General features: G+C 39.8%; 1 protein-coding gene and 1 pseudogene across 1 annotated transcript; one reads left to right on the forward strand and one right to left on the reverse strand.

Annotated features, from left to right (window-relative positions):
* Positions 1-11,751: 11,751 nt before the first annotated feature.
* LOC101593774 lies at positions 11,752-12,127 on the forward strand (annotated as a pseudogene).
* Positions 12,128-14,542: 2,415 nt separating this feature from the next.
* Kiaa1210 (KIAA1210 ortholog) lies at positions 14,543-47,987 on the reverse strand. The gene is made up of 9 exons (XM_045139931.1): positions 47,874-47,987; positions 47,263-47,397; positions 42,508-42,663; positions 30,820-30,999; positions 28,690-28,798; positions 21,767-26,083; positions 20,503-20,666; positions 18,130-18,235; positions 14,543-15,071 (listed from the first exon to the last, which is right to left on the reverse strand). Exons 1-9 carry the CDS (start codon positions 47,985-47,987, stop codon positions 14,908-14,910), a joined length of 5,445 nt encoding a protein of 1,814 aa, XP_044995866.1. The 3' UTR covers positions 14,543-14,907.
* Positions 47,988-72,089: the final 24,102 nt, after the last annotated feature.

Raw genomic sequence — 72,089 nt, forward strand, 5'->3', positions numbered from 1 at the left:
TAAACTGTAGCAGTGGCTCTCCTGTAATAGTCTTTGTGATAGCATTATCAGCATTGACAGTGTACTTGGTAGAAATATAAATTCTCAGACCATTTCCAACACATCTGAATCAACAACTTTGGGAGTGAGGACAGCCTTCTGCCTTTAGACCACTCCTCTAGGGGATTCTTGTATATGCGCCGGTTTGAACCTGACTGTTTTTGAGAAACAGCGTATGAAGCTGAGACTGACCTGAGATAGTACCAATTTAATTGAATATTATACTGAGAAGGTGATATTGAAACTATGAACATTTTCATTTATTTACTTGTGTAAGATTTATCTTCATATGAATCTACTTCTCTCACACCATTCTGAATCATTCACATCTGAATGGTTGCAACCTTAAAGGGTTTTGCATTCTTCTCCAAAAGCTCTAGGCACTGAGGATTCCATTTCATGGATACCCTCTTTTTATCAACTAAAGTCAAAGTAACTTACCACTTCCATAACCACTTTTTATTGTCACCACTACTGATGTTTGATAATGTACCATCGCATGGTATTTCACATAGTAAGACCACAGCATAAAGTATTTGGCCAGTACCTGAACTGAAAGGGCAAACTAGGAGAGCTTACCATGGAGTATAGTTTGAGGAGCTCCAAACAGGTTCTGACTTGTTAGTGTTCATGTTGTATGAGAAGTTGAATAGCACGGTTCTCATATGTACAGAAGAAGGACATATGTTTTGAGCTTCATGCTTTTGAAGCCCTATGTTGGCCCTCTTCTAGCCATACCATTCTGTAGATGGTCAGAGGCACATGGGAACACAGCTTGGCCATCTAATGGACCATGCTCTAGGTAGTTGTAACCCTTGCATAATTCCAGTCCTCCTTTCAGAGTACTCATGTTCCTCTTTGTTGGGCCTTGCTTTGGAATATTGACTATCCTACCCAGATTAGTGCTTCTATATCTATGCAGTTCACTAAAGGCCTGGAATAAGCATGAGGTCTGGTCCTGGACATAGTCACTGAAGTAGGAGGGAGGTGGGGAGGTGGGAATAATAACCTTATTGGAGCAGGACTGGAAGGATTCCCAGTGTTCTACAATCTATCATGGCATCTGTGGTACATTGAATGGATTTCCCCCACTAGATTGAGTTGTTTTTAATCACTTCTTAGATCTCCAGTTACCTGGCTATAGGAGCTGTCACAGTGGGTACATCATAGGTTCCAGCTCTAAGGTGTGGGGATAGATTTGCACTTCCAGCATAAGCCTGATTTGCTCTGAGTTTGATTGTGACAACCCCTGTAAACAGGTGGGTGTGGCCTTGCCCACTGGTAACCCAGTCCTGTGGGGAGCAGAGACTGGGATATCCCCGAAGCTTGCTGGTCAGCCATTCTCACCAAAAAATTGGTTGTTCCAAGTTCATTGAGAAGCTCCACCACAAGGAAGCACATATGGGAGCCACAAAGGGCTGACATTTTCCTATGGCCTCTACATGTGTGTGCTTGGGGCATGTGTATTTTCCCACAGATATGCAGTACACATGTCATAACACTACAAGCTACACCTCAAATATTTGGCACACACACACAGGGAATATCATGTCAATTTAAATGGACATTATCAAAACCACAATTTAGGTGGAGATGGTGGCACATGCCTTTGATATAAATGCTTTGGAGGCAGAGGTAGGAGGATTGGCGTGAGTTCACATTCATGCTGAGGCTACAGATTGAGTTCTGGGTCATTTTGGGCCAGAGTGAAACCTTACCTCAAAACAACAACAGCAACAACAAAGCTACATAAGAGAGAGAGAGAGAGACAGAGCAAAAGAGAGAGATGAACAGGTTGCCAGGGCCTGTTGGCACACAAACTAACTCCAGCTGCATGCACCACTTTGTACATATGGCTTTATTTAGATACTGGGTAATGCAATTCAGGTCAGCCGAATGTAAAAGTAAGTGCCTTTAACGTGTGTCATCTCTAAAATCTAAGAAAAATGGATTTTTATAGTGAAATTACAAAATCCAGTATGTGTACTGTTGTATCACATTGCTCCTTGACCAACTAAACTGATCAGCCAATGGTTTTGTGAGTTGTTCTACTCTGAATGTACAGGCTCATTTGGATGTCAGGGCTGAGTTTCTGCTCACATTTTCTCACATTCTGTAGGTTGTCTATTGAGTCTGTTCATGGTTTGCTTATCTGTACAATAACTACTTTTTTAATTTCTAGAGAAACCAAAGGTTGAGGGTTTGTCTAATTCCCTGAGGTACTGAGGTCTTATACAGAAAATCTTTTCGTATACCTTCATCTTTAATCTTGGAGTGTTCTCTCTATTTTTTTTTAACTTTCTTATAGTCATTTCAACACTTCAGGTATTATTTTGAGGTCTTTGATCCCTTTGGTGTTCATTTTTGTACAGAGTGAGAGAAGAGGTTCTAGGTTCATTCTTATACTTCATCTAATGTCTCTAGCACTATTTGTTGAAAATTCTTTTTTCTGGTGTGAGATTTTGTCCTCCCTGTCAAAGATCCCATAGCTTTAGTTACTAGAACTTACACTTGAAACTTCGATTTCATTCATCTGTGTGTCTCTTTTTTGCCAGTTTCATGCTCATTTTATTACAATGGCTTTGCAATATATCTTGAAATTAGGTATGATGATACTATAAGATGTATTCCTTTTACTGAGGACATTGTTGGCTGCTTGAGGGTTTGTTTAGTCCCATATGAATTTTGAGACTTTTTTCTATTTCTGTGAAGAATTGTGCTGGCATAGGATTGGAATTTCATTGATTCTATATATTGCTTTTGGTAGTATGGCCATTTTCACAATATTAATTCTTCTGATCCATGAGCCTGGGAGGCCTTGCCATCTTCTCATATCCTCCTCAATTTATTTCCTCAGCCTGTGCTTGGCCATGTGGAGTCTTATACACCTCTAGAGATACAGCATGATTGGTGGCTATACCACCTCTTAACAAATAGACGGGAGTTGATGCATATATGTTTATGATTGTTATATCCGTTCGTTGAAGTAGTCCCTTAAGATGTATAAAATGAGCTGGGCATGGCGGCACACACCTTCAATCCTAGCTTTAGGGAGGCAGAGGTTGGAGGATCACTGTGAATTTGAGGCCACTCTGAGACTACATAGTGTATTCCATCTCAGTGTGGGCTATACTGAGACACTAGTTTTTATTATTGTTTTTTCCTCCTACAGTCTATGGAAGATATTTGTTCTTGTCTTCACTGCAAAGCATTCTATCCAGTATTCTCTGCAGAGTTAGCTTTATGTTCATCAACTTATATCATGGAAATATTTCATTTCAAAAACATTTTATTTACTTATATACACATATTTATTTACTTAGTTATGAGAGACGGGAAGAAGGAGATAGGGAGGAAGAGAATAGGCATTCCAGGGCCTCCAGCCATTGAAACAAACTCCAGATATATGCACCACCTTTTGCATCTGGCTTTATATGAGTCCTGGGAAATCTAACTGGGGTCCTTAGGCTTTGCAGGCAAGTAACTTAACCACTAAACCCTCTCTCCATCTCTATTTTTTAATTATGAAAAAAATATCATTTAAAAATTTTATAAAGTGTCTAGTCTGATATCTTCTCTCCCTTCATCCCACTTTCTCTGGAGGCTCTCTTCGGTGAAGTTATTGTTCACTGTGGGGTAATTAAAGCCTCAGCTAGTCTGTGTGTGACAGGCTATCCCTCAAGATATTTCTACCCACCCTACAGATCTTACAATTGTTCCACGTCCTCTTCCACAATAGTCTCTGAGCCCTGGCAGGTCTGTTAGCAGTCTAGTTAAGTGCTGCGTTCTCTGTAGCTCTGAATTTCTGCTTTGATGTGTTTTGATTAACCACATGTCTGTTGCCACTTCTCTGGATCTGCCTGTCAGACTTGCAGTGGGAGCAACACTCCTGTGGCTACTTCCTCTGCAATTTCTGCTCGGCCCTGGCAGACGTGGTAAAGGTGGCATGTCTCCTGGTAGGCAGTCAGCTATCTTTTCTTGGCATACTGATGCACCTTGGATCTCCCTTGTCTTCTCTGCTATCTGTAAAATAAAAGAGATTATCCAAGCAAGGGTGAAAGCAGCTTTTTTTATACGAGTTATTTTATTTATTTATGAGAGAGAGAGAGAAAGAGGAAGATAGGGATAATGGGCCCATTATCTCTCTATATATATCTGCCTCAGGGTCACAGGCCCAAAAGCCCAAAGGCATGTATCCATAAAGGGTTGCTTTTATAACTGAAACCTAAAAAGCAAAGGTAGATGATTCACACCTATGATAGAACTGAGGCCTTGCTCATTCATTGGCTGCTGAGTATATCAATCTTGACGCTTGAGCCAATCAGCTTAGAGCACAACTTGCTGTCAGTGGGATCCCTTCAGCAACAGCCGCTTAATCATTGCGGTAATCTTCCTCACAGTCTTGGGGATCCATCACAATCTTGGCAGTTTAAGTTATTTATTGGTTACATGGGCCAACTTAGATTCAGATTGGAATAGAGCATTTCAGAACATCCCTTAACCCATCAAGAGAGCAGCAAGGGGCAGTTGTCCACGGCAATGGGAGAGATTGCTACCTTGAATTGGGAGCCTGGGATGTGAGTTCATCAATCCTGTGTGGTGGAAGTCTCAGGACTCAACAAGACCCTGAGGATGAAGAGGATATGGACACCTTGGCTATGCCCAAAAATATTGGGCTCTATGGCCATACCATCCTGAATGTACCCGATCATATCAGAGAGAGACTGGGATGTCTAGCGTCCACAGGAGACAGGTGGTGAGCATGTTGTGAGTCAGGACATGATCATGGATGTATCTCAGTTCCCCATGGTTGTCTACCCTTTTTCTTTTCTGGGCCTGTTCCAGTGTTTTCTGCACCTATTCTAATGTAGCCATCACTGTCTTATTCATCCCATGTTCATCGAGTTCCCCAGAGACCAAGACACATGGGGGATTTTTAGAAGGGTATGTGTGTGACCCTCTTCCTTCTTATGTGACTGATATTTGGCATTCACTTGATGCTTAGTCTGGGTTTTGTCCTGGCCCTGGTCCTGGGAATTACTTTGTATGTCCAGCTGGTGCCTTTCTGGCTGGGTATTCCTTCCGTTGTCGCAGAGGACAAAGCCACAATTGATAAAGTGCCTACAGCCAAGGATCCTATGGAGTCAACAGCACAGTTGAAAGAGGAGATGTCAGAAGAGGTGGAAGAGGAGCCTTCTATCCTGATTACAGACATAAGTGGTGAGGAATCAAAGGAGCCAACAGGGTTCTGGTGAGCCTCTAGATGATGGGAGGCAGCAGTGGGAGAGAAGGAATGGGCTCAAAAGTAGGAGACAGAGACACAGCAGAGCTGTAGCTTCTGCTTACGCAGTCATGGTGCAGAGCACAACTCTGATTCCGTCTCAACCCTGGTCTCTATCCAGAAGTGGTTGGGTGAAGCTCTCCTTGAAATGTAAGGCTAAATGGGCCAATGTCAAATCCAGTTCTTTAAGGGCCTTCTTAGTTTTCAGAGGACATATGTTGCCCTGACTCAATCAGTGCTTAATGGGTGTGGAATTGTTATTATTCCATTATTCTGAGGTCTTTTTTACCTATACAGTATGAAAGCTAACATATGGTAGGTATATCAGATCTTTGACCTGCATCATACCTAGACCAACCTGTGTTTAGGAAGCTTTTACCACAGGCTTCTGACCAGTCACTAGCTGACCCCTCATGAATTAGCCCATTATTTATGTAGTGTCCTATAATTACAAGAAGACAATGCTTTTTAATATTTTTTATTTATTTATTTATTTGAGAGCAACAGACACAGAAAGACAGAGGGAGAGAGAGAGAATGGGCGCGCCAGGGCTTCCAGCCACTGCAAACGAACTCCAGACGCGTGCGCCCCCTTGTGCATCTGGCTAACGTGGGACCTGGGGAACCGAGCCTAGAACCAGGGTCCATAGGCTTCATAGGCGAGCGCTTAACCGCTAAGCCATCTCTCCAGCCCGACAATGCTTTTTAGACACTACTGCCAGGAAGCAAAAAGTGAGAAACTGTAGGTAGAAATTCAGGTGGGTATATAAATACATTTTTACGTAGTTGGAAATAGTTGCAATAAGGTTCACATTTCTTGCAGAAATCAGCCAACCAAGAGCAGCTTGTGTGGAGAAACAAGGTTTATTTTGGATTAAAGACTCAAGAGAAAACTTCATCATGGCAGGGGGAATATAGGCATAAGCAGAGGGTGGACATCACCCCTGGCCTACATAAGGTAGACAGTAGCAACAGTAGAGTGTGCCAAACACAAGCAAGGGGAAACTGGCTATAATACCCATAAGTCAGCCCCCAACAATACACTCCCTCCAGGACACATTAATTCCCAAATCTCTATTAGCTGGGAACCTAGCATTCAAAACATGTAAGTTTATGGAGCACACCTGAGTCAAACCACCAAGGAGATTTTTTATTTTCACTGAAAAGCAAAGCTAAGAAAAGAAAGAATGAAGAAAAGCTAGACCCAGTATATTAATCACCTAATTAGCAACAGGGTTTTACATTGTTTGCTCCTTGAGTATATTTAAATGATCAGAAATGTTTATTTCAATCCTCCTTCTTTGTTCTAGAGATTTCTGGGATTACAGATGATCACCTTAATTATTTTTGTTCATATTTTATTTATTTATTTGAGAGCGACAGACACAGTGAGAAAGACAGATAGAGGGAGAGAGAGAGAATGGGCGCGCCAGGGCTTCCAGCCACTGCAAACGAACTCCAGACACATGCGCCCCCTTGGGCATCTGGCTAACGTGGGACCTGGAGAACCAAGCCTCGAACCGGGGTCCTTAGGCTTCACAGGCAAGCGCTTAACCGCTAAGCCATCTCTCCAGCCCCATAGTCTTTTTTTCCCCTTCCACGTTTTCCCGGCTGTATTTTTGATAATTTTTTCTGTATGGTATAAAGGAAATATTAGAGTTTGGGAAGCTAGCATACAGACTTTTAATGCTTGAGAGAATTATTCTATCTCAAAAGGTCCTCTAAAGTAAAAACCACAACATACATATAAACACAGATACACACACACAAGCACACACACACACACACACACACACACACACACACACACACACACTTCTGCTGTGAGACAGGAATGAGGCAATGTTGGACATGATTGAAGCCATAGGTTGCATAAGCCCCTTAATATCCAAGGGTACAAGTTGCAAGAGGAAAACATGTCCAGTACATGCTGTGATTTAGCACACAACTGCCTGAGACAGACTGGGCCTCCTACAATATTACATTGTGAAAGTCAGTCCTGCTTGTTAGTATTTAATTTCTCATTTTCTCTCATTTGATTCCACACTTAGGAAGTATCAAAAGAGGAAGGAAAAAGAAGAAATAATCTACTGTTTGTTGTTTTCAGGAGTGTGGATTTTCAAACGGCCTCAAGGATTATAACACTACTATTATGCATCACCCAAAAAGTGGTATTCCATGAGAGCCCTATTCACTTACATACTATAAATACGTCTGACAATGCTTGTTCATGTTAAAAATAAATTTTAATTTTTTTCTTCATATTTTCTTTCCTTTCTCTTTTATTCATGGCAATCATAGAGTTTTACACACAGAACAGAAATGAAACCCTACAGGCTTGGACGTTGAGTATTATTTTGGAATCTGCACAGGCTATTAAAGCTTGAGAGAAATATCTATATCTCAAATTGCCCTTTCATTTAAACATACACACATTTATACATTTAAATTCTGCATGTTAGACAAAAAAGAGAGATTTGTCTTTCTGGCTGTGTTTTATTTTGCTTTGCATAGTGGTTTCTATTTCTATTTTCTTGAAAATGGCATGAGTTTATTTTTCATTACAGATGAAAACAACGTTCATTATGTATAGTGGGCAACATTGTGTTCATAAATTTATCTTTTGAACATGTAGGCGTATTCATTTCACAGCTACTGTGAATAGTGCAGTAATAAACATGGAGGTGCATGTATCTCTCGTATGCTGACTTAGTCTTTCAAGTCCATGCCTAGGAAATGGTATAGTTGATTCATGTGCTTGTTCTGTTTTAGACTTTAAGAACCCTCTACATTGATCTCCATAGTAGAGGGATTTCACTTTTGAGTAATGATTATGGTCACTTTCCCCAAATATTTATAGGCTATGTTTAGTATTTTTCTCTTTAAAGCTGCCTATTTATTTCATTAGTACATTTATTGGTTGTAAATTATGCCTGTGTATGTGTGACATGTGTATGTGTGTTGAGGTCTGAGCACATGTGTATCTGTGGGGAGGGTGCTCACATGTACATAGAGGACAGAAGCTAATGTCAAGCTCCTTCCTCAACCATTTCCTACCTTGTTTTTTGAGACAGGGTCTCACACTGTATATAGAGCTCACTAATTCACCCCCAGGGATGCTCCTTCTTTGCTTCCTGAGAGCTGGAATTATTGACACTCAGGGCCATGCCTGGCTTTAATAGGAGTGCTGGGAATCCAAACTCAGGGCTTCATGCTTGTTTGGGAAAAATTTTACCAGTGAGCCATCTCCTCAGCCCCTGACTGAATAATTTTGAGGGTATTTAATTTTTGCCGTTCTTTATAAATTCCAGGTATTACTCTCCTGTTGATAAATAGTTTGACAAAATTTTCTCCATTTTACACCCTGGCTTTTTTAAAAATAAATCTCTTTTTGTTTATTTTTATTTACTTATTTGATAGCAACAGACAGAGAGAGAAAGAATGGGCAAGCCAGGACCTCCAGCCACTGCAAATGAACTCCAGACGCATGGCCCCCCTTGTGCATCTGGCTAACATGGGTCCTGGAGAATTGAGCCTTGAACCAGGGTCCTTAGGCTTCACAGGCAAGCACATAACTGCTAAGCCATCTCTCCAGCCCACAACCTGGCTTTTTAACTCTGTTAATTATTTCCCTGACAATATAAAAGTATTTTTTTAATTTGCTGCAATCACATTTTCTTAATTTTTTTACTTGTCCTATGCTATTGGAGTCCATTTTAGAGAACCCTTCCTTGGGCCTATAACTTGAAGTGTTTTTTTTTTTCTTTAATCTGTATTGTTCTCCAGCAGTTTTAAAGTTCCATGTGTTACACTGAGGTCTTTGATATATGTTGAATTTATTTTTTGCATATTGATTTTGTGCAGATTATTTTTGTGACAGATTTAGATCTAATTCTTCTACATGAGTATATTCAGGTCTTCCAACACTAATCATTGAAGCCTTTGGCATTTTTTCCAATGCATGTCTTTATGCTAATGTTGAAAATCAGTTTATTTTATCTGTGAATTTACTTCTGGGCCTTATACTCAATACTATTTGTCTATGCATCTGCTTTTGTTCCAGAAACATGTAGTTTTTGTTACCTTTGATGTGTAAAATAAGTTCATGTATTAAACTTCCTGCTTAGAATTTCATTAACTTTAGGTTTGTTTTTCATACTTCTATAAAGTAAGGTCATTGGAAATTTAGTGGGTATTACATTGCATTTCTAGGTTGCTTTCAGTAATTATACAATATTAATTCTACCATTACATGATCATGGAAGTTCTTTTCATCTTTTAGCTTCTTTAATTTATTTTCTGAGTGTCATAAGGTTTACATTGTAAAGATATTTTATCTCTTTGATTAAATATATTCAAAAGTACTTTTTGAAGTAATTAGGAGTGGGAAATTGTTTCCTGATTTTTTTTCAGAAAGTTTGTTATTGGTAAAATGAAAGCTACTTGTTTTTATACATGGATTTGGTAGTTTACTCCTTTGCATAAATGTTTTCTGGTGGATATTTAAGTATAGTATATTATCTGCAGATATTTGTATCCCTTTCCATTTTTTCTGATTGTTACAGCTCTACCTAAGAACTCATGTATTATATTAAATACAAATAATGAGTGTGTATTGTTTCTAATTTCAGAGAAATGCTTTCAATATTTTTGTATTTAGTATAATGATGACTATTGGATCTGTAGTGGTTACTTTCTTATTGCTTGGACAAAACACACAAGCAAGAATAGCTTATGGAAGGAAAAGGTTTAGTTTGGCTTACAGTTTCAAGGAAAAGTTTCTTCATGGCAGGAGCAGGAAGCTGGCTCATGTCATCATATATAAGCAGCAGGAAGGAAGCAGGAAGAGTGAGCTAGCTAGTGGAACTCAATTACAAAATACCAACACCCACTTCCAGTGACACAGTTCCTCTAGCAGTCCTCTATCTCCCAAAGTATACACCAACTAGGGATTAACTATGAGCCTTAATTACAAACACATGAGGCCATAAAGGACATTTCATAGTCAAGCTGCCACAAGTTCATTATATGATCTTTAGGCATAGTACTCATTTTCCTAGTTTCTATAGGTCTTTCATCATCATGGGATGTTGAAGTTTGTCAAAGGCCTTTTCTGTGGCTATTGAGATGATTAAAGGACTTGCATCTTTAAATGAATTTATGTGTATTGCATTCATTGGTGTGCATACGTTGAACCAACCTTGCATCCCTTGGATAAAATGAACTTAGTACACAATCATAATGAGTTGTTAAATTTCTTTGGAAAGTATTTTTTGAGGATTTTTGCACCTATGGTCATTCATAAGGCCAATTGGTCTATAAATTTCTCTTTATGGTTTGTTCTTAATCCTGTTTTCATAACAGGGTAAAACGTGCTTCACTGAATGTGTTTGATAGGTTTAGTTTCCTTTTGTATTTGGTGGAAAAGCTTGAGGTGAATTGATACTAGTTCTTCCTCAAAGGATTGGTAGAATTCGGCAGTGAATCCATCAAGTAGTGGGCTTTTCCTTGTAGGAAGACAATTACTGCTTTAATTTCATTAATTGATTTTCTGCCAAGGCCCTAAGTATTTAGTGTTCCACTTGGTAGTCTCTTAATGTTTCTCTTGGTGCCTGTTAAAGTGAAGTAGACTTAGCACTTTCATGAACCCTTTTTTATTGTCACTAGTATTGAGACTTGAAAGTGTACCATCACATAGTATTGCTTATGGCCAGGACCACATGGTAAGACAAAGCTCAAGGCCCCTTGTCACCATTACCTAAACTGAAAGGGTAGGCCAATAGAAAGCTAGCCATGGAGCATACTTTGAGGAACTCCAAACTGCTTCTGACTTGTTAGTATTCATGTTGTATGAGTTATTGAAATAGCATCACTCTCAGATCTAAACAAGAAGGACATATGTCTTGAGCTACATGAATTTAAGCCCCACCTTGGCCCTCTTACACCTATGCAGCTACCTTGCAGGTCACGAGCTTGTGAGAATTATTCCCTATGGGCAATACTCCCTATGAGAATAAGCCTGTGAGACCAAGAGTTCACACTCCTCTACAACATACTCTAGGTAGGTAGGACATCAGAATAGTTCCAAACTTTCTTCTCGGGCATGTGTGCTCCTCCTGAGACAAGCAAGACTTCCTTGGGAAGTCTGACTGCCTTACCAGGATATGTGATTCTAGACCTAAAGGGTAAGTTGCATGCCTTGAAAGCACACAGGGTATATTCTAGGAGCTAGCCCCAGGCTGAGGATGGAGCATGGGAGGGAGAAAGAACGTCCTCATCATTGGACCATGACTTTCAGAAACGTGTTTCAAAATCTTACCTGAGGGGGTGTCACTGTGCAGTGCAGGCACAGGTGGAGTAGAGGGTCACCTGACCCCAGGGTCTGCCAGGTAGGTTCAGGCAATTCGCTGGGGCCTGGGAGTCACCACAGCCATGACAAGCCAGTTGCAGAGCACCCAGCAGCTGCTGCAAGTCAAGAGAAGTGGGCAGCCTAGAAGATGTTTGAGGCTTCATTGGCAAGGCTGAAGCAGGCCAATGAAGAAGGCCAGGTTGGGATTGAACAGTACCAACTTCAGAGGGAGAAAGAATTCAAGGCCAAGGAAGCTGTGGCACTGAGGTGGAGAAGGAGACTCAGAAGAAGATGTCCATTCTCCAGACCTACTTCCAGCAGAACAGGGATGAAATCCTGCATACGCTCTTGGGCTTCATGTGTGACATCCACCCAGCAATTGATGAAAACTACCATGTGAATGGTGGGAGAAGAGGGAAGCACCTTTTCCACCAGCTAGCACTGAAGATGCCCTCATGAAGTAGGCAGCCTCCCAAAGCTGGAGTTCTTATGAAAGGCATTAAAGTATTTTTTGTTGCTGTAAAACATCCCTCTACTTTGTAGAGTGCTAAATCTAGCTCTTTGTACAGGCTGAGTACTTGCCCAAAGAATTCATCTTTTCAGCTTGTGTGTCTTAGAAATTTAATGAGTATATGTTGTCTATTTTCCTATGTGTTTTTGCTTAGGCAACATGACTTTTTCTTTCTTAGTCTAGTAGGGAAAAAAAATCAATTCTTTTAAGAAAGGGATTAAATTTTCCCTCCCACTTTCTTAAATGTCACATGCTTTATAAATGAAAAAGTAAAAAAAATAAATTAATTAAAAATAAATAAATAAATATATAAAATAAAGTATTAAGTAGTCAATTGTAAGTTGTATGAAGCAGCAGCCAGCCTTAAATTAATCTATTCTGTCTAAAAGTTAATACAGTAAATAGTAATATACTTGTTTGGACTGCTGTTAATCTATTTTACTCAAAATTGTTAGATAATAGGACTCAAGAACAAGAACTTGTTACATGTTACTTGATGTACTGTTAATCATTTAAAAGTCAAGACTTTCTCATGGAAAAAAAATATTACCTTACCTGTCAGACCATTATGAGAATACTTAGGTCATTGAATATTTTAAACCATTACAGAAAACATGTGTCATTGCTCATTTTAAGCATGAATTTCCCCAACTGAATTCTTGCTCTGGACTTGGTAAATATCTCACTATCCATGCTAACCTCTTTACCTCTTTTTGTTCCTCACTATGAGTCATGAGGTTTTTTTTGTGGTTTTTTTTTTTTTTTTGCTTTAATACAGTGGCTCCATGATTCTAAAAATGGATTGCTTCAGATTCCCATGTTGGTGTAACACTTAGTCCCAGTGTCTTTACCTGGATGGATTGCAGCCATCATGTATCACATCCCTGCTCCTCACACAACTGTACCTCCTTCTGCTTGTCTCTATTTATGCTACCAAAAAGTTCATATGTAAAACATCTTTAAGCCAGGTGTGGTGGTGCATACCTTTAATCCCAGCACTCAGGAGGCAGAGGTAGGAGGATTGCAGTGCTTTCAAGGCCACCCTGAGGCTGAATTTCAGGTCATTGTGGTCCAGAGTGAAACTCTACCTCAAAAACAAAAAAGAAAATGGCTTCAAATGCACTTTTTCCTCACACCAAGGACTACTTGGAGACCCTCAGTTTAGTCAGTCACACCTGTGTGGAGGTGCCTGTTGTTTAAGGAATCCTCTTAAATACATTTTCCCCAGTGACACCCTTGAGTCCGAGTTGTCCACACTCGTTTTCACTTTCTCCACAATCTTCCCCACAAAATAAGACAAATCACACAACAAGCTTTATTTAATTTATTTGATTTGACTACATCAAAAACTAAGGAAGCTAAAAGAAACTTAAAATTTGTCAGAATACTTAACACCATCTAAAGAACCTTAACCATATTAAAAATGGAACTTTGTGCATAGGGGATGAAAAATCATTCATAAAGATGTCATAATATGAATGACAATTGATGGGCATGGTGCACATGCCTTTAATTCCAGCATTTGTGAAGCAGAGGTAGGAGGATCACTGTGAGTTCAAGTCTATCCTGAGACTACATAGTGAATTCCAGGTCAGCCTGGGCCCTACCTCGAAAAATGGAAAAAAAAAAAAAGAAAAAGAAAAAGAATGACAATTGAAATTAACCTTATCATTAAAATTGAGCTTTGTTAATTGTGGATAAGAAATATTAATAAAGAAGTCATAGTGAGAAAAATATAATCAAAGTCAGTCATAAATTGGAGACCGGAAGTGTTAGAGCTACTCTTCTAGGATTACCTATATTAAGGCCATCTATTTAAAGAAATATTCAATATGAGAATAAGAATGAATGAAATCCAGTCAATCAAAATCTTATCAAATGTTTCAAGAAGACAAAGCTATCATGACAAAATTTTTTTAAAAAGCATAGATGTCTTGTAGACAACATAGAAAACCCAGCAAGTTATTCCTGTTTCTTATTATGCTAGCATCAGCAAATCTGAATATCAAGTAGCCAAATTAGCTCTAGAATCTCATTGCCTCTTTGGACATTTGTAGTTTCACATGGTCTAGCATCTCACTGAGAATGTAAAGGCACAAATAGATGTGCAAGATTGGTCATGATCCAAGAAAGAACTCAGGGTAAGCTCTCTGTGCTACTATCACTGAACTTGAAAACACTGGGTGTCCCCAGGAATATGTGAAAGGTCTTTCAAGGGGAAGTGGGTTATGAGACCATGAAATGTTGCTTCCACCACCTGGTCTAGAGGAACTTACAAAGCTTGGGGCAAAATCAAATAATTCAGCATTTATAATTCAATTGTAAGTAAGCTTCTAAAACCTAAAAGCCAATCCCTGAACTAAAGCATCTGAATATTTCTGCTAGAATTACCTTATTTTATTAAAGGAAATAATATTCATTTTAGTTTTTGTGGCAAAATATTTTGCTCTTTCTAAGGTGTACTCTCCAAAGTTCAAGATTTCGCAATTCTACAACAAAGCAAACAGTTTCCATAGGTTTTATGACAGAAATGCTGGTTTTCTGGATGCTAGTCCAGGCTCTATTGAAAGTTAGACATTAGTGGTATTTATTTCACTCAAATAATTAAAACTGTTAATTCCTACTTCTAAGATTACTTTATGAAGAATGATAAAGATGTCATATAGAATTACTATAAGTGTTGGCAGTTATCACATATAGTGCTGATGCACCACACAGGAACTCTTCATTACATGATATCTGCAATGTGGCTCCAGGCCTTGGCTTTCTTCTTGGCCATCGAGAACCAGACTGGCTCTTCAACCTTTTGGAGCTTTGGTGGAAGACTCTTAGATCGTTTGGTTTCTCTTTCCCTTGTGGCTGAGCGAACCATCCTCTGTTCTTCGAATGCAACTGGAACCACATCAAAAAAATAAGCAGTCAGTAAGAAGCCTCAGAAATATGTGGACATGTTTATAGGGTTCAAATATGTCATCATTTCAGGTTTTCTCTGATCAACCTGCTTTTTAGACTTTCCACACCTTGCTCACTTGAATGTCAGACTTCTAAGTCAGTGCATAGACAATGTCATAAGTGGTATGTCCCAGGGGCACAATCAATATGGTTATGGCCCAGGGTCCTAGACCTAGAAAGATTTGAAAGGTAAGTCTTGCAGTTATAACAGTCAATCTTTGGAGAGTTATTCCTTGATTGAATTATACCTTTGAACCCAGAATAAAAGGGAAACATACTATATCTGCTAAGTTCTTTACATTTCAAATATGGTTTTGCCAGCTCATGGCACTGTGTGAAATAAAAGACTGATGGCTTAATAGGTCCATTCAATAAAAGTCTGTGATAAACAGTATTTACTAACTACATTGGCCACATTATTCTCTGTTCTCTAATACCACTCCCTCATTCTGTCATAGAATGATAGATTCAGCAGCTTAGACTCAACCTAAGCTTCTCAATTTTAGCTGCACATAGGAATCACTCAGGGTTCTTTTGAAAATACCACAGTATCTGGGTCTGTGGCATATGTCAATAACCCTGCACTTGGAGTGCTGAGGCAGGATGATCATGAGTTTGATACTTGCTTGGGCTATATATAGCTCAAAAACAATGACTACAAAAGTGCACACAAAGCAACAGAGCCTGTGACATTATTGGTACCAGTTAAATTAGAATTGCTAGGAATGAAGCCAGTGCTATCTGTAATTTGTGCATAAGCACGTGTGTGTGGATTTGTATGCACATATGTTCATGTACATATGGAGACCAGAGGACAACCTCAGCTCTTATTCCTCATGAATAAACATCCACCTATTTTGAAACAGGATCTCTCAGTGGCCTAGAACTCACCAAGTAGGGTAGACCAGCTGGCCTTTGAACCCCAGTGAGCTACCTGTCTACCTCCCCAGAGCTGGTATTGTTGGCACATGCATCTGGAGTTTGTTTGAAGCAGCAGAAGGCCCTGTCATGTCCATTCTCTCTCCCTCCCTCTCTCTCTCTCTTTCAAATAAATAAAATAAATTTTAAAAATAAAGTACAAATGCCATCAAGTGGGTTCTTATATATTTAGGGGTAGTGCAGGGACTTTTCTTTGTTTGTCAAAAATCCATTGTTGGGGCTGGAGAGATGGCTTAGCAGTTAAGGCCTTTGCCTGCAAAGCCAAAGGATCTCAGTTCAATTCTCCAGGACCCACAAAAGCCAGATACACAAGGGGACGCATGCATATGGTGTTCGTTTGCAGTGGCTGGATACCCTGGTGTGTCCATTCTCTCTCTCTCTCCCCCTTTCTCCCTCTTTCTCTCTCTCAAATAAATAAAAAAATAGATATTTTTAAAACAAACTCCATTGTTGATCTTTCCAAACAGACTAAGCCTTTTTAAAGAATTACAATGAAGAAATCTTGTGCTTTATCAAAGTTTCTATGATGTCTCAGTTGAATGTCTTTATATGCTTTCTAAAAATATTGTGACTTACCTAAGCAAATCATCACTGTTATCATGTCTACACTGATCTTTGTTACAGTATAAGGAGACGTCAGCACTCTGCTATTACTAATCAGTCTTCACTCTTTCACAGGTCCACTCCATCCACCTTCCTCTTTCTGCTGATGTGCCATCTCATGGGCTGCATTCTATTTTAATAAATTAGCTTAAGCATTAAAAAAATGTAGCTAAAAATTACTCAATACCACTGGGCCTTTATAGTGGATTATTTTTGACAGTTTCATTGAGGATATAGCAGACTACTTTGCTATAAACTGGAAAGTAACTTATTACTTTGCTATTAAATCCCTGTCTACAAGAATATTTTAGTGAACAGCCACAGTTTGATGCCTTCGCAGCTTCTTAAGTAAGGTAAAAGACTGGAAGACCCTCTGGAAATTGCACATTGGATTCATATTAGTTATAACAACTGGTTTTTCCTAAAGCAAGCTAATATCTATGCTTTCTTATGGAAGAGTCATGATAGACACATGAAGCTGATTTTGGTGATAAGAGAAATGTATGAACTGAGCTTGAAATCACACAAATTTCACAGCATTCCTCCAGGCCTCTTTTTTTTAAAATTAGTTATGTACACAGTGTGTATACAGCCATGTTGGTGCCATCGTTAGCCTCCTCCCTGCTTCAGTGATGAAATCTTGGGAGCCTCTGTATCTCTGGTTTGATAGGAATTGAGTGTTCTCTGTGTCTCTACTTCACATTTTTTTTAAGAAATAACATTTAGTTTATTACTCATACATAGTTTAAAACTGAGGGGATAGTAAAGTAACATGAATTAATATTTTATGCTTTCAATATGATTTGACATACTACATATTCCACATCATAAACAGTGTAAATAGTAAGTTAATAAATTGCAACCAGAACCCAGATTTTTTAATACACATGTATTTTAGAAAGAAATTTCACAGGTCACCTTTGTAACATAGTCAATATAGTTATCTCAATTAGAAATTCTAAACTCCTACTGTAAGCCACTCTGGGATCATGGAAGTAATGTGGGCTCTTCTGCTGATCAAAGCTATTTCATGGCAGGTTGTCCCTATTCTGTGATATTAATGATCTTGGGTTGCAAAGAAGCATTATCATAATATGGCCCAAACTTAGAAGCAATATCACAGAATTTGCCTCAGTATACTTACTTGGCAGCAAGAGCTGAATGGTAAGCACATGATTACCAACTGCCTCATTTGGCTGAAGAGGGTAAAGCTAGTGTCCCATATAGACATTCTTTTGACATGGTTTGTAATAACAATGAAACCTGTAAGAGTCTCTACTTCACATTTTTTTAGTGAGTTAGAATGTGTTATTGAGATAGGGAGGGGATATGGTGGAGAATGGAATTTCAAAGGGGGGAGGGTATTACCATTGGATATATTTTATAATCATGGAAAATGTATTTAAAAATTGAGAAAAAATAAAATAAGATTTAAAAAAATAATGTGTGTTTTTACCTGATTTGCTAGACTTAGATAGATTCATCTTTGCCTTCTTATCTTGTTTAAGGTGAGTAGAGGAGAGATACCTTCTCAGTGGGGTTTCAGCTGCAGTGACAGCTCCCTTTAATATGAAAAGGAAAACAGAAACTTTGTGAATCCTAACACAAGAAGGTAAGTTGCTTTGAACATCACATTGTACAAATCCTGTTTTGGGGACAAGGAGTTCAACACTAATCAAAAGAAAAGAGATAAATGATATAGATACAGCTTCGGAGGTACATGTAGCTAGAGATATAAATATAGATGTATTTAAGAAAAGGTAGCACTGAGTCCCTTGGTTTGAATTTATGTTAACAAAGCCCAATCTGGCTCAAGTTTACCATGTTTCAGATTTGAGGGAAAAAAAGATTGTCTAGCTATACAAACCATAGATATATTAACATATAAATTATCTAAGTTTAGAAAAAACTTTTGTCAGTATTTACCAGTAAACTAACACAATGTGATGACTTCAAACAACTAGATGTGCCCTTTATAGTTAAATTTTTCAAATTATTTCTTCACAATTTGTCTAAGTGACTTTATGAACTTTTTTTATGATCCTCCTTCTCACTCCTAAAAACCAATAATAAAAGAGAATATCTTAAATCAGAAAGTTACCTCATTCTTCACATGATTCCCTCAATAAGTTTAGTAGGCACTTAGGAGTATAAGATCTTTAACATATGTTTTTTTTGTTTTATTTTGTTTCCAGTGAGGGTCTTGCTCTAACCCAAGCTGACCTGGAATTCACTATGTAGTCACAGGCTGGCCTTGAACTCATGATGATCCTCCTATCTCTGCCTCCCTGAGCACTGGGATTAAAGGCTTATGCCACCATGACCAGCTCAATATATGTCTTGATATGCCACATTAATATACATTCTTGAATGAGTTTTCTACAGTTTTTATAAGAAGGGAGCAAGGCATTGTCCCATCTTCCTTGATTTATATGCCTAGTCCATCCCATAACATATTTATTACCAACAGATAGATGCCATATTATATCAATTTGAAGAAAAGCAAACATCAACACATAAGGTAAACTGTTAGATACAGATATGAAAAGTTACCCAGAAATGAAATCTTGAATGAAAAAGTACTGGAGTACTTTCTCCCTGGCTTCATTTTCCACAGTTTTAGTTAACTATGGTCAACCACTGACCAAATATATTACATGGAAATTTTCACAAATAAACAAATAATCAATTTTAAATTGCATACTGTTTTCAGTAGCATAAAATTCCCATGTCATCCTATTCCTAGTGAGATGTGAATCATCCCTTTGTCCAGCATCTCCCCACTATGAATGCTAATGCTACCTGCCGGTTAGTCACTTATGTTGTCTCAAGTAGCTCACGATCTGACTGTGATGGTATCACAGTGACTATATTCTAGTAATTCTTATTTCACCTAATGGCCTAAATTTCAAGGGTAAAGCTTTAAATTACTTTAATTAACTGAATAGGCAAGGATTCTTGATTAATAAAGCAATTTAAAAATTACACGCTGAACTTACTGAAAATACATGGTGAAAACTGATGTCCTATTTCTAAATTGGGAAGAATTGCAGTTTTGCTGTGGCACTTCACATATTAAAAATTGCAGACACGGGCTGGAGAGATGGCTTAGCGGTTAAGCGCTTGCCTGTGAAGCCTAAGGACCCCGGTTCGAGGCTCGACTCCCCAGGACCCACATTAGCCAGATGCACAAGAGGGCGCACGCATCTGGAATTCGTTTGCAGTGGCTGGAGGCCCTGGCATGCCCATTCTCTCTCCCTCTCTCTATCTGCCTCTTTCTCTCTCTGTCACTCTCAAATAAATAAATAAGAATAACTTTTTTTTTTAAATTGTGGACACTGTAGATAGGGCTTAATTTAGATGAAAAAGGCATTAAATTGTGGGTTTTGGCACTAGCTACAGTTTTCACTTATCCACAGGGAATCTTATATCCTCTGTGGTTAAGAGTTTGATTTCTATTTATAAAATTCCCATGCATATAATTATGTTATGAATAACATGCTTAAGAAAAGTCACTCAGTTTTTACTCTAATGGTAATATTTGTGGTTTTTTTTCCTGTTGTTTATTTACTTCTTATTTCACAACAAATTCCACGGACTCCTGCTGTAGAAAACTTTGAATAGGGTTTTATTTCTATGCTTTCCCCATTCTCATTACTTTTTACAAATCCTATAAAAGCATAAATCTGGGTTGTGTGAATACAAAGTAAGAAGCCTTAAAGTGTCACCCTTCCTTGATTAATTTTCCCAAAGAAAGGAGGCAGCTGTACAGCTGGCATAGTTCCCAATGGAAACTTAATCATGTTTGCTGAGCTGACTCAAATCCCACCTCATATTTAAGCTCCTGGGTTTCAGCTTTGGATTCACATATGCTCTTGGTTTGTGGTTCATTCACAGGATCACAGGCTACAAAGTTCTTCTGCTTCTGCTTTGCCATGGTTACCCAGGATGGCTCAGAATGTGCACGATCTGACTGCTGACCACTAGACTTTCCTGAGAAATGAAGGAAAGGAATCAGAACTGAGACAAGACAGGAAGACTCTTCAGCTTGGTTAGCGTTTACCTATAATAATATCCCAAATGGGATCTTTATTGATTGCCAAATATAAATAAACAGATACTAAATAGAAATGGGTCATCCTCTTTCATACACTACCTATATACAACCTGACAAGGTAGAAGTCTTTTGGGTAATTAAGAAGCTATATGTAAGGCTAGGGGCATAGCTCCTTGGTAGAGTACTTTCCTAGCATGCACAAAGCCCTGGGTTCAGTTCTCCAACATGATATAAACAAACATGAAAGAAAATGTTATGAGGCTATACTTTAAAGTGGTCATACTGTCCTTTACTGAACCCTTTCCTTACTTTGCTCACCCTTCTTCCCATCCCCCAATCAGGACAGGACAATGGATGCTATATGGACTCAGAAAGTTCCTAAAAGCTCAGACAATTAATGTCATTCCTACAATGCTAAGGAAAACTTTATAGCAATTGTTACTCCTTTGTCCTTTATGTAAGTGTATGGTGATGGATATAGTCAGAGGCATAGACAAGACCCTGTTTGGGTGAGAGTAAGAATACAAGTATTGGGGGATAGTAGTTCTCTAAAGGTCACAGATCTCTAGATTCTTAGACATATCAGGTAAATGAAGAAGCTGGGAATGTACAAAAATTTGCAATAAATTAAGATTTCAGTCTAAGAGTATGAACATACTGCTCTAGATGAGTTGAGTTTTAGAGATTCATGTGGTGGTTTAAAGGGACACAACACATGTAAAAATGCTTTGAGCAAAGCGTAGAATTTCACCCAAATGTATGGTGTACAGGGGATAAATGAAGAGGAAAGAAAAGATGATCATGTGACTATTAATAGAAAGTCAATAGATGCCTTAACTGGTACTCCCCTTGGGCAAGGGAAGACTCAAACTATTAATCTTGAATTATATACTATCCCACCTTCAACCTACAGGCAAAACAACAAACCACAGTACAGTGGGAAGGCTAAAACAAAGTTCAAGGCCTTGTTTTCCAGTTCTGTCTCCCGTCCCTCACCACTTAGTATCTACTTGCTGTCTAAAGAAGTAAAACTCACCAGGAAGCTTGTAAGGTGGTTGTATCTTGGCCATGTCTTCATGTCTGTGTCTACTTCGCTGCTTCACTGCAAATCTGTGTTTTGGGTTGACCTTCTCTGAGGTTCCCTGGAACTCCAGGGAAGCACTTTTTTGCATGTATCCTTCTTTTTTGGCTACAGAGTATGAAACTGGGATAGAGGGCAGCGGAGAAGGCTGAGTCAGCTGCTCTGGCTTCTTGGTCTTGTACCTTTTCTCACTCTTGTACTTCTGTGGAGAGACTTTCCTCAATCGGACTCCAAAAACATTTTCAACATCAACTTTGCTGGCAGATGAACTTGAAGAGCTGTCACCACTCTGAAGAAATTTCTCTTTAGAGTAAATATCCTCAGAAATGGGTGGTTTCTGGGCAGGAGCAGCAGTGAATTTGCAAAGATTGCTAACAGAAGTTGGGGTGCTCTCACTGAATTCTCCAGAGACACAACTGTATTTCTTGGTTCTCTTTGGAAGAGGTTGGCCTTTTGGTAAGGATTTGCTGCCAGTATTCTTCTCATAAGTGGATTCTTCAGAAGAAGCAATGATGGAACTTGAATAAATGCGTTGATACTTGGTGTTTCCAAAATCCTGATAAGGTTGACTGGGAAGCAGATGCCCTTCAGCATCTCCACATTCTATAGGAATACTCACTGATCCTGTTGATAAAATTGGTGGCTGCAATGTAGACACATTCGACTCTTGAGAAGGCAGACGCTCTCCAGAATTCTTCATATTTTTAGGACAGCTGACAGAAACTGAAGTTATTTCCTGTACATACTCCAACTTCCCTTTGGCCTGGTATAGCTGTCCAGCAGGTGGCTGACTTTTAGACCTGCGCAGCCTCACAGCAACACTCTCAGATCGCGAGCGAACTTGTTGTGGGTCTTTAGGTTTGCAAGATGATTGGGAAGATTGTTTCATAGGCAGCTTCTTCAAAGAAATGTCTCCCTCAAGATAAGTACTCCAATCATATTTGATATCCTCAAGTTTAGGCTTCAACAAAGCTCTGGAAGTACGCCGTGGAGTCATAGAATTCACGTGAGTGGCTCTCTCAATTGCAAGGTTCTCTGTAAAGACTCTCTGTGTCATAAACTTCACAAATGATTGGGAAGGAGCCTTGGAATGCTTTTCTTTATTATTTATATCTTCTTCAGCAGTAGCATTCTCTAGACGTGAGGACATTTCCTGAACTTTAGACCTCTTTGCAGATGGGGTAGGGCATTTGAGAGGCAGTGGCTTCGCAGAAGTACTTCCCTCAAAACTTGAAGTTGTTATTTTCTGGACTCTTTGTTTGATAATGATTCTGGAAGGATTTCTGAAAGGTCTCACGTCCTTAAAAATGCTCTTCTCCATGGCATCACTTTCCTGACTTGAAGAGACTTGTGGCTCAGATTCGGGGTTTATCCATAACTGGGAAGTATATTTGGGAGGCACTGGCTCCATATGATCATTCCATTCTGCAGAAGCTCTCTTGGGACCTGAGACCTCTTTCTTAAGTCCTGATCTCATCGGGGGCTGAGAATGACATCTGTGAGGCTTCTGTTTCACCAATGTGTCTCCTTCCAGTGCATAGCTCTGTTGACCTGCAGGTAATTGTTCCTTGACTGAAGGGTCCACCAATGACTGGAAAAGGTCCTCAGAGCTGCTACCTTGTTCAGAAGTGCTCTCTGATCCTGTGGAGATGGCTTGCTTGCTGACTGATTCCTTCTTTGGCTGACAATGTATTCTGGAAAGTGACGGTTCCTCAGGAATGCACCATGTAGCAGGGAAATGCTCTGAGGATGCATAAATTTGCTCAAATGGAAGGGTCAGCTGTGGCTGTGAAGTGGATCTGGGGGACATTGACTGCACCGGAATGCTAACCTCAGCACCATCACTGTCTGAACTTTCACAGACCTGTTGCTTAAATTTAGGGTCCACCTCTGGTGAGAAGTTGTGCTTGGCATGCATTTGTTCCACATGACAGCTCTGTTGTGTAGATATGCTCACAGGATCTTGGGTCATCTGTGGCTGGAATTTAATATTCACTGTAGGCTGAGGAGGCAGTGGCTCCATCAAAGTGCCACCTTCAATAGAGGTGTTTTCGGGAAAAATTTCTTTGCCTTGAGGATTTGGTAAAGGCTGAGAAAAATGTTTTGAGTGCAGTGGCTCCACCGAAGTAAACTTTTCTATAGCAACACACTCTGTTTTTGAAGGCACATTTTGATAAGCTTTAGATTTCTTCCTAGACTTGGAAAGACATTTAGAAGGTTGAGACTCCTTAGAAGTGACCCCTTCAACATCTGTACTCTCTGGAAGTGAAGAAACTTGTTGCTGCACTTGAGGTTTCACCCCTGACTGGAAATGGTGTTGGGAAGGCCTTAGATCCACTGAAATGCTTCCTTTACAAGTAGGAATTCTTGGTTCTGAGGAGACATGTTTCTGGAGTTGGGGTTTCACTGAAAGCTGAGAATGGTGTTTAGGAGATAGGGGCTCCATAGAAACATGCCCTCCCACTTCAGCATTTGCTATATCTAGACATACTTCTTTCTTGACTTTTGGCCTCACTGAGGAACGCCTGGGAGGCATCATCACAGTGTTCACCTCAGCAGCATGCTCTGAACTTGAAGAAACTTCTTGCTGAGAATGACACCTGGGAGGCAGTGCCTCCATAGAAACAACTTCTTCCAAAATTTCAATTTCTGGGCTTGAGGAGACTTTTTGCTCAACTTTATACCTCTTTTGGTGCTTATATGCCTTTCTGGGAGGCAGTGGTTGCATACAAACGTCCCATTCAGTGGCAAAGCTTTCTGGACTTACAGAGACTTGATGTTCATACTCAGAGCTCATCCATGACTTGGCAGAGTGGCCAGGAGACACTGGACCTTCGTATTGATTCTGCTTGGTAGGAATGGTCACTGAACTGGAGGTTTGTTGCTGAATGGGAGACATCTGCTTTACACAAATGCTCTGCTCTTTAGAAATGCTCTTGGAAACTGAGGGCGTGTCTTTGTCTTTGGGCTGACCCAAGACCTCATGAGGCTGTTCGACAGGCTGGTCTTCCTCTGTGGTGCTGAAATCCTCGGAACTGTTGTACTTTTCAATGTAACTGCTTGATTCTGTGGACACTTCTTTTTCTTCTGAATCCTGTGAATCCTGGACATGGCTTCTGGAAGCCAGCTGCTCTTCAGAGGTGGAACCCATAATCAAACTTTGGGATTTTGAGAATTCTTCCAACTCTTCTAAGGACTGGGAAACATGGTCAGAAGTCATTTCTTCAGAACTCTTATGTTCTTCTGAGGAAAGTTCTGAGTCAGAAGAGGCTTCTTCAGCATCAGATCTGCCCAAGAACTGGGAAGAAGATGCAGGAGACAGCTGCTGATCACTACTGCTCAGTCCCATGTCTAGACTTTCTGATCTGTGGGTGCCTTCTTGATAGTTTTTAGACCTCCATTTGGACTTGGGAAGGTACACAGGAACCAGCTGATCCTCAGAACTCCTCTCATCCTCTGAAGCACTCCTGGAATCTGAAGAGACTACTGCTTCAGGCTGCCCCTGGGATTGGCCTCTGTGAGGCAGCCTCTTTGCAGAGACATTAGCTTCTGCTGTAGTACTTGTCATGCCTGTAACACTTGCTGGGATGGCCTGGCCAACATTTCTGAGAGGCTTTTCTCTTAAGATAGTTGAGGTATCCATGGTTACCTCCTTCTTGTGTTGAACATTTTGCAAACCAAGGCTGGACACTTCATCTTCTGCCTGGCTATGAGAAGGATGCACAGGCACTTGGGCCTCTTCAGCCCCTGTGACAATGGTCTTTGCTTGGGTTGTAGAAAATCTTCTTATCCATGGCAAAAGAAAAGTTTTGTCTTCTTTCTTCTTGGCTCCAGAAGCCTCTTCTTCATTGAGTGATGGTGGATCAGTAACCACAGATGTCACCACTTCTCCGGGTTTGAGTTTTGCTGCTGATGCTCTTTTGACTTCAAAATCTATGCCAGCACTTCTCTTCATAATCCCTTTATCTGAAAGCAACTCCTGAGGAGCAGTACATGCTTGTGGAGTTGTGAACTTCAAGGACAAGCATTCCCTGGCAGTCTTATTGGTAGGTGAGGACTCAGATTTATTGCCCTGGTCATACCCTGGACTGGATTGTATATGGCTTCTTTCTTTGATTTCAAACTCACTTCTTCCTCTCCGTCGACGTTTTCTAGCATTTCCTGATGGTAGTGAGTAGCTCACAATCATGAGAGCATCGGTGCTGGGAGCCTGCTCTGTTGTCTTCTTATCATGAGTCTCACCTATGTTTCTGTGTTCCTGGCTTGAGCATTCTGCATCAAAAGCAAACATGGAAGGAGAATTGTGTGTACTTTAGATTTCCTAAAAGATGAGGGCACTACCCAGGCCTAGTGGGTCTGTTTGCTACCAAATTCCCTGGTATGAAGGACTGGCTATTCAATACACAGGGAGCCTCTAGTTCACTATTAGCTTTAATGGGTTGGACATTTTTAAATCAAAGAGAAATTATAATTCTAAGCCAATTTCAAGGTTGGAATTCTGCCATTAGATGTGAGATACATAATGAAGCAATTTTTTAATTTTTATTTATTTGACAGAGAAAGAGGGAAAGAAAGAGAAAACAGGCATGCCAGGGCCTTCAGCCACTGCAAACAAACTCCAGACGTATGCACCACTTGTCCATCTGGCTAACGTGGGTCCTGGGGAATGAAATCTGGGTCCTTTGGTTTTGCAGGAAAACTCCTTAACTGCTAAGCCATCCCTCTAGCCCATGAGGCATATTATAAACTTATGACAACAAATAACTTTGAGGAAACTCACTGGGACAGAGGCAGGGGAATTTTTTTGGTTATTTTCTGATTCTTATGTTATTTTCTAGTTTGATTTATCTGATCAGTTTGCATATAATGTGGTTCTAGACTTTATTTTTTAGGAACGAGTCAACAGGCATTATCTGGGAATTAGGACCATGGATCTCTTTTCTTCTATCTTCTGCCTTAAGGCAGACATGTGTAATATACACGCAAAGCAATTCTTTGAATATATGCAAAGCAATGCTTGGGACACCTTAGTAATCACACCAGTCTCCATGTTGCAAGTCAAGCACAAGGTAACAGCTATATAGATTGCTCCTTAATCTTTTTAATACTATTTATTTATTTTTTTAATTTATTTTTATTTTAGAGGGAGAATTGGTGTAACAGGACCTCAGTCACTGCAATTGAACTCTAAACGCTTGCACCACCTAGTGAGCATGTGAAACCTTGCACTTGTCATACTTTTGTGCATCTGGCTTATGTAGGAACTAGAGTTGAAAATGGGCCCTTAGGATTTGCAGGCAAGTGCCTTAGCCACTAAGTAATCTCCCCAGCCCATTTTAGTACTTTTTCTAAGCAACTCCGTTTGATCCAGGTGGTAGGTCCCAAGCAGCCCTCCCTCCTTCAATGCCCAGTGAATCTCTAGCACTACCTAGTGATTTCTTATGAAGCACACTGCACTGAGAAAAGCTAGTTGTGCTCTAAATCCTTCACATGGAACATCCTCCAAGGTATCTGCCCGCATAGATATATTGACTCAGTTCTAGTCTCCATATGCAAAAGGGACAATTATGAAGAACCAAATCTGTAAAAGAAACTCTCTCTTAGTCTACCTTCACTCTTCTTCCCTCTATTCCTTTTTCCAAGATGGTTTTTGTGGTTTTGTTTATATTCCTGGGCAAAAAGTTGGCATTAAAGATGGCCCATCTTTGAACTCACATACAAAACTGTTTGTGGCTAAACCATGAGATAACTTTTCACCTTAATTGGTGGAGCTGAATTTTTTGTGTGAAATATTGCTTGAAACTAACTTGCCATTAATTGAAGCTAAAATTCACCCGTCCACACACAATGAATTTCATTCTGGTGTTATTTGTGAGTTGAGAATTGGTTAGATGATGACTTCCAAGAACATCTGCCTGCAGCTGTGCAAGCCCTATTAGCCATAGATGCAGGAACTGGTCTTACTATAAACATAAGACTTTTTTTTTATCTATACTGGTTGGAAAAGTCAACCTTTTTAATACCATGGATTTTTAACCAATTCTATTATCCCTATCAGTTACTGGGTTTTTGTTCTAGTTTTTTTATTAGTTATGTACACAATGTGCATACAGCCACATTGGTACCATCTTTAGCCTACTCCCTGCCCCCTCTCTGAAAGGACCCTCCTCATTGGGGATTGTGGGTCATGCATTGTATGGTTAGCCATCAGTTATGGGGAAGAGGCAATGTCTCTTTGCATAATGTCCCAACTTGTGGCTCTAATAATCTTTCCATCCCCTTTCCCACAATTTTCCCTGAGCCATGTTGGGTTCATTTTTGGTCTACTTCAGTGATGAGGTCTTGGGAGCCTCTGTGTCTCTGGATATCTGGTTTGGTAGGAGTTGAGTGTTCTCTGTGTCTATCTTCTTCACTCTTGGGCTGGTAGCAGGTTCACCAAGAGAGCAACACTCTTGCTTAGTTCCCTGATTACTCTATAGTTTCATCTAAGGCACTGGTGAGGCACAATGAGCTGATTCTCTGTTGTTAAGGAAAAAATGCTGAATGAGAAAAACTAGCTGCACTCTGATATATGGAGTTATGATAAAAATGAGCAAGCACATTAACCTAGGAGGATCAAATACATTTGCAAAGCATCTCTCTGGTTGAAAATTTCTCACAGTAGTGAGACCAATGTGTCCCTCTTTCCCTAAATCTTACACGAGTATCACAATTTAGATGAAGAATCCTGACCTGCACTAGTATTCATCTGAAATTGAAAGCTTGCTGACAACCAAGGGCAGAAGCCTTGGAACATTCTTTTTATAGCTCCTAGTACACTGTGCTGTGTAAGGCAACAAGCAATGTAGGTTTCTGAGTGAAAGTGAACATATGCCAACCTGTGCTGTCTTTAATCTGCTCCTTTTTGTCAGATTCTTTAAGTTTGGTTTCAGTCTTTTCTTCTCTAGAAATCTGTAGGAGGCTCATCTCTTCCTGCTTTGGTTTAACCTAAAACAAGGTAAAGAAAGAGTTGACTCTGACTGACATGCTACTTATCAATCTTTGCAGGAAAAGTCATTCATGCTAGGTGTTGCAGTTACCTTCACATTGATGGGATAAAGCACATGAGCAAAAGCAGCTGGTGAGAGGAAAGTTGTTTATTTTGGCTTCCAGTTCAAGAGGAAGCTTTATGATGCCAGAGGAAATCATGGCATAAGCAGAGGATAGACATCACCTCTTATACAGCAGGTGGAAAACAGCCACAGGAGAGTGAAACAAGCTCTAACACGGGGAAACTGGCCACACCATCTCTAAGCCAGCCCCCAACAACACATCTCTTCTGGCAAGGTTCTACTTCCAAAATTGCCATCAGCTGGACACCAAACATTCAGAACACATGAGTTTATGGGAGACTTCTGGTTCAAACCAACTAGGTTCATAATAATACCAGTAAAGATGGTGGTAACCTAGGGATCATTTTATTTATGAGAAGAGGTTCTTCGGGATCTGGAGTTTCAAATCTCCAGTGACATGCCACCAAATCATTCTAAAATACCTCAGAAACTCTTGAATCCCATCAAAAGGGTATAAATATGGACATAGGATTCTGGGCCTGACAAGAATCAATGCCCCTGGTAACACTAAAAACTCAAATTTTTGTCATTGGGCCATGAGACAATTACAAATACTGTTTGATTTCTGTTCAGAAATTTGTTTTTATTATTGGGAATTTTAATGTATGAACACATTGTAAATTGATCATAATCCCCTCCCATTACTTTCAATTGCACTGCCCCCCACTCCTTTCTCTCATTCCAGTGAATATCCTCCTCTTGCCAAATAGTCTTTCTTCTATTTTGATCTTTCTATTTGCCCTCATCTATGTCAAAATGTTGAGGGGCTCAATACTGGGCAGGTCCTATGGAGTTAACCATAGCCTACTGGTGCTATGAGGTCCTAAATGCACTGGTTATTTCATATCCAAAGGATAGTGCTCCCAAAGCACTCCTCTGTACCCCCTGGCTCTTCTTTCTACTCCCTTTTCTTCAATGTTCCCTGAGCCTTGGAGGGAATGATGGAGATATCTCTTTTAGTGCTGGGCTCTTTTCATTGAAGTGAAAGAATGAACATACTTTTCTAGTCAAAAAATGAAACAGTATTGGAATTCATCATTTGGATGGATGTAACACATAAAAAAAAAAAGAAGAGTTGAGTCCTTATACTGGATTAGTTGAAAATTGGCTTAGTGGAATCAGGTTTTCATATGATTATAGTATAGCTCTGGTAGTGGCAGAGTCTGCTCATTAGTTTCCAGGAATGGCTCATGAAAAACATCTAAATACCCAAGTATTCCTCTCTGTACACCTATTCAAAGTACTTGTGCAAACAAACCACTCAAAATCATTTTTTAATCATTTGTTTTTCGAGTAAATCATGTCAGATAGAATTGGGACCAAACATGTTCTCTGTCATTCACTCACTCTGTAACTCTGGACAAGTTATTTTCTGACTCTTTAGGTCTACATATATAAATTAGGGATCATTAGCCCTACAGGATTGGCATATATAAGAAATCCTAGAGTCAGTGAGAAGATGGAAGATGTTCCTGTGTCATGAATGATTCGAGATCCTTTTATGTTAATCCATGTGTCTGGGAGACAGTCATGCATCCAAAGATGTCCCGGCCTTCTCAGAAGGTATTGTTCAGATCTTTTCTGTTAGGTTATGCAGAATGCTGTGAGAGTCACATGAAGTTTCCCTTAGTAATACCCTGCCTCACAGGTCTTGTGGTGAGGTGTCTAAGTGCATAATGAATGCATTAGGATTGGTACTTAGTAATTAGTCACCTATTGCATAACAATAACCAAGAAGATCATGTCAGGGACTCCAGAAGTCCTTCCTCAGCCTCTAACCACACTACTGTAATTGTTCTCTCAAGCCATACTTTACCCACTCATAGGAGCAATATGCATAAGTTGAAATTCATATTTTAATATACAGTTTATTGCCAAGTATCTTGACAGACTTACAATTGTTGGAAGACTCTTCTTCTTTTTCTGTTTCCGAGGATTTAAGGCTATCTTGTGTCGAGCAGCAGAAGTATCCAGACAGCTATCTGTGGCGACTGATGCCTCAAGACTTGAAAGTTGATGGGAACTCCTTGGAGAAGGCTGAGACTGATCAGGCCCAGATGATGATTCAGAAATACTCTGAAAAGAGAGAGAAGATAAGAGAATGTATTCATATGCTGTCACTGGTCTCAAAAATTTGGCAATGCTTCTTTCTGGCTGAAGAATTCCTAAAGAAATCTTTCATGAATTATTGCCCTATTTTGTCTCCCTTTCTGCTTCATTGGCTCATTAGAGTCAAGCTCCACATTTTGACAAGTTCCCTTATAGAAGAAAGCAAAACACTGGAAGAAGTTTTAGTTTCTCCCCTACTCAGAAAGTATTCAGGGGTGTCCCATTAGCCTCAGGATTAGGACACAACACCTGATGGATTTTACAGGTCAAAATGTTTTCATGTTTCCTTGTCCCATGTCCCTTCTATGTGGCATGAGGGTATCTGGCTGGTAGAGAGGCACTTTATGTGTGAATTTAACCCATTGGTACTCTGGGAAAGTTTGGGGCCATCATTGTACAGTTTGGTGGAGGAAGAAAATCTGGTTGAAAGAGGGCCTTTTGCAAGCTACGTTTTTATAGAGCTCACATTACCTTTATTTATATTTATCATGCATGGGTACAAGACAGATGGTAGGAACCTAAGAAACTGACTTATTTCCAATGAGGTTCTAAATAGAGGCTGTAACCTTGTCATCATTATATCTGGCTCCATCTCCCCAAGCTATTTGATACTAGGCCATCTGGTTGGTTCCTTGGTAGGAGTTTCAAAATAGTCTCATAAGGATGCCTGGACATAGAATTTTCCACACTTCCAAAAGATGCTGCAGAGATCCTTTATTACTAAGAAACTGCAGACTCCTATAGACAAAAGCCACTGCAAAGACCGGGTGTTAAACCATTTCTCTCCTGGGCATCAGTAGTAAGTAAATTATGCAAAGTAAAAGGCATTAAAAAATTTCCCTTTGTGTTTACCCACTAAGTTCTTTTCAAATTAGCACTGTAGAATACCAGGGACCTTTTGGCTAACTACATTTTCCATATGGTTTCCTCTTTCTTATCACCACTTTATGCTAATGCAGAGATAACCTTAGATGCCATCCTGGTTCCAAATATGGTTCTTTTATGGCCTGTGAGTTCAGTGCTTAGGGGCAGAACAGTGCTAATGAGTCAGGCTGATGATAAAAATCCAGCTCACCTTTCTGGATATGATTCTATAAAGGGCTGGAAGAATTCTAGAACTTTCTTGTGGAGTTGACATAGTATGAGGAGTAGCATACCTTTCTTAACTTGATTATGCAAGTATCATCCATAAATTTCTACAATGCCCCTTCCTGATATTATCTATTTGGTTTGTGTCATCTCTTGGAAGTATTCATTGAATGCTCAGTATGAAAGATTATGTCTCTTGCTGTATTGTTTTGAACTTCTTCCTTGCATAAGGGTGGTCTTATAATTTGGGCTTTGAGAGTATAAAATTATATTTATGCCCTATCAACCTCAAATGATATGTCTCCCAGTTGCTTCTATGCACACATCATTTTACCATTTGCTTCTCAAAAAAAACCTTGTTTACCCCCCCCCCCCGAATATTCCAAGCATGTTCCCCACAGTGCCTTTACACATTCTGTTCCTTCTGCTGGGCATGCTATTTCCCCATGCCCATGTGTCCTTGTGTCCTTTAGATCTTGATTCATAAACCACTTTCTTTGGGACTGGGGAAATAGTTTAGTGGTTACTGCATTTGCCTGTGAAGCCAAAGGACCTGGGTCCAATTCCCCAGGACCCACATAAGCCAGATACACAAGGGAGCACATGTGTCTGGAGTTCATATGCAATGGCTAGAGGCCCTGGCATGCCCATTATCTCTTTATCTCTATCTACCTCTTTCACTCTCATGAATAAATAAAATAAAATAAAATAAAATAAAATAAAATAAAATAAAATAAACTACTTTCTCAGTGAGGCCTTTCATGGCCAGCCAATTTAAAATGTTTATCTCTAACATTTCATAGACCTGTTTCTTGCAGTTTTTCTCATTGTCACTTTGTCATGTATTTTACATTTTATTTATTTATACAGTTTATTTTCCATATTCTTCATTACAATTTGAATTCCATGAAGACTTGTCTTTTCCTTATTGGATTTATTTATTTATTTTAATTTTTTTATTAATTTGTTTTGTACTCAGTGAATACAGTCAAGTTGGTACCATTATTAGACTCATCCATGTCCTACCCCCTCCCCTTGGACCTTCCTTGTTGAGGTATATGGGCCATGAAGAATTTTCATTTGCTCTATTGATATCATGTCCCTAGTTCCTGTCTTTAATTTGTAGCAGTTGCTAAAAAAAAGTTTTGAACTTGTGAATTGTGTAAAAAGCTTCTACCAAAGTTTGCTTGTCTGAGATGTTGGAATAGTAAGCTCTCCTATTCCATGTATCATTTTATTATTCAGTATGAGATCTTACTAGCTCCTGGTAAGGGAAGAAGGAAGTCTATGAATCTAGAAGTCACAAAAGGACACCTTGCTTCATATGAAAACTAACTTACAATGTTGAGATATTAGATAATACAAAAGCATTTTCATTCAATTGGTTTTCCAAACTTTTCAATAAATACCACAGATAGCACATAATTTGCCTCAGTGAAACTCATTCTATAGTATAACCCCCAAAAAATATCAGAATCAGCAGAAATCTGGCAATTTCCAGACTGGGTATGAACAGAACAGAGTTTACCCATTCATTCCCAATCACACTCAAAGGCAAGAGTTCACCAAATTTAACATAAACACTAGTCTACTTGTGCTAGTTCCACTCACTGATCTAAACACTGACCGACATCTATCCTTACACATAGACTGAAAATTAGTGAGCAAATCCATCTGACTATGGAGTTTAGAATTCTTATTCAAACCAGCCCCAAAGAGACTCTCTGGTGGGCTCACAGAATACTTTGTGGGTATAGACCATATGTATATTTATGTTGTTCCTGAAACCCACCGGTGGTTTAAATAAATTGTTGCCACACTCTAGAGCTCTGGGCAGTATTTCCCAAGATATTGTTTGTTATGATGTTTAAAAGCACATTGTGGGAACTCTGAGTAAGATGGTGGCCTAGTAACTACACTAAAGCACAGTAGGGAGGATATAAGCAGAAAAACAGCAAAATATACTTCTCTACTAAAAAGTGAAGGTGTATAAGGTATTATCAATCTCAACAGAGAAGCAGGAGAGACCCAGAGTTTCTATCTATTACAGAAGTAGCAAGAACTGGACCCACAGCAGTGTCAGAATGTGTGGCCACCAGGCACTGCCTGAGATGCAGGAGAAACAGGTGGAGAGCTTTTCCATTTACACCAGCCTCCTCGCAAACTCAAGAAACCTGAAGGCCGGGCTGGAGAGATGGCTTAGTGGTTAAGCACTTGCCTGTGAAGACTAAGGACCCCGGTTCAAGGCTTGGTTCCCCAGGTCCCACGTTAGCCAGATGCACAAGGGGGCGCACGCATCTGGAGTTCGTTTGCAGTGGCTGGAGGCCCTGGAGAGCCCATTCTCCCTCTCTCTCTCTCTCTCTCTCTCTCTCTCTGTCGCTCTCAAATAAAAATAAACAAAAAAAAATTAAAAAAAAAAAAAGAAACCTGAAGGTGAAGACAGCAGGCACCAGCTGAGCATCTTGTGAGGAAAAGGCTCTCAAGGACCAGCTACACAGCTCCAGCACAACTTCAGGCACCTTCCACAGCCTATCCTCCCCCAACTTTCAGGTCTTGCAACTACTAGAGACTTGAGGAAGGGAACTCAGCTACACAGCATCCAGCACAGGTGATCAGAGCAGCAGACCCACCAACCCAGCCAGCATAGTTGAGTCCACAGAGCAGTAAAGAGGAACCCAAGTGGACATGCAGCATAGCTGAGACAAAAGCCATCCGAAAAGGTAAGAGGGCCTACTTTGACTGGGTCAGTACCAGCCACAAAGCCTAGTATACAGGCCTGCATTTGAAGTGCTAATTGCACCTTCCATGTCAGGGCAGGTTATGTGTTAGATATGATTGATATCTGACTTTGCCATTCTTTTTTATTTATTTATATTTATTTTAAAGATACCAAGAGAGAAAGAGAGACAGAGGGGGAGAAAGAGAGAATTGGCATGCCAGGGCCTCAACCACTGAAAACTCTAGGCACTTGTACCACCTAGTGGGCATGTGCAACCTTGTGCTTGCCTCACCTTTGTACATCTGGCTTATGTGGGATCTGGAGAGTTCAATATCATTGGCCCAGAAAGCCAAATGTTGCATGTTCTCTCTAATATGTGGATCCTAAGTACAAACGTTTAGACTTGTATGTGAGAGGGAGTAAAAATCAGTAGGAGAGGCCAGTAAGCTATAAAGGGGCTATAAGGGAGGGAGGAAAGGGTAGGACTTAAAGGGATAGTGCTATATATGTGTTCGTAGATAAACAGATTACTGGGGGTGCAATGTCCTAGGTGAGGTCATGGGAAGAGATTGAGTAAAGGAAGGGTGGGGGATGTTAATCAAAATCTAAGAGGGTATGAATAAGTCATATGTAAACCTACTTTTCTGGACAATGGCACATTACAAGCCATAGATTGTTACTAGAAAAATTTCAGTGCCAGCAATGGGGTTTTACCATCTATTTCTGGTGGGAAACCAAGAGCCTTGGCAATAGCTTGTAATGTTTTGGGGCATCAGGCACCTCCCTGGCCAAACAACGCACTAGAAATAGATGGTAAAACCCTATTGCTGAAGAATCCACATGGCTGGGCTTCAAGGTCACTGAGAAATCAAAGCTGGAGCTGAGCTGAAAATCTCTCTGTAGTTCAGCTGTAAGAAACCTGGAGAAAACTGCACCATGTGAAGCCCTATGGGAGACAGAAGTCATCAGTGGTGAAAGCAGTGGATACTGCAAGCCTTAAGTTTGGCCAGCCAGGCCAAGTGACCGAATGGGTGCAATAGCAGCATGTCTATTGCAGGGGAAACCAACTGTTCTCTAATTGGACTGGAGGCCCACTCCATGGGAGGGAAAACATGTCTGGTACTGAAAACCTAATCAAAAGTTTATGGCAGGGGAAGTCATGAGCCCTATAAGTATAATACCTGTTGCTGTCTGGCTAAATGTATAAATTACGCTCACCAAATTTCCTTGTAAGCACTTTACTTAATGTTCATACCCATAAATTAATTCTACTCTCACTTTTAGTTAGAGAAGCTTCTCTTTTCAGGTAGTGGTGACCATTGGGATGACCCAAAAGGCACCATATTGCTGAGAAGTGACAGACGAGTGTTCCTCACTTAAATATCTCTATCATATCTTCCAAGGGTTAGGGTCCATTGTGAAAGAGGTGGCGAAATGAATATAAGAGCCAAAGGAAGGGTAGGACTTCTTACAATGCAATTGTTCAGAGACAAATTGGCCTTGATATCTATGACCTTACACTACCTAACACTATCTTCACAAGACCCTCATAAGAGGAGGAAAAGTTGATGACATCAAAATAAAAGAGAGACTACTGGAGAGGAGGAGGGGATATGGTGGAGAGTGGATTTGTGAAGGGAAAAGTGGAAGAGGGGAGAGAATTATCATGGTTTATTACCGGTAATTATGAGAGCTGTCGATAAAAAGTTTAAAAATAAAAATAAAATGATTGAAACCTGAATAAAGCACATTATGGAACATCTGTGAGGAAAATCAAATTGAATGCCTTCCTGGCATGTCTCAGGACAAAAAGTGAATGATGAAAAAAGGACTCAATTTTCTAACTCTCCTTCACTCACTTCCTCAACTGCACCCCTTCTCTACTCTGTGAGAGTTAACATCCATGTATTCAATCTTCACAATATTAAGGAGGGCAGAGATATTTTAAAGAGGGAATTGAATACTGACATTCTTCCCATGGAAGAAACCTGGTTTGGACTTCATGCAAATTGAAGCGATCTTTGCACTAGTTACATGGGGCAGGGAGTGGGGTTAACACTCCTTTGCTATTAGTTAAGCCAAGGGAGTTCTTTGGAAAAGTAAAACACATTTTAATTCATTTTATCCTTCTGTCTAGTATCTAGACCCAGTGCAAAGTAATCCAGTCAATAATGCCCCCCTTTCATCATCTTTTTGATGGCTTCCTTTTCCATTGTATGTTATCAGAGCTTCTCCCTCTTCCATTACTGTTGATTAAATGGACACTTGAGATGGGATATAGAACAGTTTGGCTGGCTTTTTTGGAAAGAGGAATGTCCTAAGTGTTATGTACTCAGTGGCTGTGTGTAGTAGTGCATATGTACAAGGACTACTAGTCCCCAGGCTAGCTAGGGCTACATGGTGAGACTTGTTTCCAAAGGTGGCTAAAAGATACCAAGTTTCATCAAGCATTTGGAAGGCCATTTCCCTCAGGAAAAATATACTCGCAACTGTCCTGGAGGATATGACATGGGTGACTGGGGAGACAGGATCTATGTGAGCTATTAAGACAAGTCTGGGAGAAAACAAACCCAAGGTAAAAATTCTCAGGTCCTGATTGATAATGTATTTTCCTCTTCTGCCAGTAAGAGGCACATCTGAGAAGCAAAAATAAATAAATAAGCTAGTGAAGTTTCCTGAGGTGGAGATTTTGTCCTTGTTTAGTCTGACTTTTATATTTGGGTGCTCTTTTATTCTCCTTAGTTTTCTACTTGTTGCCCGGTGAGAAGGTGGTAAGAATTGGGTTTGTGGGGAGGCATTTGAAGATGTAAGAGTTAGGGGCCATGATTGACAAGCAAACTCATCTATGTGTTAAAGAATCATTGACTCCAGACCAGCTTATCTGGCTTGGCTGGTGATGAGAGCTGCTCTTCGGGATGTTGCTACTCCTGCCATTTTTCCTCTTAGGTACACCACTGTAAATTAATAAATCCTTGAGCAAATTGCTATTAAAAACACCAAAACTTTCATGCCTGGGGATGGCAGGATTTCATTATAATACTAATACCAAAGACTAGACATCCTATCTGACAGCCAAGTACCTTAACCTCTATTAACCTGACTCAGCTCCATGCTATTTTTATGGGGAGGTTGTTTTGGATTTTGAGACACAAATGTCCACCAATGGATGACTAGATAAACAAAGTACAGTATATACATGCAATGAACTACTACTCAGCAACGAACAAGAATGAATTTTGATACATACTATAATATCGTGAGACTTAAAAATATTATACTAAGTGAAATAAACTATATAGAGTGCACATATTATTTGATTATATTTGTATGAATAGGAAAACACAGGTACAATAATCACTTTAGCTGTTGTCAGGAGTTGATAGAAGATATAGTTGAGTCACTGCTTAACAGGTACTGGGTTTCCATTTGGGAGAACCACACAATTCTGGAGCTACTGATGATGGTTAAGCAACATTGTGGATGAATGTAATTCCATTAAATAACACACTTTAAAAATGGTTAAAATAGCCAACTTTATGTTAGTTATATTTTCCCACAGTATAGAAAAGTGTTATTTGATCTGATCCTTCTACTAAGTCAGACTACCCATCCCAATCCATGTGATTTATGGACATTATTCAAAAAATGCTTATAGTTATAACCCAAATCCATAAGTTAATGATCTTCCATCTACCCACTAACAGTCTGGGCTTTAATTTTAGTCCAAATCCATTTCTTGACAAGTGTAACTAAAAGTTGTTTTTCTTTGTAGAGTCTTTTGCTCAGTGCTGGGGATTGAACCCACGGCCTTATAAATGCTAAGCAAATGCTATACCACTGAGCTACATTCTAAGCCACCTTCATAGGATCTTTTTTAAAATGTGTATTTATATTATTTTGTGTGCTTGTGAGGGTGCATGTTTATGTGGATGCATGTGTACTTGTTTGTGGGTGCATGCCAGAGGACAATCTCAGGTGTCATTCCTGCAATACTGGCCACCTTGTTTTTGAGACAGTCTCTCATTAGCCACATATTCACCAAACAGGGTAGATTGTGGGACAGTAAGCACCAGGAACCTGTCTGTCTGTGCCTCTCCAGTGCTAGGACTATAAGCATGTACCATGAAAGCAGCCTGTTATATGGCTACAGGGAATTGTACTCAAGTCCTCATGCTTGTAAAGCAAGCACTTCTCTAACTGAACTATCTTTTTTTTGGGGGGGGGGTTTGTCGAGGAAGGGTCTCACTCTAGCTCAGGCTAACCTGAAATTCACTATGTGGTCTCAGAGTGACCTCGAACTTGCAGTTATCCTCTTACCTCTGCCTCCCAAGTGCTAAGATTAAAGGCATGCCCCACCACACCCGGCTTGAAATATTTGTAGTGTGCTGTTGGATTCAGATTGATGGTATTTGTTTGTGTATATGTGTGAGTGTACATGTGTGCTCAGGTACACATATGTGTACATGGATGTATTGGCCAGAGGGTAACCTCAGGTGTCATACTCAAGAACACTATTCACCTTTTCTGAGACAGGATCTCCTCTCATTGGTCTGGAACGCACCAGTCAGACTAGACTGGCTGGCCTACAGGCCCCAGGAATCCTCCTGTCTCTGCAAACCCAGATAACAGGTGCATGCTATTATGTTCAGCAGGTTTTTATGTAGGCTCTGGGAATCAAATTCAGGTCCTCATTCTTGCAAAGAAAGCACTTCACCCACTTAGCCATCCCCCCCCCAGGCTCCTTCAAACAGTTTTTAACATCAAAATAGATATATGGGGCTGGAGAGATTGCTTAGTGGCTAGGGCAATTGCCTGAAAAGCCTAAGGACCCAGGTTTGATTTCCCCCACCCCCCCACACACATAAATCAGATGCACAAGGAATCGTATGCTTCTGGAGTTTGGTTGCAGTGGCTGTAGGCCCTGGCGTGCTCATTCTCTCCCTCTCTATCTACCTCTTTCTCTCTATATAAATATATATCTATAAACAAATAAATATTTTAAAAATAGATTTTGGGGCTGGAGAGATTGCTCAATGGTTAAGGCACTTTCTTGCCATCCTAGTGACCCAGATTCAATTCCCTAGCACACAGTGCACAGTGGTGTATGCATCTGGAGTTCATTTGCAATGGCCAGCGGCCCTGGTGCACCATTTTTGTTCTCTTTGTCTCTCACTCCTTGCAAATCAATAAGTACTTTTAAAAATACAGTTCTATTCTGAATGGCTAATTATGTTCATAAATTATGTTACTCTTTTCTTTTAGCTACCAACATTAAGTGTTCTAAATCCTACATAACTCTAATAGCCCTTCTAAATTCCACAACAATTGGTTAAGTTAAACACAAACTAGTTTGAGAATAGAAGTGTTGATATGGGTTCAATCTACTAATTTTCAAAATTTATAAATGTTTATTTAATTGTGGGGGGTGTACCAGGGCCTCTTCATGCTGAAAACAAAGTCCAGTTGCTGTGCCACCTTTTACATCTGCCTTACATGGGTACTGGAGACTTGAACTCAGGACAGAAGGTTTTGCAAGCAAAAAAAACCACTGAGCCACCTTTCTTGCTTGAATTTTCCAATTGTTAATGGATATCTTTTGGTTAGAAAACCTAAACATATCACATACCTGACTCCAAATTATACTACAAAGTCATACTAATAAAAACATCATGCTACAGGCACAAAAGCAGACATATAGATCATTGGAACAGAATAGAAGGTCATGGCCTTAGTTCAAGCAAGTACAGCTTCCTAATCTTTGACAAAGAAGCCAACAATGCACACTGGAGAAAAGACAGCATCTTTAACAAATGATGCTGGAGAAATTGGATACCAGACCCACTACTCTCACCATGAACAAAAATCAACTCCAAATGGATTAAGGAGCTCAATATAAGACTTGAAACTCTAAAATGATTGGGGGAATAGGAAGAACTCTCAAAGGTATAGGAATGGAGAAAGGCTTTCTGAATAGGGCCCCAGTAGCTCAGGAAATTAAATACTCAACAAGTGGAAGCTCATGAAGCTAACAAGTTTTGTATAGCAAGCATACCATAAACAGAGCCAACAGACAACCCACAGAATGGGAGAAAATCTTCACAAGCTATATCTCTGAAAGAGACCTAATATCTGAATCTACAAAGAACTCAAAAAAAACTAAGCAGTAAAAATTCAAACAATCCACTGAAAAAGTGGGACAGAGAACTGAATAGTGAATTCTCAAAGGAGGAAATACAAATGGCCAGTACTCATTTTTAAAAAATGTTCAACATTGCTTGTCATCAGAAAAATGCAAAAATCAAACAACTTTGATATTCCATCTTACTCCAGTGAAGATGGCAATCATCACAAAATCAAATGGCAACAAATGTTGGTGAGGCTGTAGGGGAAAGAGGATCCCTTATTCATTGCTGGTGAGAATGCAAACTGGTAAAACCACTATGTAAAGCAGTATGGAAATTTCTGAAAAGATGAAAACTGATTGACCATCTGACTCAGCTCTTCCACTCCTAAGTATCTACCCTAAAGACTCCACACTCTACTTCGGAGATACTTGCTCAACCATGTTTATTACCACTCAATTCACAATAGCTAGGAACTGGAATCAACCCAGAAGCCCATTGACTGATGAATGGGTAATGAAGACGAGGTACATTTGCACAGTGGGATTCTACTCAGCAGTAAGGAAAAAAAGAAATAATGAAATTCACAGGAAAAATGGATGGTCTTGAAAAATACTATCTTAATTGAAGTCTAAGAAAGACAAATGTCACACACATTTTATCTCATATGTGGCTCTTAAACTAGACCAGAGAGTTTTATAAAATGGAAAGAGCATAAGGACTATGGCCATGTAACTAGAATGAAACCATGAAAAAGAGGAACCAGGGAGGGAGGTGAGGAGTAGATACCAGACAAACCAGTACAGGGAAAGAATATTGGGGTGGGATGATGGGAGTGCATCAAGGAAAGGGAGGGTGGGAAGAGAAACTACACAAAATCAAAAAAATAAAGCAGTTAGCATAATAGAAATCTTCCTCCTGGAAACTAGTATGTGAGATAGAATCCCCAATTGAGGGTGGTAGATAGACCAGACCAAAATGCCCAGTAGAAGGTGAAGAAACCTTAATCCTTAAGCCATGAGCTCTGGCTTGTGGATCTCTGGGCCAGATCTTGGTTAACCCCAAGAGAAAGCAGTTGGCTTATGTTAAAAATCAACTAGTAAAATAGAAACATATATGTCAATCTGCCCTTTTGTGCCAACTGACATTTTCATATAGATAGGCATCTATCAAGCACTACTACGGGACCTAACCTTCGAAATTGGTGAATTTAAGGGTGCATAGGATTTGTCTCATATTTTTAATGCTATTTTAATTTTCATAAAATAATTGAACATATCCACATACATACTTATTTTTGAAATAATGTCTTCCATTGTTTGTAAGGTAAATGGTCATTATTTGATTTGGAGAACTGAATGGAAAATGTACACCACCATGCAATCAAAAGCAAAGAAGAGCGGTTCCTTCCCCACCCAAATAAACATTCTGACCTTTCCCCTAGTTTTGAGCCATGACAAGAGAAACAAGACCACAAAAAAGAACTTATGACTTTGGTCAGTGTCCACCCTTGAGCCTGTCCCTTGAGACTGGGCTAGTAGTCACCTTCTTTGACATCGATGCACGGTGGATTAAAGACTTCTTTGGTGGACTCTGTAGTGCCTTATCATCAACAGAGGTGTTGCCTGAGTCCACAGAGGTTCTCTCAGATCGAATAACAGGTGGGCTGATGCTGGGTTTGCATGAACGCAGAGATGGTAACTTCAAAGGGGAAACAGAAGGAAAAAATTATAAATTGTGAGCTCTCCCATCAGCTACTGGTGCTGTCTTGTTCAGTAACAGGTGAAGGAACTAAGAACCCAGAAAGAAGAGAAAATATATACCTAGGAAAGAATCTTCTACCTCCCTTCCTTTATATTATTTTTCCTCCCTTCATTTATAATATCTACTGAAACCAAAGACTATTATTTAGCTTCTGGTTTGCTGTATATCTCTGCAAAGCCTCAAGAAAAGAGATTTCAAACTGCTTACGTGATAAAAACCAGAATCGTGATTTTTTTTTTTTCTTGGTGATGTTCACTATACATCTTGTTTCCTTCTGATCTTTGTTATAATTTAGGTCATGTTTTTGGAGTCCAAAGACAGAGGTGAATGTTTGGATTATTATCTGAAATTGGCATCGAAACTATAACTCCGTATATTTTGTTCATGGAATTTTCTGGGAAAAATATTGACTAGGTTGGTTGCTTGTCCCAATCATATCAAGGCTTATTTTTTTCTAGGATTTTTCAAGAAAAATCTAGAGGCCTAAGGCTGGGGATATGACTCCATAGTACAGCTCTTGTTCAGCAGGTGTGATGCTCTGGGTTTGAGCTTCAGCATCATAAGAATAAATGAATAAATTAACAAGTAAATAAGTAAATAACACCTACAAAGCAAATCTTAGTTTCCTAAGAGAATAAAAATTGTTCATAAAAAATTGAAAAACATGTTCACTTGGGTTTGGGTGGGGGTGGATTCAGCAGATAAGTTAATTTCCAGCTCATGACCTTCAAAGCATTGGTTCTTTCAAAAGTGCTCTTGATGTGACTCCTTAATTTCATCTTTAACAAATACTGAAGGAACATCTACAGTGACCTATGTTGATTCTAAACTGTGTTGATAATAATGTGCATAATAATTCTTTTCTCTTCCAGCCAACATGCATGTTTCTTGTTATAGGCTTGCTTGTCATAGGCTCTGTTCACCTCAGGACACAGAGCCTCAATGCTGCAGCCAAAGAAAAGGGGTCACAGTGGAGGTCTGCCAGAGTTTCACCACTTCAGTACTGCTGAAAATGGGCCACCAGTTCTCTCTTATTACAATCAGCCTCCACTGGGGACTGTTGGAAAGAGACTACATAGACAACCCAAGTTCAGCTCTAACTAACCTAGCCCAGCTCTAAAAATAAAAACTGCAAATAATGACATACAACTTTTACTAGGGCTTATAATGTGCCAGGCAGGGATATTTCTCCATATATGTGTCTCATTTAAGCATCGGCATTCTTTAAGCTATTAACTAGGTCCATTTCACAGAGGGCCCTAATTCTCCAAGTGGCAGGGCAAGCCCTTAAGAGGTTTACCCAGATTGATAGTTCAGTTGTGTGTGTGTGTGTGTGTGAGAGAGAGAGAGAGAGAGAGAGAGAGAGAGAGAGAGAGAGAGAGAGAGTTTGTATGTATGTGGGTGCATGCATGTGTATGGGTACATGTACACATGTGTGAACATGCATGAGTAGACAAGAGGTCAACATAGGAAATCTTAATTACTTTCTGCCTTGCTTTTTGTGACAGGGTCTCTCTTATGAAGCCAGAGCTCACTGACTGGACTATACAAACTAGCCAGCAAGCCCCAGGAATCCTCCTGTCTCTACTTTCACACTGCTGGGACTACAGATGTACCCAGATTTTACATGACTGCTGGGCATCTAAATTCAGGCCCTCTTGCTTGTTTGGCAAGCATTTTACCCAATGAGTCATCTCTTCAGACTCCAGATAGCTTGTGTTTTTAACCATTATGAACTCTTTGTTTCCTAACTATAAGAAACAGGAAGGAGAAGTCATATACTGAAGGCCAAATAGGATATATAAGGGCAACAACAAGGGGCTGAAGAAATGGCGCAGCAGTTAAGGTACTTGCCAGCAGAGCCTAATGACCTAGGTTCAATTCCCCAATTCCCATGTAAGCCAGAAGTACAAAGTGGCACATGCATCTGGAGTTCCTTTGTAGTGGCTAGATATCTTAGCATGCCCATACTTGCACTCGCTCTTGCTCTGTCTCTCTCTCTCTCTCTTTCTCACTCTTTCTCTGCCTGTGTCTCTCTGCTGGCAAATAAATAAATAAAATATGTTTTCAAAAATAAAGGCAACAACCAGAGGCAATAGCAGGCCTGCTTCTTATAAAAAGAGCTGCAGAGGGAGAGTTGAGCCTGACAGCAGAAAGAAAAGTGACTTTGTAGTCTTAATTTCCAAAATGAGAAGCTCAATTTGATTCGATAGTAGGAAGATGGTAATAATATGCTCTCACATCTTAACTATTTGTGCTCAAATAAAGACAGCATTAAATGTCTCAAAGAGTCACCTAAGCACACACATGCCTAACACTTCAGACAGAGAATCAGGTGAATAGCCAGCAGGGAATAACTGGAACAATCTTGGTATTTCTGGAACAACTGTATACCTATATTTCCTCCCTCACAATCACCTAGCTGCTAATGAATGTCACTTATAATACATTAAGAAACTTGCTCTTGGGGCTGTGGAGATTGCTCAGTGGGTAAAGTGCTTGCCATATAAGTATGAGGACCTGAGTTTAAATCCCCAACACCCATGTAAAAACGGGTTGTGGTGCTACATGCCTATAATCCCAAAGCTAGGGAGGTAGAGATAGGAGGGTCCTTGGGGTTTGCTTGTTAGTTTCTCTGTCCAAATTGTTCAGTGAGAGACCCTTCAAAATAAAAGAAGGTGGAGAGTGATAGGGGAAGATATCCAACATCAGTCTCTGACCTCTCTGCCCATACATGCACCCATATGCACACACATCATATCTATCTATCTATCTATCTATCTATCTATCTATCTATCTACCTACCTACCTACCTATCTATCTATCTACCTACCTATCTATCTATCTACCTACCTACCTGCCTGCCTGCCTATGCCCCTGCCCTTTGAAGAGAGACCCAGGCACTGATCTAGATTGTAAGTAGCCCTTTGTGTCAGGACCCTTGTTTGGTTTGGTTTTGCATTTGGTATTTGCTTTAGTTTAGTTTAGTTTTGTTTTGAGACAGGGTCTCATGATGTAACTCAGGTTGACCTAGAATTCACTATGTCATGTAATCAGTCCTCATAGTTGTGCCTCAGCCTCCTGAATGATGGGTGTACAGTGTGTGCCACCATTCCTGGCCACTGGAGTCCTTGGCTTAATGCTATCAACTATCTTGCATTTAGAGTTGTCACCTTGGCACTTGAGGAAAGTTTACAATAAAAAGATCAATATGATTATTGGTGACTTATAAACACCTACTATATTCCGGCTAAAGTTACAAGAGTGGGGCCCATACCAAACATTTAAGAAAACTTGTCTACAGGCTACTAAGGTTTTCCCTATGCCCTTCATAGTGAGAAGTAATGGCACCCAGTCTTCTCAAAATTCAACCTCTGTTATATGAGTTTCTCAGTTACTGAGATAGAGAGGAGAGAAGGAATGAGGAGTACAGGAAACAGGTTTGTTCTTTCCAAATTAAAAAATAAGCTATGACACTTGATCATGGCCACGATGGAGAAAAGAATGTACCTACAGAGGCAAGTGAAATCTGGTGTTGATCTTTCAAAGTGAAGATTGAAAAGTAGAGTTGTGGCTTTTCTTGCAAAGTGCAAGAGGGAAACAACATGCTAATGCTAGAGCCAGCTTTCCACGCACAGACCAATGTCTTTGGTGATTATTTTGGTGTTGTCTTCTCTGCCTTTCATGGTTCATGGACCCAACAGAATTTGCATACACTGTACTAAACCAGAGCAACCCATGGGAAGTCTTCAGAAAATATGTAAGAAATAAACCCCCACTTATTTTCTGTCAAATGGGAAAAGGTCTCCTTGTGTTGTCTTCCCACAGGAATTTTTGGACATATCCAACCCATAACTGAGAGAAGATCTGCTAAGGAATGACTCTCTGCCTGTATTACCAACTCCATCAAAAATATTTCTAACTAGGAGTGGTGGTGCATACCTTTAATCCCAGCACTCAGGAGGCAGAGGTAGAAGGATCACCAGGAGTTCAAGGCCAACCTGAGACTACATAGTGTATTCCAGGTCAGCCTGAGCTAGAGTGCAACCATACCTCAAAAAAAAAAAATTCTAGAGCAGAGATCCAGAAGTGTCTCACTGAAGAGCGGATGCCTCCTATAAGTTTAGGATTGGCTGGAGGTACATACTGTGCACATACTAGCTTATTGGAGCTGGAGGTGCCCCTTTAGGAAGATGTGAAGAAGATGAGCTTATTATGACATGATGAAAAGACCATGGCATTGGAGATTAACACACCTGAATTTTATAAGTCTACACATTTATAAGTCAAAAGCTTAATAACTAAATGATCTTGAATGATTTCTTTAACTTTTCTGAGTCTTCACTCTCCTCATAAGAAACTCTTTGAGGGCAATACTAATATTATAGCTATCAAATATAGATGAAAAAGAAAGGCTCAGAGAGGTTAATCAACTAGCACGTGGTCTTATAGATAGCAAGGAGCAGAACAAGAATTCAAGCATAGATCTATCTGTCTGAATTAGCTGTCGTGCTTTGTACAATTCCACTCTATTACCTCAGTGATCTTGGAGCCTGCTATCTGGACTCCACTTCTGGATTTACTTGGACCCACAGCTTCACCCATAGCTGCAGATAGAGCTGCCTGCACATCAGGCACCAAAGCTCTAGGCAGAGTTCTGGAAGCAGATATCTGTGGGAGAGAGAGAAAAACTTAAGGGTTGGTATGCTAGCATATAAATAGCCAGGCATGGTGGCACATGCCTTTAATCCCAGCACTTGGAGGGCAGAGGTAGGATGATCACCATGAGTTCGAGGCCACCCTGAGACTCCATAGTGACTTCCAGGTCAGCCCGAGTTAGAGTGAGACCCTATCTCAAAAAAACGAAAAAGAAAAAAAATATAAACAATAATAAATAGTGGATTGTCCACTAGCAAAATAATGTAAGTTTTCTTTGGGATGGTTAAGATAATACAGTAATAGCAATCAACACTATGTTGGGCATGTTATCTGTTTCTGCACATATTTTATACATTTTTGTTATCCAATGCTTACAGTATCCCTGTAGATTAGAGTCAGATGATAAGCAAGGGCAAATCCCTCCCTCCGTTGATAAGGGGGCAGGATAGAAGAGCTGTAGACTAATTAGCATTCAAGACCACTGTTACCTGCAAAGGTCTGCCTCTCTGGGAGTCCATAGTGAGGTGCAGCTTACTTGATGATCTTTCAAATTCAGATCCCAATATAAAGATGCTATCATGGGACACAGCTTTGGCCCCCATGCTCATGTTTATGGGCCTGCACAGAAAATAAAGGCCTTGTAAAAGCAACCCAAGGGCCATAAGAACAATATTTTCACAATATGCCCTGCCATAGATACATCAGAGCTCAGGAATGCACACATGCAGACATAGAAGGGCGTCTATGAGATATGAAGTGTGGGCCCAATAATAATGTACACATATATTACATACATATAAAGTTTATGTTCAAAGAAAAAAGTCTGGAAGCCAAAAAGTCAGTAGCTTTCATATATTCAAACAATGAACTAATTGATAAAGAAGTCAAGAATAATAACCAATCACAGTAGCCCCCATAAAATAAAGTACCTGGAAATAAATTTTCCAAGGATGTGAGATGCTTTCTGCAGGTGGATATTCAGTTTTTCTAACTCCATTTGTTGAAAAGGCTATCTTTTCCTTTGCCAGTGTATGTTTTTGATGTCTTTGTCAAAATTAGCCATAGCTTTGTTAGTTTCTTTCTGGGTCTCCTATTCTATTCTATTGGTCTATATGTCTGTTTTGTGACAGTACCATCTTGCTTCCTTTGTCACTATAGCTCTGTAGTATAATTTTAGGACAAAGATATTGATACCTTCTGAAGTGTTCTGTTTAGCATTGCTTTATCTATGAGTGGTTTGTTGTGTTTCTATTTGAAATTTTGTGTTGATTTTTCTAATTCTGAGAAGACTGTCTTTGAAATTTTGATGGGAATTACATTCAATCAGTAGATAACTTATGGCAATATGCTCATCCTCACAATATTAGTTCTGCCAATCCAGGAGCATGGAAGATCTCTCCATGATCTGACATTTTCTTTTATTTCTTTTTCCAACACCACAAAGTTTTCTTTGTAGAGGTCTTGGAGAGATATCATTAGAAAACTCCAAACCAATATATCTCATCAATATAGATTCAAAAAGCCTCAGCAAAATACCAATAAATATTCTAGTAGCATATAGAAAGAATTACATACCCTGACAAGATAGGATTTGCAAAGAAGACTAATTGGTTTAACATATGAAAATCAATGCATGTAGTTAGCATACTATATCAACAGATAAAGCAAAAATGCATGATAATTTCAATAGATGCATAGAAAACATTTGTGAAGTCTAACACCATTTTCTGAGATGTACAAACTAATCTACAAATTCAAATTAATCCCCTTTAAAATACTAGCTACAAGGAAGTACCATATTGGCATGAAGATTGATACACCTATATGTCAATAGAATAGCACTATGACTCCAGAAATAAGCCTATATATCTATAGATAATCAGTTTGCAACAAGAATGATAAGACCATTCAATGGGGGGAAATAGTCTTTTCAACAAATTGTGCTGAATAAATCAGAAATCTATGTGGAATCACATGGAATAATATTAATAAATACACACTTCTACTTCATTACTATGCTTTAAAATTAATCTAGCCTCTGCCTTCTTGATTTAATGACACCCTGGGTCCTCAATTCCTAAATGCCCTATTCCAGAAGGCGCATGCACAAAGTGAGTTGGCCATAGCTCCCAGTTCTTTCCCTACAACCAGTTGCCTGGTCCTGATTCCCCTGCTGCTGGCCTTGGGCTTCCTGGACCCTGTAAGCTTGCTGCAGAAGGAATCCCTTGCTCAGCCTTTCTCACTGAATGGCCTTTGGGTCCACAATTCCTGGATCCCCTTCTCTGACGAGTACACAAGAGAAATGAGAAGGCCAGATCTCCCTCCCCCCCCAATCAGTTCCCTGATCCCAGTGGGTTCTCTTGCTGTTGGTTTGGGGCTGCCTCGACCCTAGGAACCTCCAGTGAAATCATAAAGAAATCAACAGAAATTTAATCTCAAAATGAAAAAACAACCAATGTGACCCTGATCAAAAGAACTGGAAGTAAACCACCAAAAAACCAAAAAGAAGAAGAAGAAGAGGAAGAAGAAGAAGAAGAAGAAGGAGGAGGAGGAGGAGGAGGAGGAGGAGGAGGAGGAGGAGGAGGAGGAGGAGGAGGAGAAGAAGAAGAAGAAGAGGAAGAAGAAGAAAAGGAAGAAGAAGAAGAAGGGGAAGAAGAAGAAGAATTGTATCAATGAAATTGAGTAATGTCATCTCTAATAGCACTCAGCTTTTGACACTAGGCTTAACTTAATTGAAGAAAACATTAGACACCTCAAAAGATGAATTGAAGGTGAGTCAACAAATGGAGGATCTCAACAACCAGTTGATTAAGCTTAATGAAGACTTGATCAAATACAAGAATGAATTCCAAGAAGCATCAAGAAAATCAGACCTTGAATTTAAATCATATCACAAAAAAGAGATGGAGGCTAGAGAGAGGGATTAGAGATTAAGTTGCTTGCCTGAGAAGCCTAAGGACCCATGTTAAACTCTCAGGATCCCACATAAGCCAGAAACACAAAGGTGAGGCAACTACAAGGTCACACCGGGTCACACAGAACTAGTTTGTGTAAGCATCTGAAGTTTGATTGCAATTGCAGTGGCTTAGACCCTGGCATTCCAACTCTCTCTCTCTCTCTCCTCTTTCCTCCTCTGTCTTTCCCTCTCTGTCTAAAATAACAAATAATAATAATAATAATAATAATAATAATAATAAAGAGATGGAGACAATGTAAAATAACACAACAGAAAAAAAATCAAATTGGGCTTTTAAAACCCTTTCTAGAAACCCACACTAACAGAGTTACTCATATGGAGGACAGAACCTCTGAGTTGGAAGACAAGACAGAAGATGTGGATTGGTAGGTCAAAACATTGCTAGTTGAGAATACAAGGGAACTGTGGGATACCCTAAAACAATCAAACATCCAGATCATGGGTATACCAGAAGGAGAGGAAATCCAGGCCAGAGGCATAGAGGACATAGTCAACAAAATTATCGAAGAAAATTTTCCCAATCTCTCACAGGACATCAAACAGACAGGACCAAAGAAGAAACTCTCCAAGGCACATTGTAGTTAAAACTCTTAGAAATGGAAACAAAGAGAGGGTGATAAAAGCAGAAAAAGAGAAACAACTTACTACATAAAAGGCAATCCCATCAGAATTACCTCAGATTTCTCAGTGGAAACCCTGAAAGCCAGAAGGGCCTTAAATGGAACACTTCAAACTCTAAGAAAACTTAATCATAAGATCCATGTGATCACTTCACTTGATACAGAGAAGGCCTTTGACAAAATAAAACACCACTTCATGATCAAAACGCTGGAGAGAGTAGGCACAGAGGTTTATATCTCAACTCAATAAAGGCTATATATAAAGCACCTACAGCCCAAATAATACTTAATAGGAAAAGACTCAAGGAGTTCCCGTTGAGATTGGGAACAAGACAGGGATGCCTACTCTAACTACTGCTCTTCAACATGGTACTAGAAGTTCTAGTCTAAGCAATAAGACAGGAGAAAGAAATAAAAAGGATTCACACTGGAAAGGAAGAAGTCAAGTTAGCTCTACTTCCAGATGACATGATCCCATATATAAGTGACCCAAAAGACTCCATCTCAAAACTTCTAAAGGTGATTAATTATTTCAGTTAAATGGCAGGATACAAAATCAATGCGCAAAAATCAGTAGTTTTTCTATATTCAAAGGATAAGTATACAGAAAAAGAAATCAGCAAGGCTGTCCCATTTTCAATAGAACATAAAAATTAAATAACTTGGAATAGCACTAACCAAGAATGTGAAAAACAAATATAATGAAAACCTTAAAAAAAAAAAACTCAAGGGGGATATAGAGTACATTCCAAGTCAGACAGTTCAAAGAAAGGAAAAAACATTAAAAAATGTTCTGGACTTCCGGTTAAGATGGCGGCGTAGGTACCACGCCAAAACAGCCTGGGGGGGGGAGACCAAAAAAAACTCAGCAAAATACACACTTTTACTAAAAAGTGAGGTGTATAGGAAGTTGAGGCGGCAGCGGAGAAGTAGAAGAGTTATAGAGCATCCAGAGCCTGCACAGGCGGGAACAGCGGCTCCGGGCCGCTCGACTACCCGCCGCAACCGCGGAACGGCAGAAAACCGCCGGACCCTCGGCTCGAGCCGCAGGACAAGCCAGGTGCGGGATTTTCCCCTCACACCCCGCTCTCCGCAACTCGGGAAACGTGAGGGGAGAGCGGCAGCGAGCAACGGAGGGAGGAGCAGACCGCGAAGTAAAAGCACACGTGGAGAAACGATACAACCAGAACAGCGCGGCTCCCTCCCCTCCCCTGCCGCCTGAACCCAGCTCCAGCGAACACAGCAGCGGCCCGGGACCCGGCCACGCCAACTTGGGCTGACGGCGGGACCCAAGCAGGAGCAGAATTTAGCAGCAACTTCAGCGGCTCCAGCACCGGTACCAGTGGCCCCAGCAGCAGCGGACCCAGGAGCGGCAGCGGTGACAGATCCCGCAGCAGCGACTTCGGGGGAGCAGCACCGGTGGACACGGCAACGGCAGCTTCAGCAGCGGTGGGGGCTCCGGGGGTGGCGCCTACAACAGCTGCAGAGACGGCGGCAGCGGCTCGGTTTGCCCCGTAGGAAAAGCAAGTGCCCAGCTCCAGAAATCAGAACAGCAGCCCGACGACCCAGGCAGCAACTTGACTGAGACCACAATCACCCAAGGTAACTGGGATTGCACCAGGGAAGGGTCTCACTTGGTCACAAGCTGACTTGGATACCTCAACAGACCAGAAATCTAAACCTCTTTGTTGATAGAGGATCTGGTCATTATAATAACTACTCTTGCATACATACTCGGGGCTGTTTTTGACGGAATGGGTACAGTGTTTAGCTAAATTTTAGAATCTACCAGTATATTATTCCACTACCTTAAGGTCCTACCCTGAAAATATATTACACCAAATCAATTGATACAGCTAAGAATACACAGCTAGCTAGAAAATCCAAGCATTCAATTAATCCAAGATGCAAAAATATATACATTATAACACAAGAAACATTAAAAAGCAAGACGATATAAATCCACCTAAAAGTATTAATGCATCAGAAATGTCCTCCAGTGAGAAAGAGTTAGAGGAAATGCCTGAGAAAGAGTTCAAAAGAATAATTATAAATATGTTCAAAGAGGTCAAAGAACACATGAAAACAATCAAAGAAGAAATCAAAGAGGAAATCAAAGAGGAAATCAAAGGAATCAAAGAAGAGGCAGGACACCAATTTAATGAAATAAAGAAGGCAATACAAGACATAAATAGAGAAATAGAAATAATAAAGAAAAACCAGTCAGAATTACTAGCAATGAAGAACACAGTTAATGAAATAAAAAACTCTATAGAAAATCTCACCAGTAGGATGGATGAGGGAGAAGACAGAATATCTAAGCTAGAAGATCAGGTGGCAGACCTAATGCAGTCCAACAAAGAGAAAGACAAACTTATAGAAAAGTATGAGTGGGAATTTCAAGATATTCGGGACACTATGAAAAGATCCAATATAAGAATTCAGGGCATAGTAGAAGGAGAAGAATTCCACTCCAGAGGCATAGTAGGCATCTTCAACAAAATCATAGAGGAAAATTTTCCCCAAATTGGGAAAGAGGTGCCAATACAGATACAGGAAGCCTTTAGAACCCCAGCCAGACAAAACCCAGAAAGAAACTCTCCTCGCCATATTATACTCAAACTTCCAAACACACAAACCAAAGAAAAAATATTGAAAGCAGTTAGAGAGAAAAATCAAGTTACCTACAAAAGCAAGCCCATCAGGATTACAGCAGATTATTCAACACAAACTTTTAAAGCCAGAAGGGCCTGGAGTGATATATTCCAAGTTCTGAAAGATAACAACTGTCAACCAAGGTTACTTTATCCTGCAAAGTTATCCATCCAAATAGATGGAGAAATAAAGACATTCCATGACAAAAGCAGGTTAAAGGAATATCTGAAGACAAAACCAGCTCTACAGAAAATACTTGATAGAATCCTCCATGCTGAACAAAAGGAAAAGCACACATATAAGGAACCTAGAAAAAACCAGCCATACTCAAATACCAGTTAACAGAAGAGAGCACAGGTAGAACAAGTAACACACACACACACACACAAATGGCAAACATAAATACACACCTTTCAATAATATCTCTTAATATCAACGGTCTCAATGCCCCAACGAAAAGACATAGATTTGCAGACTGGGTTAAAAAGCAAGATCCTACAATTTGTTGTCTTCAAGAAACTCACCTTTCTACAAAGGATAGACATTATCTTAGGGTGAAAGGTTGGAAGACGGTGTTTCAAGCAAATGGGCCTAGAAAACAAGCAGGGGTTGCTATCCTAATATCAGACAGGGTGGACTTTAGTCCGAAGTTAGTCAAAAAAGATAAGGAAGGTCACTTTATATTGATTAAGGGCACACTCCAACAGGAGGACATTACAATCCTAAACATATATGCACCTAACATGGGGGCTCCCAAATTCGTCAAACAAACACTATTAGAACTAAGGTCACAGATAACACCAAACACGGTGGTGGTGGGTGACTTTAACACCCCACTCTCATCAATTGACAGGTCATCCAGGGAAAGAATAAACAGAGAGGCATCTGGACTAAATGAGGTCATAGAAGATATGGACCTAACAGATATATACAGGACATTTCATCCAAAGGCTGCAGAATATACATTCTTTTCAGCAGCACATGGAACATTCTCTAAAATAGACCATATATTAGGACACAAAGCAAATCTTAACAAATTCAGGAAAATTGAAATAATTCCTTGCATTCTATCTGACCACAATGGAATTAAACTACAAATCAGTAGCAAGAAAGGCTACAGAGCATACACAAAATCATGGAAGCTAAACAATACACTACTAAATGATGAGTGGGTCAATGAAGAAATCAAAAAGGAAATCAAAAAATTTATAGAGTCAAATGATAATGAGAACACAACATACCAAAATCTCTGGGACACAATGAAGGCAGTTCTAAGAGGTAAATTTATAGCCTTAAGTGCCTATATTAAGAAATTAGAAAGGTCGCAAGTAAACGACCTAATGCTTCGCCTTAAAGCCTTGGAAAAAGAAGAACAAGGCAAACCAAAAAGTAGTAGACGGGAAGAAATAATAAAGATTAGGGCAGAAATTAATGAAATAGAAACAAAAAGAACAATCCAAAGAATTAATGAAACAAAGAGTTGGTTCTTTGAAAGGATAAACAAGATTGATAAACCCTTAGCAAATCTGACCAAAAGAAAGAGAGAAGAGACACAAATTAATAAAATCAGAGATGAACAAGGTAACATCACAACAGATTCCAGAGAAATTCAAAAAATTATAGGGACATACTATAAAAGCATATACTCCACAAAGTATGAAAATCTGAAAGAAATGGATGATTTCCTTGATCTATATGACCTACCTAAATTAAATCAAAATGAGATTAATCACTTAAATAGACCTATAACAAACATGGAGATCCGAGCAGTTATCAATAATCTCCCAACTAAAAAAAGCCCAGGCCCGGATGGATTCACTGCTGAATTTTACCAGACTTTTAAGGAAGAGCTAACACCATTGCTTCTTAAGCTTTTCCAGGAAATAGAAAAAGAAGGAATCCTACCAAACTCCTTCTATGAGGCCAGCATCACCCTGATACCAAAACCAGGCAAAGATAGAACAAAAAAAGAAAATTACAGACCAATCTCCCTCATGAACATAGATGCAAAAATTCTCAACAAAATATTGGCAAACAGAATACAAGAGTATATCAAAAAGATCATTCACCCTGACCAAGTAGGCTTTATCCCAGAGATGCAGGGATGGTTCAACATACGCAAATCTATAAATGTAATACATCACATAAATGGGTTGAAGGACAAAAACCACATGATCATCTCATTAGATGCAGAGAAAGCATTTGACAAAATCCAACATCCCTTCATGATAAAAGTCCTACAGAGACTGGGAATAGAAGGAACATATCTCAATATAATAAAGGCTATTTATGACAAGCCTACAGCCAACATATTACTAAATGGGGAAAAACTGGAAGCTTTTCCACTAAAATCAGGAACAAGACAAGGGTGTCCACTGTCTCCACTTCTATTTAATATAGTTTTGGAAGTCTTAGCCATAGCAATAAGGCAAGAGACACACATAAAAGGGATACAAATTGGAAAGGAAGAAATCAAGTTATCACTATTTGCAGATGACATGATTCTATACATAAAGGACCCTAAAGACTCTACTAGCAAGCTGTTAGAGCTAATCAAAACCTACAGCAATGTAGCAGGATACAAAATAAATACACAGAAATCAGTAGCCTTCATATATGCTAACAACAAACACACAGAGGATGAAATCAGAGAATCACTCCCATTCACAATTGCATCAAAAAAAATAAAATACCTTGGAATAAACCTAACTAAGGAAGTAAAAAATCTATACAATGAGAACTTTAAGACACTCAAGCGAGAAATTGCAGAAGACACTAGAAAGTGGAGAAACATCCCTTGTTCCTGGCTTGGAAGAATCAATATCGTGAAAATGGCAATCTTACCTAAAGCAATCTACACATTTAATGCAATCCCTATAAAAATTCCAAAGGCTTTCTTCATGGAAATAGAAAAAACAATCCAAAAATTCATTTGGAATCATAAAAAACCTCGAACATCTAAAATAATACTGAGCAACAAAAAAGAGGCTGGTGGTATCACCATACCTGATTTTAACCTATACTACAGAGCCATAGTAACAAAAACAGCATGGTACTGGCACAAAAACAGACATGTAGATCAGTGGAACAGAATAGAGGACCCAGATGTAAGCCCAAGTAGCTATAGCCACCTGATATTCGATAAAAATGCCAAAAATACTCATTGGAGAAGAGACAGCCTCTTCAGCAAATGGTGTTTTGAAAACTGGATTAATATCTGCAGAAGGATGAAAATAGATTCTTCTCTCTCGCCATGCACAAGAATTAAGTCCAAATGGATTAAAGACCTTAACATCAGACCGGAAACTTTGAAACTGCTAGAGGAAAAAGTAGGGGAAACCCTCCAACATATTGGTCTTGGCAAAGACTTTCTGAATACAACCCCAATTGCTCAGGCAATAAAACCACAGATTAACCACTGGGACCTAATGAAATTACAAAGATTTTGCACCGCAAAGGACACAGTGAAAAAAGCAAAGAGGCAACCTACAGAATGGGAAAAAATCTTCGCCAGCTATATATCTGATAAAGGATTAATATCTAGGATATACAAAGAACTCAAAAAGTTAACTAATAAGGAATCAAACAGGCCAATCAAAAAATGGGCTAAGGAGCTAAATAGAGAGTTCTCAAAGGAAGAAATACGAATGGCATATAAGCACCTAAAAAAATGTTCTACGTCACTAGTCATCAGGGAAATGCAGATTAAAACTACATTGAGATTCCATCTCACTCCTGTCAGATTGGCCACCATCATGAAAACAAATGATCATAAATGTTGGCGGGGATGTGGAAAAAAAGGAACCCTTCTGCACTGCTGGTGGGAATGCAATCTGGTCCAGCCATTGTGGAAAACAGTGTGGAGGTTCCTAAAGCAGCTAGAGATTGATCTACCATATGACCCAGCTATAGCGCTCCTAGGCATATATCCAAAGGACTCATCTCATTTCCTTAGAAGTACATGCTCAACCATGTTTATTGCTGCTCAATTTATAATAGCTGGGAAATGGAACCAGCCTAGATGTCCCTCAACAGATGAGTGGATAATGAAGATGTGGTACATTTATACAATGGAGTTCTACTCAGCGGTAAAGAAAAATGAAGTTATGAAATTTGCAGAAAAATGGATGGACCTGGAAAGTATTATACTAAGTCAGGTAACCCAGGCCCAGAAAGCCAAGCGCCACATGTTCTCCCTCATATGGGGATCCTAGCTACAGATGACTGGGCTTCTGTGTGAGAATGAAAATACTTAGTAGCAGAGGCCAGTAAGTTGAAAAGGAGACATAAAGGGTGGAGAAAGGAAGGGAGGAGGATACTTAATAGGTTGATATTGTATATATGTAATTACAATGATTGTAATGGGGAGGTAATATGATTGAGAATGGAATTTCAAACGGGAAAGTGTGGGGGTGGGGAGGGAGGGAATTACCATGGGATATATTTTATAATCATGGAAAATGTTAATAAAAATTTAAAAAAAAAAAAAAAATGTTCTTTGGAGAACAAGAATGACCAACCCAAAATCCAAAAGCTCATATATGAAGAGAGATGGTTTTGCTGGCCTGCAGTGGGCAGAGTGGAACACAACATGTTGGGTGTCCTGCTTCATCCATCCATTCATGCATGCATACATCCATCTTTATCCCACCTTGTTTGGTTTTTGAGACAGAGTCTCAGTTATAACTGATTCTGGAGCTTGCAGAGCTCCTGGTATATCCATTTCTGGCTTTCCATGTGTGGGTTCTGCTGGGGAATCAAACATGGGCCTTTAGGCTTTGCAAGCAAGCATCTTTAACCATGGAACCATCTCTCCAGCCCTCCTCCTGTTTCTTTTCCTTTTTCCTTTTTATTTACATGTGCATGTATGGGAACCCTAGGATCTCTTATCACTAGATTCTAGATACATATGCTACTTTTTCTTTTAAATTTTATTTTTATTTATTTACTTGAGAGAGAGAGAGAGAGGCAAAGTGAGAGACAGACAGACAGATAGAAAGGGAGAGAATGGGCACAACAGAGCCTCCAGACACTGCAAATGCACTCCAGATGCATGTGCCATTTTGTGCATCTGGCGAAATGTGGGCACAAAGGAATGGAACCTGGCTTTGCAGGCAAGCATCTTTAACCAAGGAACCATCTGTCCAGCCCTCCTGTTTCTTATAAAGGTCAATTTTACTGTTTCCACAGTGAAAGGATCCATCACTAAAGAGAACTTGAATACATGTTCCTGGGCCAAAGTTACTCACAGCTGGCTCAGAATCAGCTGACTCTGTTTTAGATGCAAGAAAGAGCTTTTGAGCATATTTTTCTTAGTTGTTTTGTCTCTACTTGAACAGTTTTGAAATACAGGAAGGAGGAAAGGAGGAGGGAGGGAAGGAGATGGACAGAGGATGCATCAGGGCCTCTGGCTGCTGCAAAGCAAAGGAACAGACACCTCTTGGTGCTTCTGGCTTAGCATGGGAAGCAAATTTGAGCCTTCAGTTGTTGTAAGTAAGATCCTTTAATGGCTGTGCCATGTCCCCAGCTGTGGAGATCCATTTCTATAAGATAACTTGGATTACAATGATGATGGGGAGCAGAAGGAAAGAAAAAAAACTAGGAAATCCTGCTGGGAATGGTGGCTCATGCCATTAATCCTAGCACTCAGGATGGAGAGGTAGGAGGATTGCTATGAGTTCCAGGCCAGCCTGGGCTAGAGTGAGATCCTACCTTGAAAAAAAAAAAAGAAGAAAGAAAAAAAGGGGAAGATTAAACGCACCATGTTTGGTTTCATAGGCATTTGGTCCTTAAGTAAAATGCAAAATACTCATGAATTTGAAAATTTTGGTATTCAGCGAGTAGAGGAAATAGCATTAGAGTTGACTGATTACAGTCAGTATTGCTTAAAGGACGACAGGGAAGAATTAAGGGTGACATTTTGAATTTTTCAGGAGGTGTTAGATTAGAGAAAAAGAAAAGAAGAGAAAAAAGACTCAAGAAAGGAATCAAGGATGACTTGAGAAGATGGAAAGACCTTCCATGCTCCTGGATAAGTAGAATTAATACTGTGAAAATGGCAATTCTACCAAAAGCATTATACAGATCTTTGCAATGCCAATAAAAATTCCAGCATCATTCTTCACAGAGATAAAATGATCTCAAAATTCATATGGAATAGCAGGCGGCCTCTGATATCCAAATATATCCTCAGCAAAAGAAATACCTCTGGAGGTATCACCATCCCTAATCTAAACCTACATTACAAAGTCATAGTAACAAAAACAGCATGGTACTGTCATGAAAATAGAAACATAGACCAATAGAACAGAATTGAAGTCCCAGAACTTAGGTCAAGAAACTACAGATACTTGATCTTTGAAAAAGGTGCCAATAATGTAGATTGGAGAAAAGACAGCATCTTCAAAAATGGTGCTGGACAAATTGGATAACCATATGTAGAAAAATGAAACTAGATCCACTCATTTCACCATACACAAAAATCAAGTCCAGATGGATTAAAGAGGTCAATATAAGACCTGAAACTCTTCTACTGGAAAAAAAAATAGAAGGAATTTTCCATGATACAGGACAGGAGAAAGGCTTCCTGAACAAAACTCCAGTAGCCCAGGAAATTAAACAATTGCCCAACCAATGAGATCTCATAAAGCTCAAATGCTTTTGCACAGACAAACAGACAATAAGCAGAGTCAATAGGTTATGCACTGAATGAGAGAAAATCTTTGCCATCTATGCTATGAACAGAAGCCTAATATCTAGAATCTACAAAGAACTCAAAAAAACTAAACAATAAAAAAATCAAACAACCCACTCCAAAAGTGGGGCAGAGAATTAAGCAGGGAGTTCTCAGAGGAAAAATTACAAATGGCTAACACATACTTAAGAAAATGTGCAACATCCATGACCATTAGGGAAATACAAATTAAAACAACCATGAGATTCCACCTTACCCCAGTAAGGATAGCAAACTTTAAAAATAAAATGAAAACAAATGTTGGCAAGGATGCAGAGAAATAGGAACACTCATTCACTGTTGGTAGGTATCCAAGCTGATACAACTACTATCGAAATCAATATGGAGACTCCTGAAAAGGATGAATAATAGGGTTATTATTCCCTTATTGAGCATTTACCCTAAAAGTTCCACATCTCAGTTCAGAGATATGTGCTCAACCATGTTTATAACTGCTCAATTCATAATATCTAAAAGCTGTAATCAACCCAGGTGCCCATCACTGGATGAATGAATAACCAAGATGTGGTACATCTACATGATAGAATTCTACTCAGCAGTAAGAAAAAAATGACACATTGAAATTTGTAGAAAAATGGTTTAACTTGGAACAGATCATTCTAAGTGAACTCACACAATTACAGAAAGATAATTGTCTCATGATCTCACTCATCTACATTTCCTAACCTGGATCAGCCCTAGTTGCTGTCATAACTGAACAGCATCTTGAGGCTTGGACAATAGGGCAGGTAGGGCTTGGGAGAAGGGAAAGGGTGGGGGCACAAAACTGAACCCAAATTTACCTGGTACCATAGAATCCTATGTCCTGGAAGTCAGACTAAATGGCGGAATCCTCAAGAGGAATTTAGAGGGAGCACCTGAATCAAAGTGCCCTTTAGAGGGTGAGATGAAACCTAACCTTAAATTTTTCCTATTTCTCTTTCTTCTCTGGCTTTTTTTCCTTTTTTTCTTTTCCCTTGATGCTTTCCTGTAATTCCTTATAGCACGATGTAGTCTACATCCACTATGAGCTGTTGATCAGAGAGACCTATAAGGTCTCCCAAAAGAAGTCATACTTCTGTCAGAGCACTTGACTACCCACCAGAGGTTAATGGTAAGACTACTGCTGAGGACACCAAACACTGTTGGCATGGACCATGGAGAGACCTTGTTGGAATCCAGAGGAAAGCCAGTACCCAGACAATTAGCCCATCTAGTTCTGGATGGCACTACATGAGCTAGGCGGGGGGGGGAGGGGGGAGTGACCAACATCTGTCTAAGCAACTCAAAGTCTAAGCGACTCAGAAGCAAACAACCTGACGTGTTGCTCAGACAAGTGCTATAGTGGCACACAGCCATGGTGGGTAACCGGCTTCTCTTGGATTGGCTAACAGATCTGCCCAATGGAGAAGAAACCATATCTGGAACTGGGCAACAAGTCAGAATCATATCCAGATAATGATTCTGCTTTCCATTGTCCAGCTCCCACTAACCTTACACTACAGAAGGATCTACGTCCTTTTAATTCTCTCTAAATTAATAATGGTTATCCTATTTAACAGGTGCTGACTTCATTGTCTGTTAGAGAATCTGCTTCTCTTTTTCAGACAGGAGCTAGAGCTGAGGAGATAAATAACCCAATGCACTCCACCCCAGTGCCAGTGGAAACCACAGAGGAATTGGGAAAATGAGCAAGAGTGCTGCTTTCTTAGTGAATCTGATATCCGCACAAGGGTGATGGACATAGATACTGAGGACACTCAACACCTACCAAACCAGAGATCCAGAGGCTCCTAAGTGCCCATGACTGAAGTAGATTTACCATGCTCCCGGCATGGCTCAGGAAATTTTGCAGAAGAGGGGTTGGAAAGATTGTTAGAGGCACAAGTTGGGACATTTTGCACAGAGATATTGCCTCTCCTTGCCCATAATGCATGGCTCATACTCCCCATGGGGTTGACCTGCATCCCCAATGAGGAAAAGAGGCAGAGAGGAAGAAAATGATGGTAACAACATATGTTGTTTACATACTAAAAATGTCCATATCTAATTAAAAATGGGATCATGAGAGATGTTGAGGATGGTGGAAGGGTAACTAAATATATATGACTTGAAAGCTGAAAAGAGACTACAGAGGATAGAAAGATACAAAGAGGTATAGGGGGAGAGGGAAGAAGAGAGGAGGAGGATCAACACAAGCAAGTTACATATGAAACACCATAATTAATCTTGTTACTTTACTTTGTTTTCACATTAAAAGAACAAACAAAAAAGAACTAAATTTTAAGTGATTGTTTTAAGATTTTATTTTTATTTATTTATTAAAGCCAGAGAGAAAAGGAGAGAGTGAGAATGAGCACGCCCGGGTCCCCAACCACTGCAAACAAACTCCAGATGTATGTGCATCTGGCTTACGTGGGACCTGGAGGATAGGCTTTGCAGGCAAGTGCCTTAACCGCTAACCCATCTCTCCAGCCACCCCCCCCAAAATAACTAAATTTTAAAAATCATCCAATCTTACTGCTATACAACTTTGCATTCATCTTTAATAAATCGTAAATATATGTTTATCAAAGAATTGTTTTAAAACAAAGTTCTTAATGATTTATTATCAGTACGTATTTGATTTGTTTGCCTATATATACCTACATACCAGGGTCAATAAAACATTCTTAGGTGAAAAGAGTCAGCAGGGGAAAGCTCTGCTCTAGATCAACACTAAAAGGACATATTATGAAGAAAGCAGTTTGCAGACATTTCCGTATGCACACATATGTTCATTATGCACAAGGCACACATTCATTCTGTGCTGCTCTATGACAAGCTACTTCAAACCAGGTTTGAAAGCAGTGTAGCATCTGCAACTACCTTGCCTCCTCTGCTTCCTGTTTTTAAAAAAAGGGGGGGATTTCACACTGAGGGTGGGTTTAGAAGTCTCTCTCATTTGCGTTCCCTACACTGCTGAGCTGCCTCTCGTCAAAAGATTCCGTTGGCCTCATTTGTGGCCAACTCTGTCAGAAATCAAATCCCTGGTTTACTCAGTTTCTTTCCCCAGCTCACTTGTCTGTTCCCTGGAGTCCAAATGAAGAAAAACGTAGCTAAACCGCCACCATGTGGCCAATTCAGCACATTACATTATAACATCATTCCTTGAGTAATTATAAGAAGGCATGGGATTTATCCCTTTCCACAAGACATCTTTTTTTTTTTTTTTCACAAGACATCATTTTAAAATCTTTTCTTTTTTTTTTGGTTTTTTGAGGTAAGGTCTTTCTCTAACTCGCACTTACCTGTAATTGACTATGTAGTCTCTAACTCAAAGTGATCCTCTTACCTCTACCTCTCCAGTGCTGGGACTAAAGTACACCACACATAAAATATTTATTTATTTATTTATTTATTTATTTATTTATTTATTTATTTATTTATTTATTTATTTAATTTGCAAGCAGAGTCAGACAGAAAGAAGACAGACAGACAGACAGAATGGGTGCACCAGCGCTTCTAGCCACTGCAAACGAACTCCAGATGAATGTGTCACTTTGTGTGTCTAGCTTTATGTGGGTACTGGGGGATCGAACCCAAGTCGTTTGATTTACAGGGAAGCACCTTAACTTCTGAGCAATCTCTTCAGCCCCTCAAGATACATCTTATTTCAGTCTTGGAAATAAGTGCTGTTTCTATTGTACTAAAGAGACAGGAAGGGTGGCTATAATGTTTATGACAAAATACTAATCATTCCAAATTCCTGAGTGTTTTTGCTCCAGCACATTAAGCAAGGGACAGAAACTATCTTCAGACTCACAAGTTTTATTATTATTTTCGTTACTTTATTATCCCTGTAAAAGTTCTCTCTCTCTCTCTCTCTCTCTCTCTCTCTCTCTCTCTCTCTCACACACACACACACACACACACACACACACACACACACACACACAACTTTCTCTCTCCTTCTTTCTACCAAATACAGAAGAGTAAATGGACCATTTTTGAGAGGGAGGTACAATTTTGCACAGTTCTTAGCAATTTGCAGAGACAATGCAGAGTAAGCCAGAAGACCCCTCTGATGTGCAGCCAGGCTTGTGTTAGTCATATTTCAAGCTACACAACAGTGGTCTAATGATAACTTGTGAGGTATAAAACAAGCCCTTCCATCCAAAGCCATCCTCCTCTGTGGCAAGACTATTTGAAAGTCCTCATACTGTATGCACTCATTAAGGTCCTTCTTAAGGTAACAGGTGTTGTAAAGCCATTATCTCATGGAAAGTTCTGGATGGAGTAAAGAAAGTGTAGGAAACATCATAGTAGGGTAGCTGGCTACCCTGTTACCTCTAAGCAGAGCCTTAAGAGGATGGCTAATATCATTCATGAGCTGTGTGGGGCATCCCTAGCTGCCAGCAATTTAAAGCCATGAGAACAGATTTAAGGAAAGTTTGGCCAAGAGAGCTCTGATTGATCCAGGGGCAACTAACAATTCTAGGTATCCAGATGAAAGAGAGCAATAAGATATTGAAATTGAAGCGGCACATATAATATTTGGAAAGGGCAGTGGCAGTGGCTGAAAATAGCCCTGCCTGTACCCTCTGAGATGGAGGGAGACAGGTATCATGCTTACATGCTTGTTTGTGTGCTTTCACAACAACACAATGGTTTTATTTTTAAGCATTTCTATTTTATGTTAAAAGGTATATCTGGAGTTTGCCTTTATCTGGGATTCCATCACTCATTATGAGATCTGGATCCCCTTGGCCAGATCTGCTGTCTAGGGGCCAAACAAACCAGAGAGCAACCTTCATGACATAGACCAGCCATATTAGAAGAAAGAAGACTGCAGCTTGCTTTTGAGCAGGAGGCCCCAAGCCTCCAGTTATTCTAGCTGGGACAGGAAAGGCTTCCCTGAGCTGGCTGCACCCTCTCACTGTGCTCTTGGGAGTAGAGTATGCATTTGTCATGCTCCAGCCATTGAGCTGTGCAGCCAGACAATAAGTACATGTACACATACAGAGAAGTACTCTGAATGTACTTGAAAGCCAGGACCTAGAGGAGGACAGGCCAAGAGTCTCTGAGATCCAAAGGTTATTGGTGATTTGTTTACCAAAGTGTAGGCTAGATTTAGCTCTCTGTCACTGCCCTGGCCCCTGCTCCACCTCTTGAACTCTATATGAGCTTACTTAGGCTCCTTTGCGTGACCTTCCTGAGCCGGGATCACAGAAGAGATGCTAATAGTGCCAGTGGACAAGTTTGGATTTAGCCATATCTCTTCCTGGCTATCTTCGGGCTCTTTCTTCTTCTTCTTGCCAAAAAAGCTCTTGAAGGCTTTGAATTTGGATTTCTTCTTCCCTGAAAATAAGAAATGGAAGTGAGGCAGAGTATGATGGAGGAAGGGAATTGAGGAGAGTAGACAGGTCCTTAATGCCAAGAAGAGAGCTCCTTGCCTCCAATATTCCCAACACCATTCATTTCTTTGCAACCTTCTTAGAACTCAGTAACCACATATCTGAGTTGCTGGGGGAGAAGCAACCCAGGCCACAGCTTATGATTTAAAGTTGGTCTCTATTCAGGCCAAACTCTCACAAGGTATCCACTTGCTTCTCAATTTCAACCGCTCTCTCTTTCTCTCTCTCTCTCTCTCTCTCTCTCTCTCTCTCTCTCTCTCTCTCTCACACACACACACACACACACACACACACACACACACACACACACACTCCTACTTTTCTGAGTCCTTTGAGGGGTACAGAATTCAGACACAGCTTAGCACTTCCCTTGCAATGAATGAAAACACTGAACATTGGCATCCTTAAGCCCATATGGGACTGATATAAACTATAAATAACATAACATAGGTAAAGAACTTAACATAGGGTGTGGCCTATGTAAGTGCTCGATAAGTGTGAGCTAGTATTACTTGTTCATCAAGGCCAGATTCAATTTTGTGTTCATTAGAAGCATGTGCACGTGTACATGTGTGTGTAACACAATAGTGAACACTAAACCATGCTATTTGGGCTGGAGAGATAGCTCAGCAGTAAAGGCCCTTGCCTGCAGAGCCTAATGACCTAGGTTTGATTCCCCATTGCCCATGTAAAGCCAGATGCACAAAGTGGCACATGCATCTGGAACTTTTTTAGAGTCTAGAGGCCCTAATACGCCTATTCTTTCTCTCTTCTCTCTCTTCTCTCTCTCTCTCTCTCTCTCTCTCTCTCTCTCTCTCTCTCTCTCTCTCTCTGCATGGAAATAAATAAATAATTTTAATTACATATTTGACCCCATAGAAAGCAGTGAGAGTTTCATGCAAATGGTCTGGGAAGTATACAGATAGAGAAGGCTAGGAGTGGAAAGCTTATCCATGTTCTGTTTCTTGCTCTCCTTTCTTCTCCTTTTATTCATTTTCTATTTATTTTATTTGTTTTGTGGGAGGGGGCACAAAATCTCACTATGTAGAATAGATTGGCCTTGAGTTCATAATTATTCTGCCTCAACCTCCCAAGTACCAGAATGATTCCAAGCCTATGCTACCATCCAGGCTTGGCAGTCTCTTTTAATTTTAATTAAATAATAATCTTTTCATTAATTCATTTAATTTAATAACTAATCTTTTAATTTCTCAAACCTATGAAATTGTGAGGACTGTTAAAAAAAGGTTTCACTACACAACCTAAGCCTGCCTAAAACCTTCAATCTTCCTGCCTCCACATTCTAAGTGCTGGGATTACTGGTATGTGCCACTAGGCCCAGAAAAATTGTGAAGTTACAATGCACAGTCATGATACTATAACCACAATTTCACTGCTTTGTGCTAGAAAATATGTTAACAACTGGTTTTCTAGGGAAAATAAACTGATCAATAATTATTACCTATTGCTGTAGTACAGATATTCTCACCCTAGCCAATGTGAGTGACCAACATAACATTTGGGAAGGCATGTACAGTCATTCTCCAGGCCAGCCTAGGATGGCCGGTGCCAGTTCTAACACTGCATGCACTAATGCTTGCTCCTCAAGGAGGAGTTGAGCAGAAGTCTTGTCACAAACAGGAAAGAACCTGGAATTTTAGTTTTAGGGGGCACTGTCATTTATTTTCCATACAGAAGGAGCAAGGTTTATCTGATTAACATTCACCATGCTTAGGAACATAAATACAACTGCCCCTTTTTTGCTTCAAAACCCCAGAATGGAAGAGAGAAAAGCAAAGCCAGGGATACTTGAGCTGCAAACATGCTTGTTATAAACCAGCAAAGACATCAAAATAGGAGTCAACAGCCAGTACCTCCCATAGGTACCAAAATCTATGGGGTGGCTTGCTAAATAAAATCACTTCTAATGAACTCTTAAACATGTAAAGCCAAATTTACCAAACATAACCATGACATAAGCAGACAAAATTATGCATAAATACATTCTCATGTTCCTAAATTAAACTACTTTAAAATTTTATTTATTTGGAGAGAAAGAGACAGAGGGAATGGGTACACCAGGACCTGTAGCCACTGAAAACTAACTCCAGATGTATGCACTATTTTATGCATCTGACTTTGCATGGGTACTGGGGAATTGAACTCAGGTCGTTAGATTTTGCAGGCAAGCACCTTTAACCACTTAGCCATCTCTCCAGCCCTATGTTCCTAAATTAAATTAATAAAATAACTAGTGACTGTAAAACTGTATCAGGTGCTTAAACCTAAACATGTATATATTCCAATTGTGCCCAAATTTTTCATTCTTTGCTGGGTAGAAGCAACTTACTTTTCTCACATGGATTCAAAATGCCTTAAGTGATCTGTGTCTCTTTCCACCAGGGAAAAAGAACGTTTTCCCCACATTCCCTAAGCTCTGAATATAGTGTTCATGTAGCTTTGTTAGCAGAGATTTGGAACCACACAAAACATGGCATGTTAGATGCTCATTGATCCAGAACTGTGGCCCCGAAGCTAGATGTGGCTTTAGTAAGCAATCCATTATCAAACATAACATGTCATTTGCAAAAGTCAAAGCCTTAGCCAACTTTTAAACTTTTTTGTTGCTGTTTTGTTTAGTTTTGCAGTGCTGGGACTAGAACCCAAGACCTTAGAACACTAGGTGAGCACTCTACCATTGAGCTACATTTCCAAGGTCCTTCAGGCTGTTTTACACTAAGGCATCGTCCTTTCGCCAATGACAACAGACACACCTCCCTCCATTATTAGATTAGCCATGGTCTCAGCCTGGAGAATGAGATACAAAGCCAGGTACTCTCAATGTGCTTTGTTACTTTTGAAATCACAATGCAATCCAAGTTTGCTATACATTCACTTGTATAAACTGGCCCTTCAAGATTATTTTTATAAAGTCTGTCTTTAAATTGCCATTAGCTGATTCCTGCACAGGCTAGTTTGCAAAAGCTACTAACAGCTCAATTAGGCCTAAATAGCAGGTAAGGTTAAAACCCTTAACAAAAGATAGTTAAGCCTAATAGCAGATAAGGTTCAAAACCCTAGCAAAGGATAATTAGGCCTAAATATCAAGTAAGTTTTAAAGCCCCAACAAAGGACAGTTAGGCCTAACTAGTAGGTAGGGTTATGAATGCGTTTTTGTACCAATATTGTTTACATAAGTCATCTATATACCGGATGCCCTACACTGCCACAAGATGTCACTGTTGCAGTCAATGAACAGAGCTGACAGCTGACAGCTAACTGGACTTCTATTACAAAGCCATTGATTTCTATGCCCAGACCCATTTCAAAACAGCAAACAGCTTTTGGTATCATCATACAAAAAAAAAAAAAAGACCTGAATGTGTTACATCCAGTAAAATAGCACCCCTCAACTAAATCCAGAGACAAAATCATTTGTATATTATCCACCACACATACATACAAGCAATTTATTCCATCTGGGTTGAACTCAACTTTAAAATGTATAATATAATGATGTTCTCATACATTTCTACTTGTAAAGAAACCATAACTATTTTTCTTCTCTTCAACCTTCCAGCAGCCATGTTATTCTATGTCCAGCACTGACTAGTTCTAAAAACATACTCAAATATGTGATCTTAAAAATGTCTAAACAGGACTGGACAGATGGCTCAGCAGTTAAGGCACTTGCCTATAAAGCCAAAGGATCCATGTTGGAACTTTCTCCAGATCCAACTTCCACCTAAGCCAGATTTGCATTGCTGGTAGAAATCACCCAACCAAGAGCAGCTTGTGGGAAAAAAGAGGTTTATTTTGGCTTAAAGACTCAAGGGGGAAGCTCCATGATGGCAGGGGAAAATGATGGCATGAGCAGAGGGTGGACATCACCCCTGACCAACATAAGGTGAACAACAGCAACAGGAGAGTGTGCAAAACACTGGCAAGGGGAAACTGGCTATGGCACCCATAAGCCTGCCCCCAACAATACACTTCCTCCAGTAGGCGTTAATTTCCAGACCTCTATCAGCTGGGAACCTAGCATTCAGAACACCTAAGTTTATGGGGAACACCTGAATCAAACCACCACACCAGACACAAGTGTCTGAAGTTCAATTGCACTGGTTAAGGCCCTGCCATGCCAATTCATTCCCTCTCTCTCTCTCTCTCTCTCTCTCTGTGTGTGTGTGTGTGTGTGTGTGTATCTAAACAAGCAACCAAAGACATTTCCATACCTCCACTTTTCATCAGGATGTACTGCATGGCCATCTTCTTTTGTAGACATCTGCTCGGATCAGGGTCTTCTCTGGTGAAGAGTCATATCATTCATTCATCCACCATTCATTCATTTTTTAAATATTTTGGAGTACCTAATCACTAACCATGAAACCCTATACTAAGCAAAGGTATGCAGAAATTGAGAAGACCTGAGTCTTGTCGCCAATACTCTATAAGCAGCCCCAATATCCCACTCCTCCCATAGTCAGTGAACTCAAGCTTCCAGGAAACCACAAGGCGGTGTCTCACTCTGCCCTTCTAGATAGTGTTTCACACAATATATAAAATATAAAGGAAAAGAAACCTCAGGTCAATTGCTTTTTTTGGGTTTTTGTTATTGTTGTTTGTTTGGTTGGTTCGTTGGTTGGTGTTTTTTTTTTAAATTTATTTATTTATTTGAGAGCGACAGACACAGAGAGAAAGACAGATAGAGGGAGAGAGAGAGAATGGGTGTGCCAGGGCTTCCAGCCTCTGCAAACGAACTCCAGACGCGTGCGCCCCCTTGTGCATCTGGCTAACGTGGGACCTGGGGAACCGAGCCTCAAACCGGGGTCCTTAGGCTTCACAGGCAAGCGCTTAACTGCTAAGCCATCTCTCCAGCCCCGTTGGTTGGTTTTTTGAGGTAGGGTCTCACTCTAGCTCGAGCTGACCTGGAATTCACTATGTATTCTCATGGTGGCCTCGAACTCATAGTGATTCTCCTACCTCTACCTTCCAAGTGCTGGAATTAAAGGCGTGCGCCACCATGCGCGGCTGTTTGGCTTTTTTAAAACTGAAATTTCAGTTCTGCCATCTTTTACACTCAGTACCTCTCTTTGTTTCTTATGATTCCTTTTTTATTGTGTAAGAGCAATGGTAATGGGGAGTGAATATGATAAAAAGTACATTACAAGCATGCATGAAAACATCACAATGAAACCCATTATTCTCTATAATTCACATGAGCCACTAACAACAAAGAAAAATTTAAACATTGTGATTTCTATCTCCATTTCAATTTTTCCACTCATTAGCATATATATGATTAATATATGATTATACACTATATTTAGTAATATGATTAATTATATAGGTTGTTCCAAAGTTTAGGCAATGGATACACATTTGAGTAAGTTTTCTAAAGGAGAGAGATTTTAATGTTTATTTTTGGAAATTTCATACATGCATATAATGCAATTTGATCTTACTTCCATTACCCTCATGCTCATGAAAGCAACCCTGATTTAATCCAGTGGGTCATAAATGAGAAAATTTATAAATTGAGCCTATTTAATGGATGCCTATGGTGGCTTCTTTTGTTTCTATCCTCCTTTACTCCTCATATGACAAATTCCTCCATTGGTTAAATGTGGATTACTACCTACAATCAAATCTGAGATGTTAGTCAGATTATTTTTCTAATTAAACAGAAATACTTCTGCCTTAATCAATAGAATCTGGTAATCATTTGTAAAGGCTTCAGGGCTTGAGATAAACCTTGACTATCAGTTGGAGATGACACAGAAGAATACTTAAAACTGAAAAGCAGGGCTGGAGAGATGACTCAGTGGTTAAAGGCACTTGCTTGCAAAATCTGCCACCCAGGTTCAATTCCCCAGTACCCATTTGCTTCCCCTCCACACAAAGTGGCCCATAAGTCTGAAGTTCTTTTACAGTGGCAGAAGACCCTGGCGTGCCCATACATTCCCCCACCCCCACCATCTCTCTTAAATAAATAAAAAAATATTTTTTTAACCTGAAAAGTAAATATGGAGTCAAGTGTTGATAAAAGTTCTTTATTCCTTTTTTGTAAGGGATGCAATGATGGTGCTTTCTTTCCCACTCTGGTCTCCTTGATCCTCCTCCCTATTTCGCTCCCTTCATGCCCCTCCCCTTCCACTTCCTCTCCCCTTCCCAAGTCACCGGGCCTCATTCTAGTTTGAAGTCACATGTATTTGTTACTCCTCCCCACAAGTCACATGTATTTGCTATCTGCACCACCACCTCCCAAGCCCTTCTTTAAAATCTCTTTTACCATTTCCTGGCTGGTTCCCTTTGTGATAGGA

Source organism: Jaculus jaculus, chromosome X (genome assembly GCF_020740685.1).
Source record: "Jaculus jaculus isolate mJacJac1 chromosome X, mJacJac1.mat.Y.cur, whole genome shotgun sequence".
Classification (NCBI taxonomy): Eukaryota; Metazoa; Chordata; class Mammalia; order Rodentia; family Dipodidae; genus Jaculus; species Jaculus jaculus.

What these genes read in the sequence shown, in the direction of transcription:
- Kiaa1210 (XM_045139931.1), bottom strand. Translation starts at nt 47,987, where the DNA reads ATGGGGGCCAAAGCTGTGTCCCATGATAGCATCTTTATATTGGGATCT. An exon ending in GCAGATTAAAGACAGCACAG is followed by an intron (nt 26,084 to 28,689) that starts GTTGGCATATGT and finishes CTTTTGATGCAG; the next exon opens with AATGCTCAAGCCAGGAACAC. An exon ending in ACCACCTTACAAGCTTCCTG is followed by an intron (nt 20,667 to 21,766) that starts GTGAGTTTTACT and finishes TTCATTTCTCAG; the next exon opens with GAAAGTCTAGTGGTCAGCAG.